General features: G+C 38.4%; 1 protein-coding gene across 2 annotated transcripts; it reads right to left on the reverse strand.

Moving 5' to 3' along the window:
* Positions 1-39,833: 39,833 nt before the first annotated feature.
* On the reverse strand, positions 39,834-54,728 carry DSEL (dermatan sulfate epimerase like). 2 transcript variants are annotated; one of them, XM_057504254.1, is made up of 3 exons: positions 54,312-54,728; positions 49,032-53,550; positions 39,834-43,829 (listed from the first exon to the last, which is right to left on the reverse strand). In XM_057504254.1, the coding sequence occupies exon 2, from the start codon at positions 52,677-52,679 to the stop codon at positions 49,041-49,043; it is 3,639 nt and encodes a 1,212-aa protein (XP_057360237.1). In that variant the 5' UTR covers positions 52,680-53,550; positions 54,312-54,728; the 3' UTR covers positions 39,834-43,829; positions 49,032-49,040. The 2 variants fall into 2 exon arrangements, with proteins under 2 accessions (XP_057360237.1, XP_036732658.2); XM_036876763.2 differs by lacking the exon at positions 39,834-43,829 and having other exon boundaries at positions 48,959-53,550; positions 54,312-54,727.
* Between the last annotated feature and the right edge of the window lie 17,361 nt (positions 54,729-72,089).

Consider the following 72,089-nt stretch of genomic DNA (forward strand, 5'->3'; position numbering starts at 1 on the left):
AGGTATGAGACAAGAAAGGAAGAAATTTGAAGAATTTTAAGTAAATGAAGAATTACCCAAGGTCCCAGAAATGCTACTCTTAGAAGATGAATGGGGCATGGACAGAAAAATGGAAATCCATAAGAATCCAGATTCTTCTCAGAAATCTTTATTTTTGTAAGAATATGAAGAAGTTTAGATTATGCTGTTAGGATATTAACTCAGGACCTACATCAAAAATCCATTGTCCATGAAAACTGACCAGCTGATCCGGTACCCAAATCTTAATCCTTGTCTCAGAGCAATTAGGCTCCTGAAGTAAATTAGTTAAAACATCTTCATCTTTTACTAGGATCACCTTTAAATCCAGTGCTACTATACTTAATCCCTTTGGGTAATAAAAAACACACAACTTTTTTTCTAATTAATTAATTCTAAATGATTATTACTTTTTAATTCTCAAATTGCCATTCACTTGTGCAATGCTCTTAATCAGCCAACTCTATAAGCTGCACAATGAAGAATCTCATAAATGTGATTTTATAATAAGAGAAGTATGTGTGCCCAGGAAAGATTTGTGTTCATTACCATATTTAAAGGAGGTGCAGTGTTTTTCTGTTTTTTTTTTCATGGCAGTTTTCTTGAAAACACAGAGTTTTACCAGCCTGGTTAACCATAGTTAGCCTCTCGTAGATCCCATTCCTAACTAGGAGCAAAATAGGTTCAAGCAGTGAAAAGATGGCCTTCTCGAGAGTATACCAAGGTGCCATAAATGAAAGGATAAGTACATACACTGAAAGTAAACACATATAGACTAATAATCATGCTTTTTGTCAATAATGTAAAGGTTGGTAAAGAAAAGATAATTTAGAATCTGGGGAAAACATTTTTAGCAGATTATCATGCTAACTAGGCTGCCATAGCTAAATCTTTATGCAAGAAACTGTTTATCCAACATAAACACAAATGCAGGAAGTGGATAAAAAATTCCATCATAGATTTGTGAATTGGGGCCCCTCAATTCAAAAGATGAACACAGGAAATGACTGGCTTGTAAAATCCATGGGGATACCTATCTGGAAATGTTAGAACAGCCATCTGTTTGCCCCAGAAATAATCTCACATGGGCACTGTCCAAACCCCTCCTTGAAGCAATTGAGTAGAGACTAATTATAAACATCAAGTGAACATTGTGGGATAGAACTTTTCCAAGATAGCAGAGCACAGGGAATTCATGACTTTCCTGTGACTGACGTAACTTGGGAGAAAGGACAGGTAAGGCTGAATGGCAACCGTATTCTAAAGTATCCTTTCAGGCTTTCAAATGGATCTTCATTTCTTTCCTCTACAGTTATGGCAATGCCTTAATAATAGTTTATTATCTGGACAGGTTGGGCCATTTTCCTGTAGAACTACAATACTCACAATGGCTGTAACAAAAACAGATTTTATGTTTCCTAGCTTCAAATTTATCTACCTGATGATCAGGAACATATAATACTGAGACAGTTGTTTATGAACTATGTAAATATTTGTCACTTTCTCAAAAACATTATTGTCCTTATCACCCCAAATACTTTGAAAAAGTATGACAAAAAAAAACATTAAAACTAAATCAGCTAACTATTCAGATACCTTTGAATTCCCATGGCTTCAAGTACTACCCTGAGAGCATATGGCCCTGTGGTCTTGCCTCTCAGACATTCATAAATCGTCTCTTTATGAATCAGTCACAAGCAGGCACCTACAACTACAAATATTTCCATTCTTACTGGATTCCAAGAATTTAAATTTTGATCTAGCTAATCATTGTAGAAAGATAACAAAATATAATTAGTCCTACCATGAACAGGATAAGTTCCATTTCCACAAAAACCACCTAGCCAGCCTCTCACATGACCTAAAAACAGGTGACCTTACTATCCTGGAGAAAGATTACCCACAAACCTGCTGGAGAAAGACCTTATCAGGTGCTCTTATCTCTAATAAAGACGTTAAATGACAAGGAATTAATCCTTGGATACATATTTCTCAACTAAAATGACCACATATACAACCAGAATTGGAAATTATTCCTATTAAACATCTGAAACTGTTGATCTCCAGAGAGCTTCCAGAAGTGATTGGTGCCTAGAAATGAGCTACTAACATGAGATATTTGGAAAACACAGAGTTCTGCCTGAGACAATTGGAATTCTGTAGGTCACACCTGTATTGTTTGCTTTAAAAAAAAAAACACTATTCCTTTGGTCATACATACATTTCCTCTTTACTGTTTTAAGATTATAAGCTTCTGACTTTGCCATTTTTTTTCCATATCATTAATAATACTTTCCTTAGGTTTAAGCTTTACTGGATAAAATCACTAAGTTAACTTTTCCAAGCAATTGCTAGGCACCAGTATTAAAAACAATATAAAGTTATGTTTCACTTACTTTGCTAATAATATTTTGAGTTAACACAAATAAAGCAATGTCCTTTTTGTATATAAGGGGAATACACTGACTCTTGGGTTGTAACAGTGACTGTCATGATGATATCAAAAAACAATTGGTTTGTTACAATGCCAATAAAGTTAACTGCATCTCTATTACAGTTTTTGGATCATCTATATAAGAGATTAGGCCCTTCAGTGACAGCTCAGGATTAAGAATAATTGTCTTAATTACCCTCCAGCACCCTCAAAAGGAATCCAAAGAGGTACAACATTTTTGGAGAAATAAATAATTGGTAGAATAGATTTCTAAGAATATCAATTCCATCCAGAGTAAAAAATATAAGGCATCAAGCATTTAAAAGGGAAAGAGGATTTATGAATGAGTAGGAAAAGTGAGATCTTTTTTTAGGTCCAGACATGTTGGAAGATGAAAGGAAAGAATTTGTTTTTCTAAAAATTATTAGTATATTAAGACTCAGATCTTAATGGACCTGATCTGATTCTGGGGTTTAGGTTGTAGAAACCCTGTATCACTTACCAGAGATCATGTCTGTAGTAGATGGGTATCCCTTGACTTCTAATTATCTACTGAGTCTTTTTACCTATCAGAATAAATGGCTATGTCCTAGACCCTGCTTGACTGATACAAGACTCTTAAAGAAGGTCAACTATTTGCCCTGAAATGGATTTATTCTTTTTGGTAGTAGTTATCCAGGTGGGCTCCTGATTTACCAAATAAAATCTTGCCTCTAGCATTGTACTAGACTTCCCCAATTTGCTTTTGTGTAAAAAATGGAGCCATCAAAAATAAAAGCCCACAAATTTTACTTTTATAAGGAATCATAATTTCACTAGGAAAAGGCAACTGTTTAATTTTTTTCTATCAAATTTGGTAGTTTAAATACTTAAATAGCAGATGCTATTTTAAAGTATGCTTCAATTTTCTCCTGGCATAGTTTGCTGATCATTATTTTTATGTGTGAAAAAGGCAATTATAATGAAAGTAAGTCCAGCTATCCTTGTGGAAGGATTTCCCAGTTACTAATTACACATGAAGTTTCCTTTAGGCAGTGTTAAACTTTTAAAATGGAAAAAATATAATAATATCCTTCTACATGTTTTATAACAGAAAAGAGCTTTGGAGGGACAGAAGTCACCGTTTCATTAGTATCATTCATAGTCATCAATAAATGTTAAAAGTTGAATTATGACATTCCCTGTAGGGCTTCATGGGAATATGAGTAAGTTAGATGTAAGGGCTTGGAACCCATTGACTGCATCATGATTACCTGTAAAATAAAAGTTAAAGAAATGTAAAAGGAAATGTTTCTCTCTTCCCTCTATGGAAAATGCTTTAAACATTTTTGGTACACTTTGCAATTTATTTTGTCCTTTAGTGAAACTCACTAATGTACTTTAGCATTTGGAGTATGTCCCTGGTCAGATTGTTAAGTATAACCACTTTAACTTTCTTGAAGTCAGTGTATAACTGGTAAACTTAATATGCTTTTTCAGTTCTTTTCATTGACATGATAAAAGGAAAGCAGAGAGAATTTTGAAGATGATCAAATGCTTTATGTAGGAAACTGAGTATATGAACTCCAATGCCTGGGGGATATTTAAATATTTTATTAAGAAATTAGACAATTAAAAATGAGATATATAATCTGCAATCAAAAAGGTTCTGCATTAAACTGCAGATGATAAATGGTACAGAATAAATGGGGAGATATTGTTTGAAATTGTACCTTCTGTGAATTAAGGTGAATTTGCTGATGTAGATTCTGAAAATGATTGACAAGACACAACATCTTTGGACAATCAATGCAAATACTAGCTTTTTGAATTTAAAAAAAGTACTGAAATAAAATCAAGACATTCACCAGTCTACTCTATTGGGTTTATGCAACAATTAAGCAGAAATGTTATGAGAGCCATTTCATTTGACAGAATGATTTGTCCATATTACAGTTTAGAAAAATGATTCAAGCTCTTTGATTCAGTTGGCAAAAAGATTTTGAAAGCTTTTCAAATTTATTCAGCTGCTTTCTGAACCCTGTAGCTACTTCTTATAATTGCCCACTAAATTTGCATACCAACATGAGAAAACCAGAACAATTTTCAAGTGAAATCATCCAGACTTCTTTGTTCTAACCCTGCCAAATTTCCTATTAAACTTCAAAATTTTTATTGATCACTCACTATCACCAACAGTATTGTTACTGCCTTTTTTCTTAAGATAAAATTACTCTTGCATTTCAGCAGACTGGCCTCCTCTCTCTCTTCTACATTCTTCTCCTCCTTCTTTTAAAATACTCTTGGGTGCAGAGTAAAGATAATTAATTAATGATAATCCTTGTTTCATGACACACCGTCATTACTAGTCCATGCGTGGTTTCTTCCTTCCTTCCTCCTTTCCTTTCCTTCCTTCCTTCCTTTCTTCTCTCTCCTTTTCTTTCATTCTTAACATTAATATGAAGGACTTCTGAAGCCCACTACTTAACCAAGCATTAGAACAACAGCATTAAGTTATGTCTGGTTTCCTTCCTTCTCCCATTCTTCCTACTCCTTCAGGTTTTGAAGATTAAAGAGCAGAGGGACAAACATAACGAGATAAAATTAAGAAATTATCATAAGGGAGGACATTTTGGAGGCAAAGGATGAGGGGGCAATGGGCAGAGCAAGACGAAGACATGCAGTAGGGTCAAAGCAGAATGCACAGGGTGGACAGAGGAGCCCAGGGCAGCAGAGAGAAGGGTCTGTCTTCTCCACACTCTTCCTGCCTCTCAGCAGGAGCTTCCTGGAGGGTAATGACAGCTAACAAGCCACTTCATCTTTGAGGTCTGGGGAGTGGTCATTTTTAAGATCTCTTCCAGCTGAGATGATATTATTCTTATCACTTCTAAATTCCCACACCTCATGAAGGATCATTCTGCCTTGTGTGACTAACTCATGTGGAATATTAGTTAAAGAGAGGAGTTCAAAGTACCCTTCTCTGAATGTCAGTCAGTATTTACTGGACTCACCCAGAGATGATGGTGTCTTTTCAGACTCTCCCTATCCTGAATCCTCTTTAGGATAGAATTCACTCTTGAGGCAACACCATGCAGTCCTCATCCGAGCTTAGAGATATTTAAACTTAAAATTAATTTTATTTATTCATAGATATTGAATGAAATGAAGAGAAATATGTTTACCTCTTTTTCTTCATCATTCCTATTACCAATTATTTATATATGTTGAAACTATTCATCAGTACTGTCACTGAATGACATTAGCACAGCATTCTTTACTTAAGCTTGAAGCAAATTCCATACTCATACTTCCAAACACTCTTATCTTGTTTTTCATTACATCCTATTGCTTATCTCCCTTCCACCACCTCAGAACGAAGGCAAGGCAGAAATCTTTGATGACCAATACACTCCAAGCACTTGTAACTTCTTACACGTAGCAGGTGATCCTTATATATTTGTAGGATACATGACTGTATTCTACTTAGAAACTATATGTATTTCCAGTCAAAAAATCTAATTTTAATAAAGTAATTTATTTGTAACTTTCTTCATGAAAGAAATTAATATCCTCAAACATGTTTTAAGGAGTAAATTCATACAGCCTTTCATTATCCATCACTCATTAGCACCTGTTCAAATATCATGTAACATTCTGTCCAAATCCCTTGGAGGCAGATTTATTTCGGAAGTGCACATGTTTCACCCTTTTGGAAAGTAATCCAATGCATATATTGCTTTCTGTCACAACTCCAGGGAAATCTGAGATAATTCCCTCCGATCAAACATGTTGATATATCTGCAGCAAAATACATGGTTACTCATTAAAGTGGGGTTAATGTTCTATAATATGTTATAGGTACACATTTAAGTGCATTGTGCATGTGCTAATGTCAGGAACAGAACTCATTACACTTCATATATGTATATCAAATATTATTAATAGTTTCTTATTGCTATGGATGTGTATTGTTTTGTAAAAGTATGCACTGTGATTAAACAGTTCTCAAAGTTTTCCAACTCATTGAGGGCAAGAATACTAAATTAAAAGTTGGAATTACCAGAATCGTTCAGACCTATGAAAAAATAAAAGACCCTCAAGGATTTTTAGAATTTACTTGGAAGACACAATATATGAGTTAAAGTAACTAAACAAGGAGGCTATTAGACTTACATGTCTTGCCTGCTTGGGGAGCCTACCAAAACCTAAGCCAGAGTCCATGCCCTTGAATGTAAGAAAGTGAAAATTAAGAAGAACCAATCAGAAACAGCCAATTAGGCTTTTCCTGAATAGGCAACTGCCTAAACTATTGCAAATAAATAATATCCTTGATTTGCTCTGTAAAAACTTCCCCACTTTCAGTGTGGTGCTCCCTGATTTGATGATTGCTCAAAAAAACTCTTCAAAATTTTAATGTGCCTAGTTACCTTTTAACGTGTACATATAGACCAATTTTTAAATATAAGTTATTATGGATTAAATGCAAGAATTAATGGTATGGATTCTAAATGGTATTATTTTCATAAAAGTTGATTTAGTGTTCAAGGTAGGATAATAAGGAGAATGTACCAATTGAACTGGATATATGGGCAACAAACAGAGAGGTTTTAAGACCCAGCAAAGGGACCAGTTGTCAGTCGGAGTCAGCATGCGGCAGCAGGAGAGCCAGAGGATTTTAACCAGGGAATGTTGATGCTGCTATTTGGACACAGCTGGATCAAAAAGACCCTGCCATAGTGAAGTCGCTGGGGGATCTTTTATGCACAGTTATGTGTGAAAATACATTTTGACCCTTTTTCCACACTAACTCATCCCATTACAGCAGACTTTTGCTTCCACAAAATTCATTTTAATTTTTTGCCTTAATTAAGATGTTAGTTTTATAATTACAAAAAAACCTAGTTACTAAGTTTATCATTTCTCTTTCATCTAAATTCTATTGCTTATCAACCAAATGTACTGCTTAATAAAGGAACATTAGCATAATTGTCTAAATTTTAACAAATTTGTTCACATTTATACAGAGAACCTCATAAACATCATTTTGTTAGCTTCGGGACTAAGTAAAATGAAGAGACTAAACATTTATAATGTACATGTTTCTCATCAGAACATGAATGCATCTTCACGGATTAACCAATCTAATAGCTTTTCCTTCAGAATTTTTCACTTGCTTCTTTTTCAAGAGCATCATATTTTGCCATTTTTACAACTTCCACTTTTCCTTATTATTTTAATCAGTTGTATACATATTCAATCACTTATTCAAACTGATTTTTAATAACTGAAACACTACTGTTTTTAAGCAAGATAGATAACTTTTTTTTTGAATGGCAATTGTAAAGATAATTTCTAAAACTATGTAATTTTAGAAGTTAAACTTTCTTAATACATACAACAAATGTAATTATATATGATCACATATTTCTGCAAAGCTTATCTCTGATATTACATTTTCAATTAAAATGCAAGGCAAAAAAATTATTTTCAAACTGCTCTTTCATCTCTTCAGTACATAGTTCTTTTTGAAGTATAAATAATCTTCAGATTTCATTATTTTAGTTCTCTGCTCTTCAGATTCATTATTTAATTATCTCTGGTATTTACTTGATATGTTATAGGAAAATGTATAATTTATAAAGACAAAATTTTATGTAATTTTTTTGATTTAGATATTTTATTGAGTGATCCATAATTAACTGATCATGGTATGGGACTTAGTGGCAAATTAAGATCCATTTATTTCCCCTAAAATGTTGGCTAAAACTGCAAACTCTCATCTGTCATTACCTCAGCACAATCTATAGAAATGTAATAAGGTTTTTATGTGAATACCTCATATTGGAACATTTCTCTCAAGTGCTAGCAATACAATTTCATATATTATTTTGGTTATTGTCTGTGTGGGCCACAGGGATTTAAATAAAAATAAATAAATGCAGTTTCTGTTCCATAGATTCAAAAGATTTATTTTTATGATACCTTAAAGAAATGCTAACAATCTTATCCAAACTTTATTTTTTATTCTGTTTTAGTTTGTAATATTTTCCTAGAATTCCTGAATTTATAACAAGAATGCATAAATTGTATTTACACAAGAGTTATCACATATACCAGAAAAAAATTTTTTCCAGCTGTTTAGAAATGGAAACAATGACCTATTCTGTGAAGAGCAGCACAGCAGTAGTTCTAAAGCAGTGCGCCTAGAGAAGGAGCAGTAAACACTGCCCGTGGGGACACTTACCGACACGTCTACACTGTAGAACACAACAGTGACGTGGCTATGCCGGACGGGAGCTGCCTCATCTGTTACTGCACACTGCAGCATTCATACGAGAACTTAGGTCTTTATTTTCCTGCATTCTATAGATTAATGCTATGTATTTAAGCATAGGAATAGATTTATTTCAGCATTTTAACAATTGAAAGAGCCATGTCAATGGGTACCAACTCTGTTCATAAATTATTTCCCTATCGGACAGGGGGTAAATCTGGGTATAAGGTTCAGGGTGTGTTTGACAACAGGGTGACAGCGTCCCCTCTGCTCATTAACTGGTACCTTAAAAGGAGAGAAAGGAAATACAAATATAGCAATTTATTTTCTGGCAAAACCAAATATTCTGCTCATCATAATAGCAACATTAAAGTGAATATGTCAAAATGTGCTTGGTATTAAAATGGCTGTGTCAAGATATTGTATAGCCATAGGAAGTATTAAGAGATGAGATCCAACAACCAGGTAGGTCGGAATAAAATGATAGATGTCTTTGGGGTGCACTGTAATTAATTCTATAGGACAATAATAATTCCTGGGATTTTATCAGGGGACCACTGTAGCAGAAATGGTGTTTTGGAAGATTAATTTAATCCATAGCTAAGATAGTTTAGAGTTCAGAGTACATAAAGCAAAAGGTCAGTTATTTACTATTATTCTCTAAGATTAAAATAAAAAGTCAGATAGGAGTGGAAATAAGAGGTATTTCAAAGATAGAAAACATGGGATTAGGAGAATTATCATACATTTGAGATGAAAAATATCAACAGATATTAAATTTAAAATTCCAGTTTATTTACTTACACGTATTTTAAAAAATTCAAGTGTAGTCTATCTGGGGCTTGGGCAGTTGCTCTGTCTTCTTGCCAGGGACCTAGGTTCCCAAGTGTTCCCCAGACAGGAAGGAGAGGGAAGGGAAAAGACCTGGAAAAGGTGCACTGGGGCCATTTATCTAGAAAGGAAAATAATTACACAGACTCTTTTCAGATTTTCCCCTTGGATTTCCTCCTCATTCGTTAGAGCTGCATCACGTGACCATTGGCTGCTGACCACTAGGACCCCAGTGACTGCTTTAGCAAGGTGCGGGTCTCTCATCTTTTGGGTGGGGTAATGGCAAGTTCCAGGGGAGATTGAGAGACCCGGGTACTTGCTCCCCTGCCTCTCTTAGGGTCTGCAGTGTGGCAGTGATGAATCCCCTGCAGGTCAGGGGCTCCCTCCCGCGGTTTCTGCTCTCCTGGGGTCAGTGTAGGGTTTCTTCCCCGCTCGGCCCCTTTGGCTTAGCTCCGTGGCCTCCCTCAGCCCAGTCGACACCTCGTTGAATAGTTCCTGCAGTTCCGCAGTCACTTCTCTTGTGAGTGCTACTTGTTTCCCGAGAAAACCCAGACTAATATCTGAGAAAACAAATAGTTTTAAATACAAAATTGTCTGGGTAAAACTGGGGAAACAGAATAGACCCAATAGACATTGGGTGGCAAGTTAGCAAATAAGAAATCGGTTGGTTAATACAATAATGAAACAAACTCTTGAATTTGCCTGAAAAAGATGACCTAGCGGAAAATTTTAAACAGCTAATAAATTATTCTTATGTGAAGGTGAATGACAGGTTGCATAATTTTAAGGATTTAGATACTAATAGGGATAAGAAAATATACCAACAGTATGTTCATATTTTAAAAAATACTTAAAAGTGTATTCTTATCAAATGGACATATCATGGGCTTTGAAGTCAGTTAAAAACAGGCATAATTGAAATTAACTTCAGGAAAATAGGATTTCTAAACTGAACAAAGTATCAAGTTTTTTCTGAAAAAAACCCTCTACTATTCAAATAATAATTTAAAACAGTAATCAAGATTTTAAGTTTGAAATTATAATAAGGTGGAGAAATAAGAGGAAGGTTACTTTTTAAGAATTTTTCATAAGTTATTTACTATACTGCTTATCATAAATTCCTGGGAGTTATAGTCTTGCTCTTGAATCTGATAATTGATAAATAATTTAAAAGAATCACATTGGAAAAGTAAGATAACCCTAAATAGAATTTAAAACACAATATATACCCTGTAAAACATTGAAGGAAGACAAATAAACAATGAAAAGAAGTGTGTTCATTAAAGGACAAAAACAAAGGGAACATACATATCCCAGTTATAACAATAGTTGTAAATAAACTAAGACCTTGTCATCAAACAACAAACAAATAAGAAACTCTGACTGATGGGGTCAAACAAAAAACTGTAGATCATGCAACCCCTAAGAGACACTACTTAACAGAGTGATACCAACTAGCAGATACGTTATAGGCAAATTGTATCAGTCAAATGCAAATAAAATACAAGGTAAAAATCATTAAGTGGTGAAAAGTGAATCATTTCCTAAAATCAGAAATTTCATAATATATCCAATTAATACTGTAACTCTTTATGAAAAATGAAACTGCAAGATGTATATAAGTCCCAAACTTCAAAATTTAAAGAATACATTGATGTAAATTCAGAAGGTAGGAAATAATTTGGAAATAAATTGACTTCTGTGATGTAGGCTAACATGCAAAATAGTATAGAAATCTGAATATTAATTTTATGCAATATGGTTGTGTCTATAATATGAATTATTGTGTCTATAATAAGAATACATGTGTGTTAGTAAAATGCATTTTTGAACTTTTGTAACAGAAGACTAAAATCCTGAAATACTTGTCCCAAATAACCTGTAGTTCCTTTAGAGTTCTAAAGATTAAAGCACTTGTTGTTTTTCTGCTGTATTTTATAACTGATGCACCAGTTGTAAGTTGCTCCCTGGATGCACATGAGTATTTTTTTTTTCCTTTTTTTCTTAAACCTGCATCATTCTTTCAAGCCACTTAGAAATATCTGAAGATTATCACTTCCATGGCTCCACATGGAATGTACTTTTGAATCTTACTTTCTATATTATATTCAGAGCAATTGCCAGAAAATTACAAGACACTTCCTTTATAGTATTTTGTCATTTTAGGCATCCAGTCTTGGCTGAAAATCCAGAGAGAAAATTAGAGAAAGGTCAGATCTCTTAATATGTGATTTTGTAAAACTCCAGGTTAAAGTTAATTCCCAAAACCCTCATAAGAGAGCAAGCACAACAGTTATGTCTTGATATACAGATCACTGATGAAATAAATTTGTCTATTTTGAGTTAATTTTTAATTAGCCAAACAGGTTTTGTTGACCTAAACTGTGCACTAAATAAAATGCATTAAAAACTCTTGGAATCCTAACAAAAGTTGCCTTAGACCAGTGTATATTTTTATACATTCTTATTCATTTATAAAAATATGCATGCAACACTTCTCCCACCACTAACTTCCTGGACAGAATTTCTTATTTCTTACCTTTGCAACATTAGGATGAAAATATGTGAAAGCAATGTATCTAAGCAGTAGTGTATTCTCTTATGAGAAAATCCAATAAAATAATAATTCGGGTGTATATAGTCAAATTATGTATGACTATGGCCACTGAAAATACATTGCCTATTCCATCATATAATCAATGTTCTCCTCTGACTTTCCCCTTCCATCTGCATCTATTTCTAAGATATTAAAAAATACATTAAAGGACACAGTCCAGAAAGAAATAATTGATAAGCTGGACTTCATTAAAATTAAAAACTTCTGCTTTTTAAAAGACAATATCAAGAGAATGAGAGGACAAGTCACAGACTGGGAGGAAATATTTCAAAAACCACATCTTATAAAAGAACTATTATCCAAAATATACAAAGAAGTCTTGAACTCAACACCAAGTAAAAAAACACCTGATTTAAAAATGGGTCAAAGACCATAAGAGACACCTCACCAAAGAAAATATATACAGATGGCAAATAAGCCTTTGAAAAGGTGCTCCACAGTGTATGTCATCAGGGACATGCAAATTAATCAATACTAAACAGCTATGAAAATGACCAATGTCCAAAATAGTGACAAACACCACATGCTGATGAGAATGTGGGCCAACAGGATCTCTCAGTCCTTGTGTGGGAATGTGAAATGGTACAGCCACTTTCCAAGATAGCCTGGCAGTTTCTTAAAAAACCTAGAAATACTCTTACCATTCAAGGTGAAAATCACATTTCCTTAGTATCAACCAAAGGAGCTAAAAGCATATGTTCACACAAAACCTGTTCACAATGTTTATAGCAACTTTATTCATATTGTGAAAACTTAGAAGAACACAACCAGGTTACCCTCCAGTATGTGAACAGATAAACACCGATACATCGAGACAATGGAATATTGCTTAGTATTCAACAGCAAGAGCTACCAAGGCATGAAAAGACATGGAACCTTAGATGCATATTAATAGGTGAAAGAAGCTAATCTGAAAAAGCCATATATTGTATGATTCCGATTATCTGACATTCTGGAAAAGGCAAAACTATGACCACAGTAAAGAAAGCAGTGTGTGCCAGGGTTTGGGTGGATTCCGGTCCATTAACATCCCTTCATATCCTTCATGATAAGCTGGTAGTCTAGTGAGTAAACTGGTTTTCTGAGTTCTGTGAGCTGCTCTAGCAAATTAGTCAAACCCAAGGGGTGGGTTGTGGGAACCTCTGATTTACAGCCCGTCAGTCAGAAATATAGGTAACAACCTGAGCTTGCGATTGGCGACTGAAGAGGGAATGGCCTGGTGGAACTGAGCCCTTTATCTGAGGAATCTGATCTGTCTCAGGGCAGACAGGGTCCCAGTTGAGATTCATTGAGTTGCTTGGTGCTATGGGGGAGATCCCATAACACACACTGGAAATTGGGTCCAGAACCTAAATAATATCAGAAACATAACACTGACTTAAAGGAGAAAAAAGAAGAGAGAATTATATATAAACTCATTGTTGTAATTGCCTCTGGGAAAATGCGTAAGAGAAAGTGAAAACTGATGTAATGTGTAAGAAAGATAATAGTTTGCAAAATTTCACATCTTAAAATTCAGAAAAGGATATAACAAAGGCTTCATTTTTAAACTTTAGGTGAGGAGAATATGAACGTTGGTTTGAAGATCATATATACATAATATATATGGATACTAATATATATAATAATGAATGTACATATTTAATTGTTTTTCTTTCTACACTTTGAATGTGATCCTGTGCTGTCATGGGTCTAAAAAGGACCCAAACCCTTACTTGGGTGGCAAATAAACTGAATGAATGCATTTACTTCCTTTATATCCCAAGTCTCAGAGACAAATGGAGGCATCTTTGGCTGACAGGCAGGCACAAAGCATAGAAAGAAGTGTTAAGTGCTGAGAAGGCATATACAATTTGTTTTAACAGCACACTGGAGAGAGGAGACAGCACCACTTAGAGAAAATCGGGAATCAGATATGCTTCATGCAGAAGATTGCAGTGACTCTGGGGCTTGGAGGATAATTAGGAAACCTCCAGGGGGTGAAAGAGGGCAAAGAACGCTAGTCCTTTAAGCAAAATTAAAGGAGAAAAACTGAACAACCAAGCAACCTGGAAAGCCAAAATATAACTTAAAGGTAGAAAATGTTTGCCATGGGGGGTGGGAGAAAGGGGAGGGCTGTACAACACAGAGTAGACAAGTAGTGATTCTACAACATTTTGCTACGCTGATGGACAGTGACTGTAAAGGAGTATATAGGGGGGACCTGGTATAGGGGAGAGCCTAGTAAACAAAGTATTCGTCATGTAAGTGTAGATTAATGATAAAAAAAAAAAAGCAGTTCCTGTGTGGTGACCTTCAATGAGTTCTACACAATGATATAAATGGCATATAAAAGTGTAGGCAAAGGGTCTGTTTGTGTTTATACAGAGGATCAAAGCCTAATTTGGCTACCCCGAAAATGAACTAAGATACGATATGAAAAAGAACTTCCAACATCAGCACTCTCGGGGAGACTCATGACAGAAGATGATCATCAAAAAACCCCAACAAAGATCCACGCACTGCTACAGCTGTAGATGCACTCACCCCACCAATTCCTGGACTTGCCATGGGAATGAAGGAGATATCTAAGCTGGCCTGTGCATACAGTAAAACAACAAATTTGACTGGATCTATACTGTTGGAACTCAACCAAGAATTAGGAGAAGTGCAAATTGTAGCACTCCAAAATCTTACAACCACAGACTATTTACTGTTAAAAGAACATATGAGATGTGAACAGTCCCCAGGAATGGGTTGTTTTAATTTATCTGAATTCTCTCAGACTGTTCAAGTTCAGTTGGACAATATCCACCATATCATAGATAAGTTTTCACAAATGCCTAAGGTGCCTAACTGATTTTCTTGGTTTCACTGGAGATGGCTGGTAATTACAGGTATGCTTTAGTTATGTAACTGTATTCCTATTATGTTAATGTGTGCGCACAATTTAATTAGTAGTTTAAAACCTATCCATGCTGAAGTTACTCTACAAGAAGATATGTCAAAGAAATAATCAATCTTCCCAGGTTTTCTTCCACCTGCTACTTCTATAGCTTTTCTTCTTCCTACCTAATTACAACCCTTAAATAGAATTCGTGCCACATGTCGAATTTACTGAGTATCATAATTCTTCCAAGTGGTAAAGACACCTCAAGACAAATGCTGGGCATAGAAGCTACAGGGCATAAATATGCAAAGAAGTAAAAAGCTAACCTTTTCAAACAATAAGGCTTCTCTCTCACCTACCAACTTAACATTTCCCTGTATGGCCCCGGAAGATGACTGGTTAGCCAGAGACGGGTAAGATTCCTCAAGGGAGGAACAACCTAAGACAGGCACAGTCGCAGGGGGGCCATCAGGTGAGAAAATGGGGAGCAGCAGAGGTGAGGCTTAGAACCTCACCCCCCCTGTTCTGAGAGAAATCTTCTGCATACGTGGATGTTTTATTGCCCTTGTCTAGCTCGGATTAACACATAGTCTACAGGCACACACCTGATCATCTACATTTGCTCTCTTACAACACTAAACTATGTTTTCTACCTTTATCTCATATCTACCTACCACTTCAGCATTTTGTTAAAAATAATAATAATAATAAGGGAGAAATGTGGTATCCACATATAAATCAAGTATAAAAATCAAATGAATATTCATATTTGAACTGACTGTTTATAGTTCATAATGCATGAACAAAACCGAAAGCTTCTGTGATGACTGCCCTTGTACTGTTCACTATGTAACTTATTCACTAAGTAAGAATTTCTTCTCCATGTAAGAACTTGTTTGTTATGCATCAGAAGATTGGAGACTGACGAAAATTAGGCTTGGGGTGGATTAATGATTGTGCATTGAGCATTGACTCCCCTATACAGAATTTTATTGTTGTTAACAACCATTTGATCAATAAATATGAGAGATGCCCTCACAAGTATATATATATATATATATAAACACTTCCAATTGTAAAATAAATAAGTAACCAGGATGTAATGTATAGCATAAGGAATATAGTCAAAATATTGTAACAACTTGGTATGGTGATAGCTGGTACCTAGAATTATCATGTATATAAATGCTGAATTACTGTGTTGTACACCTGAAACTAATGTAATACTGTGTGTCAACTACCCTTCAATAAAAAATAATTACCGAAAAAAAAAAAAAAGAAAATGTTTGCCATGGAAGGAATTCACCCTTTATCAGGAGTGAACTACCCCTGATGGAATTAGTGACCATGGAGGAACTCAGCTTCCATTAGGATTGGACTGCCTCTGGTGATAGATGGACTTTTTATTTGATGAACAGTCTTTAAATAATATTTACTTCTGGATTTCATCAGGACTGTGTTACTAGATCTATTTGCAAATACCAGACACTCTGGTATATTGTGTCTAGTGGTTTTTGCTAGAGAGATTTTTACTTTCTTCTATAATTTAAAAGAATCTGTCTAATCTTGACTGTTACCAAGTTATTTAAGTGGTTTGTTGCCTCCCTGTTAAGGTGTAACCTCTTGAAGAGTCCTTACAAAGTCATTAATTATGTCATAAAAAGTTGCATTCAATTTTCATTACAACAGTGATTTCATTACATCAGGTATTTCTTGTCATTTTGCTGGTAATAAATAATTATGGAACAAGCAATCACACAGTTATCCCAACATTCAAGAGAGACTAAAAATATAAAAATGTGCCTATTGTATTAAACAATATAAGTAATACCAGCTGTGGTAACAAACAGTCCCCCAAATCATGGCTTTTCTAGCCCATGTCACAGACAAATGAAGGTCTGTGGCTTTCCCCAAGTCACAGGGATTCTGTATTTTTCCATTCTGTGGCTGTCATTTTAAGGTCCTTCACTCATAGTTACAAAGAAAAGAAAGAGAGAGAGAACATGAGGGGTGTGCAAGCTATTTTAGGAGTAGGCCATTATTTCTCCATATCTCATAGTCCCAAGAGCCAGCCACTGTTGCATTGATCACACATTATTCTAAGGGAAGTTGGGATGTTGGGAGATATGACCTGATTAGGGAAAGGAAATAGAATTGGTGAACATCTAACCAGTCCCCACCACACCTGAATAAAGGATAAGGAAAAACATTCTCTTTCTCTTTTTCTCTCGTGCACACACACACACAAATACACACACAGAGAGAGTTATAGAGGGATTTGGACAATGGGGTGAATAGAATAGGGTCATCTGTGCCTCCATGATTTATATTGGAAAGGCTTAGAATATACAAGTGGCATGGAAATAGCTCCCAGAAGTTTGTGTTTGTGTTTATTCAACAAACACTTCTTAAAAGAATTTGCTGTGCCTTGAGGTAGGGGTGGGTGGATGCTAAGGTAACTATTTTGGCTGGTTAACTAATGTCCTTTCCTAATCCATATATCCCTTGCCTACCTCCCTAAAAAGATAAAAATGATAACTTCTCCTATTTTCACACTCTCTCATAAGTAAGGATGGTCAGAGTATTACAGTTCTGTCCAATGAAGACATAATGATAATGCTACAAGAATTTTCTGGGCAGGCTTTTATTTTCCATTGAAGTATCTGTTGCCATCACTTCCTTTCCTCTGCCATGAGTGTGGGTGTAATGTCTGAGTACCAGCAGCCACTTTGTTACCATGAGAATGTCAGAGCTGCCATCCCTGACATCACTGAACCACTGAACCAACACTAGCATCCACCTTCCTCAAGACTTATTATCTTGGGAAAAGTGCATTCATATTTGTTAAAGCCACTGTTTGGAATTTCTATCGCTCGAAGCTGGGAGCATCCTTAGCAGCTGGAAAGCTCATTACTGAAGTTCATGTACTCTGAGCCATGCCCTTGGTTCTCCCACTGGTTACAGAAAAAAGAGACGGCGTGGGCTTGAGGACTGATCCTGGGAAGTTGAGAGAATTGGCATGGGGTTCTAGGAAAAATGTTTAATAAAATAGAAACATTCTTTTGATTTTCCTGTTTAAGTCTTCCTATACAAATGCACACCCATAACACTGCGGTTTTGGATATTTTGATGGTGTAAATTCCAGAGTATTTAGCGTTTTAATCACAAATAGAACAATAACTACAGTTTAATTAACTTATGATGAAAATGTTTCTGAGAAATAGTGAATTGACTATCTTGTGATTTCTGCTATCCAGTGGTGCTTTACACATGAAACTCAAAAATTTCCAAGTGCCCATCAGTATGTATCTTAGGTAAACTAATTGTATGTTTATCTCCAAATTGCCTTCATAGACTGACTCCCAGAAACAACTGTTAGGGCCTCGGCTGTTCCTCCCTCTGAGGTGTCATTGGGTGTCCCGCAGAGATACTTTCTATTGCCTGCTAAGCCCCACCTGTCTCTGGGATGTGCACCACTCTCCCGCTTCCTCTTGGCCACCCTCCTCATCGGTCTGTAACCCCCTGACCGCCAGCAGCCAGAATCTCCTGGCCACGCTGGCGTGCTGCCACTTGGGGCTCCTCTGGTCTGTAACACCCTTCGGTGGGTTCGCTGGTTTCACCACTGTTGTCTCTAGTTGACATTGACAATTTCTCTCAAACCTTCCAGCATCCAGATTTTAGGGGATTTTTTGTTGTTGATAGGATGCATTTTTCCATTCCCAGTGCCCAACTCTTCTGTGGAGAAAAGCCCAGACCACATATTTGGGGCCATAGGACACAGTTGCTCATAGCCCATTTTTTTCTCAGAATGGGTAAACTACCCCTCAGGGAACTCAGAAAAAGCAAGCTTTATTGCAGGCTAAGGTGTACCCCCAACTACTGTTTCTCCCTCCCTGCTCTATCTGACACCCCCTGACCATGTTGATCCTTCTCTTGCAGTCTGTCCTTTTTTCCTGTCATTCAGCTCCAGTCAGCAACTTTGTCTCCTCTCCACCCCAGTCCCACACCTCAGGCCCCCAAACATGTTTGCCTGCCCTGTTGCTGCCCTAGTTGTGGAGAGCAATGCATGAGTTTTTCATTATTTACCTGGAGTTCATATTCTTCATTTCAGTTATGCATCAGAGGACATGTCACTAAACTCTGCCTAGTGGTATATCCCAGTCTTTGTTCTGATCTACTGTGGAGAACCATTTTACCTTCTTACCTTTTTAGAATCTCAAAAGTGCAAAATGAGGCTCATTTTAGGATAATGCAATTAAATTCATTAAAGTTAGGTGACTGGATCAAGGTGACATAACTAAATGAGTGCAGGCTTCCATCTGGCTTTCTGGCTTGAATCACTGCTTTCCCAGTCATATTCATTCTCTCACTCTCTGTCTCCATAACTATTAACTCTCCTTCTCTCTCCTTCATTCTCTCACCATATATATATAGAAATTCACTGCAAACGATTACCAGTAAGCTCAAAATCTCCACAACAGATGTAAATGCACAGATATGCAGCCCTGCAAGTCTAGACATGTAATTGTCTTAGAATCTCAAGAACATTCCTTCGTAAAAATTCTGACCTTTCAGCCTTAATATATTGCTGCTACTACATTTTATTTTATTTGCTTAACCACGAATTTGGAAAAATTAATACTTAAGCTAGAGAAATAGCAGTTGAAATTTCAAGAGAAATATAATTATCATTTCAGGAGTTAATATCAGTTAAATAAAGAGAATTGCAATATAATTATTTCATTGTACAAAAGTTTGCCACACTAATTTGTGATTATATACTGGATACTTGATGATGTATGTGACTGCTCATGCTACAGAGTATTCTTAATTATAAACAAACAACTCTTAATTATAAAATTATAAACAAATTCCCCTACCTCAGAAGACTCAACTTCTTCAGAGATGATAAAACAATAAAGATCTTGACCAGCCAAAATGTGATATTGCCACCAGTAAAGAAGAGGCACTTACTTAGCTAGTGAAAAACATAAAAAAAATAATAATTCAAGGACTATATAAATTGAATGCCTATGACAGAATTTCAACATACACAAATACTGATTATACTGGTAATTTGAAATCCTCATCACAAATGTCTTCATCAAGCATCAGAGCTGCCAGACCTACTTCAAATTACTGTTATGGTTCCTACTTTTCCCTTCAAAATATCACTCCTAACAGCAGAGGAAAGCAGATGTTGAATGTGAAGAGGAAGGATTTTTGCATGTGGACTTTGATTTTACTGTTTGTGGTACCAGATGGTGTTCCTTTACTGATAAAAGGAAATTTGGGGGAGCAAAGGAAATCACAGCTAATGAGTGGATTAAGGTGGGGAAAGTGAGCACTTTTACATGAATGCAATCAGCATGGAAGGAGTCATGTTCTGTGCGTCAGTCTAAAATGTCCTGCTCCGTGACCATCATTATCCTAGAAGGAAATTACCATTCTTCTAATTGAAGAGAAAAAAAAATCAACACACATTTTAAAAAAGTAAAACACAACTATGATACTTAAATGCGTATTTGATTAAGAACTAGAAGACAACCTACACTAGACTTTTGGAAATTCAGAAGTGGGTAAGATCAATAGGAGAATATTTATGGGAGAGAGAGAGAGGGAATGGGTATGTTGGTTGTTGGGAAGTGACTTGGTCTTTGAATAAAGACTAAGTCTTGAAAAATATGTAAGGACTCTATACTTAAAATTGATAATGTTAAACAGACTTTTACTTTCTATGTAACTTAGACTGGCAACGCTTCATAATTTCCCCAAATATGTGTACAGGGAGACTGCCGTTCCTCTAAGAGGACTAGTATTAGCAAAATTATGCTTAAAAAATAGTATAATAGCAATTGCTTTAGTGAGTTACACAGAAAAAGTAAGTGCATATATAGAAAAAAAGATAAGTAACTTGTTACTTCATTAAAATAAATTGTAAAAGTACACATTTTCAAACACATGGAAACACACACACACACAATTGACTGTGTCCTTCGTATCAGTCATCCTTAGAACAAAATTGTCCAGATTTTAGTATTCTCACTTTACAGATGAGGAAGCTATGGCTCAAGAGGGCTAAAAACTTGCCCCAAGACACAAACCAAGTGTTAAAATTAGGAATGTCCGACTCCTAAGACCCAGATATTTCCTCTACTCAGTGCTGTTCAAAGATGACCCCGACTGACATTAAGTGTATCACCCTGTGGTTAGCCACAGCCTTTCTGCGCCCAGTCATTATATTACTGCAACTCCCATTTCATCCACACAGTCTCCCACCAGACTGTGATTCTTTGTCTCTTCCTGAAAATCTGTAATGAGTATACAGCATCTCAATAAACGTTTCAATGATGGCTATTCAAAGAACAAAGCCCCATGTTGTAGTGTATCGGATCTTCACTCTCTGCCACTTGGGCTTCTGTCCCTGTCTTCCAGCCATTGGATGTATGACATGGTATAAGTGGTGAAGGTTTTCTGAGGTACTCTCCTGATGTTTGAAAACAGGATAACAATATATACTTCACTAAACTGATGAAGTTTAAATCATCTAATATATGTAAGACACTATACACATAAATGTGCCATGAGCAGGACATCAGTGCTGTGACCTACAGATCCAGAAGAGGCACTGAGGTACACACAACCACTTAGAGTACATGAAAATATCCATGAGGATTTTTATCTGACTATAATAGTGTTATATTGATGCCCAATTCAGTGCAGTTATGATAAAGAGGTTAGGGAAGCAGTTTAGCTGCAGTGTGTGTATGTGTCTGTGTGTGGTGCCTTGACAGGAGGGTATAGAATTTTTCCAATATAAAAAAATGAATTGGGAAAAAATAAGGTGGTTTATGAAAATCATAGTGGATTTTTTATATTTTTCTATTTATATACAATATATTTATAAAATGTATATATTTTATAAATATAAAGCTATAACTTACAGTCTCCTGATCATACAGACTTACTAGCTGGCTCAGTTGGCCTATCCATGTTGTAAGTCAAATCACCCTGGACATAAGTGGCTCTCAGGTTCAACTTCTGGCCTCAAGTTTCAGACAGATAACTATCTTTAACTTGTTAGAGGTGATAAAATGATTTGCTGGACGTGTCTTTCAAACTGGAAAGATTAATAATTGAATATAAAGATGATAAAAGAAAATGAACTCATGAATTTAATTCTTTAATGGTGAGATTTAGTGATATAATTTTAATCATTGGAGTAATGTCTGTACACTTGGCATTGAAATGCCTAAAATGTTTAATAACAGTTGTAATGCTAGAAATTTTGAAAGATTGGTCTTGGTATTTTAATTTTAAAATGTGTAGTTATGTAACTGATCCAGAGCTATTACAGCAAGTTGCATGGTATCATAGCATTTTGGCAGTGTTTTAAAGAATAGATTAGAAGGACTGTTAACTCACTACTGTTTTGTTTATTAAATGTTTTAATTTTGGAAATGTTTTGCTTTTAGTGTCAGTATTTGAAATATTTAAAAATAAAATTCAAAACCTTATATCTGGTCTGATGAAACAGAGTATCTGAAGGAATGTAATGTCTAAATTATCATCTAAATGTATGGAATAATGAGATTTGAAGTTTATGAAGCTTATGAAGCATAACAAATTTAAAGCTAAACTGAAACAGTACTTTCTGTTGTGCCACTTTAGTAAAACAATAGTAATTTATCTCTCACGTAACTGAAGATAGTTTTTTCCTGTACATACAAGTTGCTCTTAGATTAAAAAAAAACAGCACTGCTAAAAAAAACCCATCTGATAAATATTAGTTTCTTTCCATCTCTGTGTTCTATCATATTATCAAGATTTGACTTTCATATTATTCAATAACTAGATAAATGGTCAAGGAGTACAAAAACCCATGAACAGTAAAAATAAATAAATTTAAAAATTAGGTTACAAGAGGGTAGAGACTGTGTCTTTTGTGATTATGTTTATAGCCCCAGTATCTAATTAAATTAATTAATACAAAATGACATTAAAAATTACTTTCTCTCCTGGCCCTTAATGTGAAGTGTCAGTTCTGAAGTTAACTAATTTTGCCTGCAGAAGGGACTGGAATTTTGAGTTCTCTGGCAGACAAGGGAGAGAAGAGGTGGGAAGCAGTTTTCTGTAAGAAGACAACAAGCTGGGGGCCAATGAAAAAATCCCATATGCAATTTTAGTACCTGCATGATGCTAAAATTCTCCTGAAATAGACCCAAAAAAGTTGGAACAGATTATATCACATCATGATCTTTTATTAATGGTGCACTAGAAACATTGAGAGAAGATTCTGTCCAAGTTTAGGGCAAATCAAGCCAAGAGAACATATCAAGCTGCAGACGTGCAGATAAGATTAACAACCGATATCGGCAGAAGGCAGGAGAGGTGACAAAGCACAGCCCCAAAAGCAGATAAAAATCCCAGTGTGACCCTGTGAAAATCCTGAGAAAATCATCATAAATTCTGGGGGATCATTGAGATCATAGATGTTATATGACTTGATTGGTCAAATTACATATTTGAGCTTAAAAAAAAAAGTAAGCCCATAAAGCTGGAGATCATAAGAACAGTTCACTGTAGGAGCCTCCTGACGCAGGCCCGGACATCTAGCTGACAGAATGAAAAGTTTAAACCCTAGGAATACATGCATCTTAAAGGTACGACATATTAGACATAAAGCCAGAGTTAAGAATCAGAATAGCGGGTTCAAGTCCTGGCCATTTCTAATCATGTGACATGGGAGAAATCTCTGAGCTTCTATTTCCTTTACTATGAACATACATCATAATATCCCAGAACGTGCTGGCTGTTGTCCTAAGACCTTTGCAATGATCTCACGGTAGGCTCTATTGTAACAGTCCTTTTACAGCTGAAGGAAACTAAAGTGCAGAGATATTAATGGACTGGCCTAAAATCATGCATGTAGAGGCTGGATTTGAACTCAGGAAGTTTGGCTCCAGCCAAATGGAAATGACTCCTGCTTTTCTTCTGAAGGTTCATGTATTCTTTACCTCAACAAACTTGTGCTGAGTTTCTGAGACATGCATGGCAATATATTTTACAAAGGTTAGCACGATCCCATCCCTAACCTCAAAGAGCATGTCATTTCAGCGGGGAAAGGCCTAACACACAGCTTCTACGTAGATGCCATGTTTCACTTGAAACTTATTTTGCAATTTATAGATTCTGGTATAAAGGAAAACAAATATTATTAATATTTATGGATATTCAGATAATTATTTTTAAGTGTTCCTCTCATTATTGTGCATAGTTTAGACCAACATTCTATTTACTTATTCCAAAAAAAGTGTGTCAACATTTATCAAAATAATTTGAAACCAAAAGCTATTTGAGCAAGTGGTGGGGCAGATTATTTGGCAAATGGCTTTTTACAGGTTAATAACTGATACATGTCCTGCCTATTTCCTGACATATTTCAAGAGAGTTAAAATACTATATAATATTACCAAGTTTTATTACTGACTTTAATAGATTTCTAAGAATTTGTATTTATATTCAAAATAAATGCTCTTTTGTCTTTATCCACAACTAGTTTCAACATTTTGAGCAAACTGACTGAGTTGTATTTCTAGTGAAATGACCAGTCTGTCAGGTAGCAGAGAGGAACGTTTCCCACCCACAGGGGTGGTTTCCGTGAGGAGGGTTTTCCCTGCGCACTGGGCACGTGCTCTCCTCTGACTTCTCCCCATGGGAGTGCGGTCACTGCAGGGTGAATCTGAGAGAGGACCTAGCATGTAGCCCACACTCTGTTGCCCCTAAGAGTAAACCCACTGATTCTTCCTCCATGCCAAAAGTACTATTAGGATGGATGCCCATGGGAGGTTCCCAGCACCGCTGGGACTGGATGGGAAACTGCTCGTCTCTGGTCGTAAGCACTAGGGAGCCCATTTCGCCACCCTCCTCCAACCTGGTCATTCTCGCTAACAAAGCTTCCATTTCCATCTCCAGCTGCCCGTTCCTCTGTCTCTGTCAATAGAAACAGAACGTAAGTAGGGAAGTAGAAGTTCAATGTATTTACCTCCTCAAAACTTACCAGTCTAGTCAGTAAAGTTACCTCCTTGTGGATTTAGCCTCAAAGTTTTCATTATAGTTTATAAACACATATACATGTATGCATGCATGTAAAATATGACATGGCATATCAACAAACATTCAAAAGCATTTACCAAGCTACATGTTACATTATTTATCAGAATGAAATGGTGGAAGAGTCCCTACTATCAATAATCTAATAATTCATCAGCAATGACAATAATTGTGTAATGGCATTGCATACCAGATGAAATGCATGGTCACAGGCAGGAGAGTGCCCACCTGAAATGTCCACATACTGACTCCAGAACCTGTCAACATCTTCAGCTACATGGTAAAGGAGAACTAAGGTTTCAGATAGAATTAGTGTTGTTAATCAGCTGACTTTGGGCTGGGGGAATTATTCTGGATTATCGGGGTGAGCGCAATGGAAACACAAGCATCCTTAAAAGTGACAGAGGCTGATAGAGGAGGGAGAATTAGAGAGATGGCAGTGTAAGGAGGATATGGCCCAGTTTTGATGTCTTTGAAGATGAAGAAACCAGGGATATGAGACAAGAAGGGTGGCCTCTAGAAGCTTGAAAAGGCTAGGTAACGGATTCTCCCCTGCAGACTCCAGGAAGAAACACAGACCAGCCACCACCTTTATTTTAGCCCAGTGAGACCCATTTCAGACTTCTGACCTCGACAATTGAAAGATGATAAATTTATGTTGTTTTATGCCACCAAGTTTGTGGTAATTTGTGACAGCAGCAATAGCCACCTACATACATATATGGTCAATATCGTATACAGAACAAGGAGGCCCTAGTTCTGCTTGGATGCCTTATTAATATTGGCCACAATCAAAGGTCCTTCCTGAGCAGATATTTGCTATCATTTTAGGTATGATTTTATTAAGATTTCCACAATTATAACCCTCATTGCTCATCATATTATTAAAAGATTTAAATTCAAGTGGCAATAATTTACACATGGGTAATTTGTGTAACTCATGAATCCTCTAGCTTTCTGATGAGATGATTTTACATATAAACTTCATAAAAATAAAAGCAATTTGGACACATCTTTTTTAAAAAGTTTAAATGAATAGTATGACTTAACAAAGTGTGCCAAGAACTGTCAGAAGGAACAAGACATGTGGACACTTTTTAATACCAGATGTGAAGCAGTTTCTCCCAGTGTGAAGTCAGAATACATTAGTGACTCACCACTGCTCCCGGTAGCTCCCTGGGGATCATCTCTTTAAAGTGCATAGGCAGACTAAGGAAATTAATGATATGTCTGTGGGAGAGTTAACCTGAATGTTTGCATATAAAATACTGGAATATTTCCTAGCAGATAGTCCCATTTTCAAATTTGGCAAGGAAATATCATAAGGAAAGCTAGTTATACTTTTGAATCTCCTATTCAGCATTGCCAAGTGATCAGGGCACCAAGTACAGTCCTGCCTCGCACCAGAATGTTTGCATTTTTAAAATCATCTTAGTATTTCTGTGTCTAAAACACACAAGCATACCTACTTTAATGAATCTTGATTTTTCACATTTATGAAAAATTATCACCAAATGCAAAATTGAGAGAACATTTCTAATTTTATTTTCCCAACAGTGATCCACACCAGAAAAATGTGAAATCCATGTCTTATATCAAAGTATGACTAACTAAATATACAAGATTAATGGTTAGAACTCTGGTTCTACTGGTGAAGGATTAAAGATAAATTTTAAAAATAAAAAATCACCTATTTTATGTTAGATAAAAGTCAATTCCATAAGGTTACTAAATATACTTCAGTTTCTTTTCTTCTAGTCTAGTCTGCACATTTCTCTCTCAGACTGGCTTCTGCACTATGAATGCTCTAAAATCAAAACCCTGAGGCTAAGATTGACATTAACCTCTATGAGTGGCATTGTTGTTTATCTGAGCTGAATTAGCTAAGTCAACAAACAAAATTCATCTGTCACATTAAAAACATCATTAATATACACAGAATTTATTCAAAATGTGCATAAAGGAGTTTAGTGTGAGGAAGTGTTATTTCACTCAGAGCCTTTATTCAGTTAAAGTTGAAGAACAACAAGAAGTTATAACTGTAATAGTATTTCCAATACTGATCACCTAACGTGCAGAATTTCAGTGAATATTGTTTATCACTTTTACAATTCTGTTTTTCCTGTTATATGTTTGATCTGATTACTGCAAGTAATTTCATGTCTGTTGAAGCTAATAACAAAATTGTTCCCATCTCAATTCTCTTTTACATTTTATTTTTCTGGAAGTTTTACTTTTTACATTTCATTTTTTTATTGTATTCTACAGAAGCATAGATCACAAACAACTAGAAAATAAAAAACAAAACTGTCCCTTATCACAGATGGTTTGAGAAATGCTGTTGTAAATTCCATCCCGTAGTAAAGATAAGGAAAAGAAACCGGAAGAAGATGAACAGTACAGTTCTTCACTGAAAAATCAAGTTGTAGCTAGATGCCCAAAGAATTTTAATGAATATCAAAGTACAAAGTAGAGGCGTCTTCGGCAAAGTCCAATAGTATGTTGGCCCTTAGCGCTGTCTTGTTAAAAATTTAACTAATAACCAAAAGGAAGACAGATAAAGGCCATGGCTTTAAGATTTGTAGATGGCAACAAGCTGGGAGTTCCTAAACATTAGAAACAAATTTAGAGAAAAAATGGTTTTGACCATCTGGTATACTGTGCAGAAACTCAGACAAAATTTTACAGAAATCGAACTGAAGTTTACAAAACTCAGTGGTATAATTTCAGAAGAGAGAAAGCCTATTTATAGTAGTCCCTTAAAAAAAACAAAATCTGTAGATTTAATTGGATGTATATGTGCATTGTGATTAGCAGGAGAAGGCTCCTAAAAATTCTAACACAGAGAGACACTTGGTTTGCAAAATAGGTTTCCATGAGTAGTATATTCCATGGCTCTCCTGGCTCAAAGGGCATTTCTTCAAACTATATTTTTATGTCTGCCTTTGTCAGATGTAAAGGACATTTCTCTCCAATGTAAACAGCGCTCCATCTGTCCAAGTCCTAAACCCCATGGCCTGGGGCCCTAGGTGTGCCCCATACGTTCAGTGGTATATCATCCAATCCGGGCGGGCCGTGGGACTGCAGGCGCACGAGGCAGAGCTGGGCAGCGTGTTTCTGGCACAGATGAGTCTCTCTCCGCAAACATGATACTCAGCAGGTGACAGGCTGACTCTGGATATTGGCTGCTCTCCAGGAGGAGAGCGAGAATGACAGCTCTGAGCCCGCTCAGCTTCTGCCCTCTCCCTCCGTTTGATGGAAGTTCAGCTTCACTCACCCCGGGGCTCAGTCCTCCATTCTTCTCCCTTGATTTTACCCCTCTTCTCTGTTTCTTTTGTTTTCCCCTTTCTATCAGAAACAAAAACAAAAACAACACCAAACACATGCCACGTCAGTGTCCACAGTGCCAGTGGCTGTCTGAAAAGTGCAGGGCAGCAGGAAGGACGTGCAACCAGATGGTACATCCGTGGCTTCGCAATTTTAACTGAAAAATTTTGCATAGAAATTATTTCACAACTATGCGGAGGTTAATAATAATCTAATAATCTCACTGCTAAAACATCTCAGTCTATATATGGAAGAGTATATGACATTTCTTTCCTTTTTAAGTGGGGGTGTACAGAAATTTGGAGTTTGCAGTAGGCAGCTCCAAGGAAGATCGCCTAGCATGCATCCATGCCCACACCTCTCAGATGAGGAAGACAACAGGATCACACTCCCTTTTTTATACCCATATCAATGGCTTCATCTGGATTTGGTGGCTCAAACAACCTAAACTAATCTCTGCTTCAGAGAGAATCCAGTAAACCCAGAGTTCCTAAATCAGCAGCTCCATGTTTTCATTCCTCGTCCCTCACTTTCTTCCTGCCAGGGCTGCCTCTGCAGCTGACTGCTTGAGGGCTGTCACCCGGCCATAGGGATGCTGTGACATGTGACCCCTGCATGCCCCCGACTTCATCCTCAGGCAGAGCAAACAGTCACTCCATCCAGAGGCTGGGCGGGTCCTCCTTAGGTCCCCAGCGTACAACGGAAGCCTGGATGAGACTTTAACACAGCTGTCCTGAGGCGTGTTGGGGAGAAAAGAGAAGCTGGACTCAGGAGTCTCTGAGCTGAGCCTGCCCCTCGAGGTGGACTGACTCTCAGTGACACTACCCGTCCTTTCTTCTTAGGGAACATTCAGGCGTCTCCGAAGCCTCTTTGAAGTCTTCTTTGACCCATAGGGACCCAGGATTAGTCTTCTTCTAAGATGATTAAAAATGTCCCTTAGCATAATGCACTCAAGGTTCAAACGTGTTATCAAAAATGGCAGGATTTCCTTCATTTTCATGGCTAAATAATATTCCATTGTGTACATACCACATTATTTTATCCATCCATTGATAGACTTACATCGTTTCTATGTGTTGGTGGCTGTAAATAATGCTGTGATAAACATGAGGGTGAAGATGTCTCTTAGAGACAGTGATTTTGGAAATGGAAATGCTGGATATTTTGATAGTTCTATTTTTAACTTTTTGAGAAACCTCCCTACAGTTTTCCATAGTGGCTGCACCAATTTACATTCCTTCAAACTGTGCACAGGTGTCCCTTTTCTCCACATCTTTGTCAGCACATTTTATGTCTTGTCTTTTTGATAATGGTCATTCTAACAGGTGTGAGGTGTGTGGTTTTGATTTGCATTTCCCTGATAATCAGTGATGTTGACCACATATTTATGTACCTGTTGGCCATTTGTATGTCTTCTTTAAAAAATATCTATTCAGGTCCTTTGCCTATTTTTTATATCAGATTATTTGGGGGTTTTTTTGTTGTTTTGTTGCTACTGAGTTGTATGAATTCCTTACATATTTTGGATAGTAACCCCTTATTAGATATATGGTTTGCAAATATTTTCTCCCATTCTATAGTTGGCTTTTCCTTTTGTTGATTACTTCTTTTACTGTGCAGAAGCTTTTTAGGTTTATATACCATCCCACTTACTTATTTTTTATTTGGTTGCTTGTACTTTCACTGTCATCTGAAAGTATCTTTGCCAAGACCAGTATTGAGGAGCTTCTTCCCCTGTTTTATGTTTCTCTTCTAGGAGTTTTGTAGTTCCAGGTATTGCACTTAAGTCTTTAATCCATTTCAAATTAATTTGGGGGAGTGCTATAAAATAAGGATCCAGCTTCATTCTTCTGATTGAAAATATCTAGTTTTCTCAGTGCTATTAATTGAAGAGAATATCTTTTCCCCATTGAGTAGTCTTCGCTCCCTCATCAAATATTAGTTGACCTTGTGTGCACGGATTTATTTCTGGGCTCTCAATTCTATCTCATTATCTATGTGTCTTTTTATATGCAGGTAATGACATTTTTTTCATTACTATGGCTTTGTAATATAGTATGAAATCAGAAAGTGTGATCCCTCCAGCTTTGTTCCGCTTTCTCATAATGTTTTCGGCTATTTAGGGTCTTTTGTGATTCTCTATGAATTTTAGGACTTTTTTTTTCTATTTCTGTGAAATATACCATTGGAATTTTGATAGGGATTACACTTAATCTATAAATGTTTTTGGGTAGTATGGACATTTTAAAACTATTAATTCTTCAAAACATGAACATCACAAACCATTTATTTAAGTCTTCTTCAATTTATTTCATAAGTATGTTTTTAGAAATATATCTCTTTCTTCCAGGTAACCAATTTTTTTTGGTAGTCTCTCTTATGAACCCTCATACTACCTGTGATATCAATTAAAGTTTCTCCTCTAACATTTCTGCTTTATTTGTTTGAGTCCTCTCTCTTCTTTTATTGAAGTATAGTTGATATACAGTATTATACTGGTTTCAAGTATACAACACAGTGGTTCAACAGTTGCCCATATTATTAACTGTGTAGTTACTACCTGTTACCATAGATATCACAGAACTGTTGTCTATATTCTGCTGTCAGCAGGAATGTGGTCCACCCAGATGTGACTACTGGTTGCTCTTAAGCTCCAGCCGTCTTCTCTATCTCTACAGATTATTGAGTCCTGCAGATTCCTCCAGCAATCCCTATAAGGCAAGACCCAAGTGGGTCTCCTAGGAAGCATCTCACAATTATGGGAGGCTAGATATCTTACCTACTTTGTGCTCTCTTTTCCCACTGAGTAACCCACGGGCCCAGGATCCCTCTTGGTACAACAGTGTATCGGTGTCAGTAAGGGCCCTAGGGTCAGAGTGTAGCCCTCCTAATAGTGTCCTTCTCTGTCTCTGGAGTCCAGAGGGGTGCTGCAGCCTCACCCTCAGGTTCTGGGACGTCCCTAATAGCACCTTATCTATAAATCGTTGCTAGTTGTTCTTGTGAGAGAGACTGAAACTGGAAAAGACCTATGTTGCCATCTGCCTTGAGGACTGACTTGTGATGCACTGTGGTTGAAGCTCTGGATGCAAATCCGGATGATGGTCTTCCTGTCCTAAGTGGCGTGAGCCTTTCAGCCTGACACTGCCCAGCTTGAGGAACTGAAATCCCTGAAGCTGAGGCTGGTGGCGGTTCTGTTGGCTGAGCCAGAGAAGAGCCCGTGGTTCTGGCATTGCAGCTGCCATGAAAGGCCGCTATGTTCTCTTGTTAACTTCTAGTACAAAACCAGTTTCATCCAATTAAGAAAAAACATAAATACTTTTGCTGCTAGTTGCAAAATTCAATCTGGTTTTAACAGTCTCATGTTAACATCTGCAAAGTAAGTTGCCTACTATAATATGCCCTATAAAATAATATTTCAATGACTGTCAGGTTTCATAATCACCAAAACAAGTAACCTAGGTTCATGTTTGTTGAAAAATTTGGGCAAAATACTGTTCAGTCAGTAATCTATGCTCAGGAGGGGATATGTCCATCATGAAGCCTCTAAATTATTCAGTTTGGGGGTTAAACTTTTTCATTTCTATGAAAGACAAAAAGGAATTAGGAAATAAAAGTGGTAAAGTTAATGATGAGACATGGGATTCCTCCCCTTCTTTTGCATGAATTTTGTCTCAGTTCTGCCCAGGAGGTGAAAGAGTCCTTTCAAAGAGACGTGCTTAACTGGGGTCTTTTTGAGTAGGTATGAGACTCCATGCCCAGGATTCCCTGAACACTGTGAACCATTCATTAACCTATCAAAGACCTTCCAAAGTGTTTGGAATATTTTCTTTTTCTTTCATCTGCTGGTTTTCTCTGGAAGAGGCTGGTAAGGAGTGTATCCTGGGATATGAGTTTCACTTCAAGGTACTGAAGTATCACAGGTGTGCAGTCAGATGGAAAACCTCTGAATAATATCCAAGGGTCACCGTGAGCAAGATAACCCAATAGTTTCAAGAAACTTGAGAAAAGAAACATTTTAAATCTAGTTAATTGTTAGTGAGACTAAAACCATATTTTGCCAGACCAACAACTCTTTCGTACAAGTTTAACTATAAATTGTAGCTTTGTAACCTTCCAGTTCACAGCCTGTCATTTTGCAGTTATAAGCTCTCATGTTAAGAGGTATTTAGTCTTAATGCAGATTTGTTATCTAAAATAAAATAATGTAAGATAAAATGCATTCAAAACTGTTTAAGACATTCATGTATTTTGTTTAATAGTAAGTATTGGGGTAACTTTCAGGAAATTTTTTCATGCCAGTTTTGTCATGAACGATTTATTAATTAGAAAGATCATTTGTGTTGCCTAGTTATTATTTTCAGCAGAGCCAGACTAAGTGATCATAAAGATCCCTTCAAACTCTAAAATTCTTCCTATTTGAAGACTGTTCTCTATTTACTGCTGAATAGTGAATTGAAAACTCCTAACCAGATAAAGCAGCCTTAAGGTGTAGTAATTAATGAATACACACCAAAGACTATAGATGAAAAAGTGAGCACACATGTTCTCACTGCCCACATTAAGAAAGTAAATATTACTTTATCTTTGGAAAACCTTATGTGGGCTCGAGGCAAGTTAGCTTTATATGTCTAAAGCTCAGCCAGGAACCTGCATACTTAACTCTCTTGAAGAAAAGAAGACACGTCTTGGCCACCCCTGGTTAGAAAATCAGAGGGAGGAAAGCAGAGCGGAGGAAAGCAGAGCAGAGCAGGCCCAGTCCCGTGTGGGAGGAGCCCTGGCCCAAGTTCTGGCGGATGCAGAGACTGGCAGCAGGCTCCAGGCCCTCCGAGGAGGCTTAGAAGACGTGTTCAGCTGCTCTTGACCACAGGGAGGCAGGGTTTGTGGTCCCAGTTTAGCCAAGTTAACTTTTTGAAACAAAAGGTTAGATGATTTTAACTTCAATCATTTAACCCTAGAGGAATCAGAGGGGAAATACATTTGAAGAATTGATGGACAAAATTTTCCTCGATTTGGTGAAAGGGATAAACTTACAGACTCAAGAAGTTCATTGATCTCAAGCAGTATAAATGCAAAGGAAACAAACCATAGGCACATAATCAAACTGTTGGGAAACTTACAGAGAAAATCTGAGTAGAGATTTAAAGACTATTTTAAAAATACAAGGGAGAAATGATGGAGATGTCTGTTGACTTTTTACCAAAAACAATGGCAGGTGAAGGGGAAAAAAATTATTGAGAATGTTTCCTATGCTAATCGGGGGAATGGTTACATGAGTATACACATGTCAAAATTTATCAAGTTGTAAACTACGATTTGTGCATTTTATTTTGTGTGCTTCAGTAAAATCAAACAAACAATGGAAGCTAGAAGACAGTGTAATAACAAAAGTCTTGAATATTTCAACCTAGATTTTTATGTTCAGTGAAAATATCTTTCAAAAGTAGAGCAAAATGAATATATTTTCTAATGAGAGTGAATGAGAAAGAGAGAATGCTGTCAGCAGATCTGTACTATAAGAAATTTCAAGGAAGGCCTTTAGACTGAAAGGAAATTAGTAATGATAGACATATTTATGAGCTAATGTGACATAATTGACAATTATAAAATATTTAACCTAAGACTATTAGCATATTCATGTTTTCCAAGTGCACAGAATATACTTATCAAGATATACAATATTTTAGACACAAAACAAACCCCATTAAGTGTAAAAAGATTGAAATTACACAATGCACCTTCTCTAACTACAGTGAAATAAAATCATAAAATAAATGAAGGATAGAAAGCACACATCTAAATATTTCAAAGCTGTACACTTCTAAATGTCCTATGGTCAAATAATAAATAATCAGGAAAGAATAAAAATAAAATCTAAGAGCTCAATAGCATGTAGTCCTAGCCATATATGGGTCAGCTGGAGTGTACCTCTCTTAAAAGCAGCTAGGAGACAGTACCCAGAAAGTAAAAAACTGTATATGAAGAGAATTAACCCACAGCCCATTCATTGCCATCGGTATCCATCCTAAGTGGGAAGCTAGGACGGTAGGAGAATCGTGTCCTAAGAAAAGAAGATGATACAGTAAATCAGGAGGGACAGTGGTTGGCAACTGTATTCTTGATACACTACTTCCTTTTAAATCCACAGTTCCCTTTAAACAACTGCAGCAAGCCCAGCTCATTTTCAAAGTTTAGGGTGGAAAACTTTTCTTATTTTGACCATTGGATGGGCTAGAAATTGAGCGGGGTATTTCTAAGGCCATTTTATTTTTCTAGCTATTTATTGGAACTATCTGGATCAACTTCCTTGTTAATCTTTCATGTAAGCCATTAACTGTCATTTATAAGAGGTCTTTGAAGGTATAGAGTAGAAAAAGGAAGGGGAGAAAAAGAAGGAAGAAAAAAAGAAATTGAGTATGTTCCTATTTCTATAATTTGTAAAAAGAAAACATCACAAAATAAGTCTGTCTAAGCTCTAAATTACTTCCTATGAAATATACGTTTTAAATTAATGAAGGAGCTTTATTTGGAACTTAATTTGAACTGGAAGTGCACAGTGAAAGGCTGTTCACATTTTTTAAGCTTTTACTATTATTCATGAAAGTTCTGCAAAGAACAGTATTTCAAAGCACCTATTTTTAAGATAGAGAATTTGTGTTTTGGCAAAAAATATATATTTCAAGTTGCTTTCATAATTTTGAGATTGAACAGTTGTTCATTTGCTCAATAACCATTTTAACTCAGTTTCTAAATTTTGTATTTAATCCTCAGAATACTTCATGATACATTTTTCTTTGAGTTTTCAATTAGTTTCTTCCATTATTTTAAAATAATTATTCTAACAATGGATGGTACAGATAAGCATAAGGAGAAATGAAAGTATTCACCTGAAATTTCAATACCCAGAGATAACCACAGTTAACATTTGAACCATAATAATCCAGAAGCTTGTGTGTGAGCATAACATGAATGTATAAATAGATAATTCATTTATCTATGAATGTAAACATTAGATTGAATAATTTGAATTAGTGATAATTGGTCACTGCTGACCTATTAAAACAACCATTTGACATAGTTCAACCTAATGGGAAGATATAAAATAAATTAACCAATATAAAAATAAGATTGTTTTGTAATCGTTTTACAATCAATTAATTTAAAAAGATTGTCACAAGATTTTTTCTAATAAGCTGTTACACATCTTGATTTTTCTGTACTTTGAAGAAGTTTTCATGTCTTCATACAATGCTATGATGAACAGCCTTATATATACATCTTTCCACATTTTTTCTTTTTTTTCTTTTCTGTCGGATAAGGTTCTTGAAATGGGAATTCTGAGGCAAAGGACAGCTGTCGTAGTAGAAGAGAGAAGTTTTAAAATATCTTGCAGGCATCCAACTTGCTATATTACCATATGAATAATCAATAATTTACTTTTTGCTATATCCACCAAAATTGGTTTTCTTTTTGTTGGTTTTTAAACTAAGATACAATGCCAATTTCTTCTTAATTGAATTTATATAACTAATAAGGAGATTGATGATGTTCATATATCTTGGGCAACTATAATTTTTTTACTTTCCAAATTGCTTTTTATCCAGGCAGGAGTTGCTTTTTATTCCTTTACCATGTAAAACAAGAAATAAACAAAAGAAACTGTTTTAACACAACCTTAGCATTAACACAAGTTGGTGCCTATTGGCTTGAAAGGTGGAAATTTCTGTGGGTTGGGGAAAGTCAGTCCCTCCCCTGTGGCTCCGGGTACAAAGCTGACCACCTTGATGGCTGCTGATTTCCTGATGGAAGGATTTCTGAACTTCTGTGAGAGTGAGGTGACGGGTAACCAATCCTTCTTCAAAACTTGAGAGTAGAGAGCCCTTCCAAGTTGGTTCACCAGACCCCAGAAACAATTACATATGCAGGAAAGGACAAGAAAATACCTGAAAGAAAATTACCTTGAGAGGAGATTTTAGGCTGGTAATTCAGACTCAACACAAGTGCCTAATGTTTTCTGTGGGGGTTGGAGGGTGGGAGGATGGGTGATACCTGCATTGTTTATACCTGGTATAGGCAGCTTTTCTAGACCCAGGAACAATGGTCCAGCAGGTTGCATTTTTGACAATAAAGTAATGCAAGCAAAAAAAAAAAAAAAAAAGAATGAAAGAAATGAGGGAAAAAATCAGTGAACTAAAATGAACCGGCCTTTGTGCATGGGTCGCCAATGTGAACTGCCCAGAAATAGCATAAGCATGTGATTTGAGCCTGATAGACAAGTGTCATTTGTTGAGCTGGGCAGGACCAGTCATCTAGAGCAATACTTTATACCAGTGGGACGCAGTGAAAGGTTTGGCCACATGGGATTTTAGCTCTTTCTTCATTATATGTTGGAAGTGGTCCTGAAACCTTTTTATTGTATCCCAAGAAATTTTAGACTTTTTTTTTTACTGCATTTCTTTTTTTCTCCATGTATTTAGTAGTAGGGGGACAGGTCTTACGGAGAAGTAATTTGAAGTTGAAGATAGGATGTGTAAGAAGAAAAGGCAGTAACACTGTACTTTGCATTGTGAAGCAGATTATTTGCTTTGTGCACATTTTGTTGAGTTTAGCTTCTTTCTCTCTTTTAAAGTTGTAATATTCATCTGCTAACAGATAAATAAACTTGTTTCTATAGTAAAGACATTAAATCTTTACTTGTTTACAATGAAATCATATTTTCTCATTGGGCACTCTTTTTTAATGCTGTTTTTCTTAATAGTTTGTTGAAATAGAGATTTAAAAATATGCATGCAAATCTCTCGATCTTACGTGGTTTCTGGATTTCATAAAATGCTTAGTTAATCCTTCCTTCTTTATCCTCAGTATTATATGAACAATTATTTCCTCATTATAATGTGAAATGTCTGTGTTTACATTTACATCATTAATACATTCGAAACATCCTGGGTACTTGGGAAAAAATTAGATTGGTTCCTATTATGCAATATGTCTCACCCTGTAATTACTGAAGGTAATAAAAATAACCTCTTTAGAAAGCTGTTGTGAAGGATGAACTCGAAATATATCTAAGGAAATTAGTAATTAGGTCAGTAGTTAGAATTAATATTACTGAGTCTACATTCACCTTATTAATTGGAAATCAGATTACAATTTGATCCCTGTTAGTTCAGATCACTTTATTCAAGTATCTTTATAAACCTGAAGATGGAAGGGCACAGTAAAATGTTAGTAGTAGTTGTTTCTCAGAGAGGGATTTTTGGGTGTTCTTCAAAACTTTCTTCAAAGAATACATTTCTCTTTTTAAAATCAGACCACCCCACTCCTTCAAAATACCTTACTGAGAGTAAAACTATCATTCTTAAGAAGTGCTGAAAATGAGGGAAGGGGTAAGATACAGGCAAGCGTTTTTGCAAATTATTGAAAGGCAAGGACAGACAGAATCGTGCTGGTTGTTAAGGTGAGTCCAGAGTGCATTCAGGTACACAGAAGGGGACATGGATGTGGAGACTAATTTTCAAGCCAGAGATGCTTGAAAGATCAAAGAGTGAGATTAGAGCAGGAAGGGAATCTGAAATACCGTGCATCCTTGTTATTTGCAGATTCTGTATTTGCAAATTTGCTTACTTACTAAAATTTATTTGTTACCCCAAAATCAATAATCATGGTGCATGGACATTTGCAGATATGCATAGAGTGCAAAAAATTTGAGTCACCTGATGTGCATGTCCAGCTGAGGTGCAACAAGGCAGGACTGCCTTTTGTCAGCTCTCCTGCTATAAACCAGCATGCTTTTCAGGGTCAATTTGGTGCCACACTTTCCACATTTTTGGGGGCTTTTTGTTGGCAGTGTCCCTGTTTAAAATTCTGAATCATGATGATGAACGGCTGGCTACCTTGTGTTCCTAGGCAGGAGAAGGCTGAGATGTACCTTAGGGAGAAAATAAGTTTACATAAGCTTTGTTCAATCATGAGTTATAGAGGATGGCCCTGAGTTCAGTGCTGGTAAGGAAACATCAATATATATTAAATAAAGTGTCTTTAAATATATACCTAAGCAAAGTTATGTATTGATTGGTTGATAAAAATGTAATGATCAGATGTACAAAAGAACCTAAGCCCATGTTTTCACTACAAACAGTGGGACAGTATTTACTAACTCAGTGTCTGTAGTGAGTTTATAGACCATAGCTACCATGAAAAACAAGAAACGACTGTAACTGGCTGGAATATTATCCGCTCATGCACTAGATCTCAAGCCTGGCTACACAAAGGAGTTCCCCAGAGGGACAGCATTTTTAAAGATGCAGACGCTTTGGGCCACCCCAGGCCAGGGAGACAGGAATCTGCAGACGCTAAAGATTCTGTGCTGCTATGGTTTTAAATGTCCTCAGAGAATTCCAGAGCTTTTTTTCTTTTCAACCAAAATTGTAGTTCAAAATAGTGGAAATTGTTGGGCTTATTTTGGAAAGGACCTTTAAGACCATCAGGGGGCATGTGTCCATTTCCCCTGTTCTATTTCCCGTAGCCTCGGCCTTCCACCTCTCAGGCTCACAGCTTCCTTACCAGCACCTGCCTTGAGACCTTATAACCAATTTCATTGCGCTCTTAACACCCATTTACTGTGGTCCAATCCACCCCAACAAGCTCAAGTCTATGGGATTCTCTTCGTCCACACTCTGAAACCAAACGGCACTGTTCCAAGCTTTTCCTGACTCTTCTCCAACACCAACACCTGAACCCCTTGTACTGTGCCCTGGGGAACACGGCCAGTAAAATCCCCTCTATCCTCAACTTCTTCTCCGAACATTCCTTTTCCTCTTGTCCATATGGTAACAGGGCTCATCCTTGAGAAGCCCTCATGGCAAGTGACTGACGGTGGTCTCAATAAAAAACAGAAAAGAACTGAGGCTCTTGGTCCAACAACCCACAGGAAGCTGAGTCTTGCCACCAGCTGCCTGAGTCCGGAGGCTGACAGCTCTCCTCTGAGTCCCAGATGAGGCCCCAGGCCTGGCCGGTCACTGGCTGCCGCTGTGTGAAAACCCCTGAGCAGAGGACACAGTTAAGCCACACCTGGTTTCCTGACCCACAGAAACCATGAGATAACAAATGTGTGTTGTTTTAAGCCTCTGCATTTGTGGTCATACTGTTTTGCATGAACAGATTTAAAAAATGAAAATGCTTAAAATACAATAGAGAACATTTTCAGCATCAAGACCTTGGAAAGACTCCTTAATAAGATGCAAAAAAAATAGTATAAATAAAGAAAAACACTGACATATTTGCTTACATTCAAATTAAGAATACCTGTGTATCAAAATATATCACAAAAGTCTTATACACAGCCCATGAAAATATAAGCCAAAAAGTTATTCACAACACATGTACTCCAAAAAGATTAGTTTTAGTGATATGTGGTAAACTTCAATCATTAAGAAATAAAATTAAATAGAAAAATGGATAAAAGACATGAACATATATTTCATTTCATAAAATAAGAAAAACAAATGGAAAAATAAGGACTGTGTGTGTGCGTGCGTATGTTTGTGCCACTGTGTATATGCTCTATGTCAATAATCAGAGGACTGCAGTTGAAAACAAAAATGTGACACCCTTTTACCCAGCAGGCAGAAAAATATTTAAAGAGTCTGAAATGTCAAGTACAGGAGAAAACAGAGAGCAACAGAAACTTTTTGATAATGGCTGTTGTGTCAGTTTGTGCAGGCAATCTGGAAAAATAATAATTTGGCATCACCTAGATGTGCTTTCAGTCCTAGATATATATATACTAGGAAGAAGGCTGGAGTGGGGTTGGGTGGGAAGTACAAACAAAACACAATGACAAAATTCTTGTATATGTGCATTACAAAACATATATAAGAATTTTTATATACAATGTTTGAATTTGCAAAAATTAGAAATATTCCCCAAATCCATCAACAAGGTAAAAAGGTCAATAAAATATGGTAGTCCAGATAATGGCCTTCATATAATAAAACATTACTACATTGAAAATAAGTAATTCCCCATCTACAAACATCAACATGGATTAGACAGTTTTGAGCAAAGAGAAGCAAGTTGCACAAGAATATAATCAGTATGCTACTGTTAACATACAGTTTAAAAACATGCAAAAATATACAGTATGTTGATAGTGATAGAGACATATGTGGTGGAGATAAAAAGCAAAGCAAAGGAATGGTAAACATAAAATCCAGGATAAATGTTACCTCTGAGATCATTGCTGAGAGGAGAAGATGTGATCATGGAAGGTCAGATGGAGGGCTTAATTGCTGGTATGTATTGTGCATTTCTTAGAGTAAATAGTGGGTATCTTTATATTCATTTTATCAGCATCGTTTATATCATATGTGATTTGTACCATACTATAGAGTGTGTGAGTACATGCTTTCTGACTCTAAATTCCAACTCTAGCCAAAAAGAAATTTACCAGATTCATAGAGGAATGCTTCTGACTTCCCAAGAGCCAACACATCTTTTCAGTGTCAACACATTTGTGTAACCTATTTTGCATATCCATAATACCTACAGTTTGATATGCAGGGGGCAGTACAGATGACTTTCACAGGGATCAATACAGTAACATTTTCACATCTGCATACGGTGCAGCATAGCAGGGGTGTGGCCAACAGTACCCAAGGAAAACCAATCACAGAAAAGGAATTCCTCTTTGAATGGCATGAACCCTACTATCAGGTGTGTGGCACTTGAACCTGATGCAGAGGTGACGTGCATGCTCTCTTGTAATCCTCACTGAAAGGATGAGTTTCTGGCTGAATGCTTTGGAATTTGTTCCTGAGTCCCAATCTACAGCCATGGAAGAGAAAAAACATCCCAACATACAAATCACCAACCAGAGGATAAAGTTCTGTACAATCATACCCCAACCCAAAGAATATGTGTGAATGACAGAAAAAAACAGTCTATATAAATTAGATCATTTTGTATGGATGTAGCCTTTTGTTAATATATGTTGTTAAGTGGAATAATCATTATATATGTAACTTGGCAACTTCTGATTGGTTTCCACTTACTCTATTATAGCCTGTGGAGTAAATGTAATGGTCACTCATAATCTTAGACATCCCCACCTTTTATGCAATTTCATTATAAATGAGTGAAAAAAATTAGATAGGAAAAATTTTTTTAATGTTTAAATTGCAATAAAAAGCTCATATAATATATAAATGTGTTGTAAGTAGTTTATACAGTGGTACAGTGTAGATCACAATTGTGCATCTGCTGAATAAAGGTATGAACATAAAGTTATGCTTAATGTTATACAAGTTGTACTTGTAACAGACCATGGCATAAAATTTCAAGAAATAGCATCATACATAAATTTAAAAAGGCCTATATCTCAATAAAACTCAGAATTAAAATAGGATATGCTCTGGAAAAGCTCAAACTATGTCTCTAGAAGTGGTGAAGATATTGAGATTGAAGTGCAAGTGTGAATACATTTCTTGAATAGTGAACATGGAAAAAAGCAGTTTTTCTAAGTAATATAATAATTGTATAATTGTGATTTCACATTTGTGCAACTCAAATGATATATTAGGTATTAAAATAGATGTCTGTTTGACCTACATCTTAGCTATATATGCTAAAATTATCTGAATACAGTTTTAATATCTTCTTATGGGGAAAATGGCACATTACATTATATATAAGTTTGCCTTTGGGCACATACAACAACAGAATCAAGGTAAACATCTATCTGTTTCTCTCTCCATATATATACAATCTGCCTCAGTAAGACTAGGAATTGGAGGTGATTACACAGAGGAAACAATTACTTTTCCATTTATTTTCACATGGAATTTTATTCAGTCTACATCAACTCTGGGGGAGTTTTACAGATGGAGAAGTGGAGATTTAAAATTAAGACCTTCCCAAGACCTCAGCTGGTCAATATTTACTGACCTGAGGGATTTGTATTCAGTTTTATCTAATTTCAAAGCTCAGATAATATATAAATGTGTTGCAAAGTAATATTTTAATAAAAATTTCCCCCCTTCAAATTAAGCAGGGAAACAGGGAAAAGGTACAAACAAGGCTTGTGAAAATCTGTTGGTCATAAGGAGAAAACCTTATACCTCTGTGGTGGTGGGTTGGCCAATTGTTACTTGGGCATATAAACATGTACCTTTTTCCTCATGTGTTCAACAATGTGATATTTTTTGATAGTTTTTTGGATAAAAGATAAAGTGATAACTGAATGTGTATATTTCAGTTTATTTTTGGTGAATTTAGAGAGAACAACCACAGGTTTGTTGATGCACATAAGCCAACTGTAAACATGCAGTGCTCTAGTCAGCGCTGAATTAGGGCAACCAGATTAGTGTCTGAAGGGTGAAAAACCACGTTTTGTTTGTATGGGATTAGCTTTTACTAAGTGCATTCTTCATACACATTTATCTCTCTGTGGGTATCTTATGAAAGTGACTCCATCACTTCTTGGTTGTTTTATGTGTTTTTATATATTATATATATAAATCTTCCAAAGTTTTGTGAAATATTACATTAAGGCATCAAATTAAAATGGCTCAATAGAGTTAAAATAGCCATATTTTAAAATTCCATGTATTTTAAGCAAATTAATTGTCTTGTAGCAAAATTAATCTTTTGGAACAAAGCAAAGGAATAAATGGATACATTAATTCAAACAATAAACAACAAAATTGGCAGTAATCTTTCACTGTAGTACAGGGTGTAGAGCATCGTTTGCATCATTCAAGGAGTAAGGGAAGAAACATCTTAGGCATTGTTCATGGAGGGTGCCAGATTTTACTGCGGGAATTAGAGTTTGTGTTGCTCATTACTAAATGAGAAATGCAATCGGGATAGAAGCCGAAGGGAATGGGGGCACCACGGGTGTCACATGTGCGCGGGTATTTGCTTCCTTAAACCATGAAGAACGATTTATATATCCCAAGTTTGGAAGACGTGTGAGAGTCCACCATCTTTCTAGGATATTTGAAAACTTGAGACACTCAGGTGAAATTCAACATGTATTAATACAATTCAAGGAAAAAATTGAATTTCATCTCAATGAAGTGATAGTTTAAAGAAACAGAAAGAGAAATTGCAATATGCTATGAAAAAGATTTGCTCAGATTATTACATATCTTTATTTTTTTCTGAAGTTTTAACCACAATAATAATCAAAGAGATTCTTAAATAGTTTATACGATAACTACCACAATTGTTATAGGCGTGATTCTTCTTGTGTACTTCGCTTTTTATGTTCTGATTTAGCTTCAGAGTTCCTTCCTTCTGTCTTTCACTTTTTTTCTTTTCTTCCATCCCTCCTTCTTTCCCCTTCTCCCTTCCTTCCTTCTGGCATTATCTACATGGCAAGGAAAAGAACAGATATTTTTTTCTGAAAATGAATTCTATTTGAATATATATGATTGTTGGTCATAGATTTAACAAGACTGTTCACTTCCATTTGGTGTGGGCTCCCTTGTGCGAGGGACAGTGGAAAATGCAGACCTTATCGTCCTCACTAGACTGTTGGCTCCATAGGTTCTGTTCACTGCTGCATTCCCAGTATTCACAGCTGTGCCTGGAAACATGGACCTGGAAGTACTCAGAGAGGGGAGGAAGGAAGGTAGAGGAAAAGATGCTCCTGGGCCACCGGAGTCGGGATGGGTTACAATGAGCCCTCACCCTTACTGTCATTACCAGCGACGGGCTGCATGCACACGGGGCAGACCACACTCACACATTCTCTCTTCAGAGTATCCCCTGATATTCGACCACAGCCCAGATTTGTGTTATGTACTGGGGTAGCTGAGTGGGAATGGGAGAGAGCAAGTGGGGGTGGTCATGTTCTACGTGCACTTCTCTTTTGGAAAGGCTGCTCACTGATGGGATGTTCTACAAAGCCAAAACCTAACTAAGAAAAACTAGGTGGTAATCTCTATCCAAATTTACCAGCCATAACCCCCTTGATAAATTGATCAATAAACTACTCCATTTCCTCAAACCACCATTTCAGAAATCAAACAAGCTATGTCTACCACAGAACAAGTAACACTTTTCAGTACCTTTCCTTGGGTGCGAATCACTACCTGGCAAGCTCCTCTCTTCTTGACGAATGCCTGCTTGTTTTGGGGTCTCTGGAAAGACTGCCAGTTCCTCACAGGGCAGGGTGATAGTCAACCTATTTTTGTGGTCTTCCGATCAATACCATGACAGTAGATGCCCAAAAAGTGTTGTGAATACGTGCAAATTTCACAAAAACTATTTCCTTAGAGATATGGGTTTCAAATTTATCTGTCAAGTAAATACAATATAGAATATTGAAAACCTTCTGGCTCAATCTGTAGCTCATTAGAAACTAATTCACAATAGATCCTTCTCTCTCTTTTTAATAATGTCTTCCCTATGCCAATCCTGTGTACCATGGACTTGGAATTTCTCAAGTAACCTGCAAGAACCTTTCTAGCTTTCAGTGTCACTGGTAGAATGAAGATCTTGCCAGGGCAGGAGGGGTAGATGTAGGGCCCAGGGGCACAGTGCAGGGACATTCTTGTTGGGGTTCCATACATTGGGATGATGTATGTAGACAGAGAAATAGTCTGAGTCCAAGGCAGAGACGGGACTTGGAATCAAGTTAGGGGAGCAGAGGCAAGGCTTGCCCATTACCGAGCGTGCAGGTTCAGTGGCCGCCATTGTGGGACTGGTGTCAAAACTCAAGCAGTTCTGCATTTCTAATCTCGGCCTTCTCAGCTCCACACAAAACCCTCAGTTACCCAAAGACCTAAAAAGAGAGTTATTACAAAATCATCCCAACCATAGCCAAGTTGCTTTTAGCTTTTTATTTATTAATGGAGGAGTCTTATTTCATGTGTAGTTTCAATAAACTAGTTTATGAGCTCCAGTCTATTTTTTCCTTGTTGCATAACTGGATAGGTGTGAAATTTAAAACAAAAACAAAAACAAAACACTTGATTTGGAAGTCTTTGCTGAACTTCACTATCTTTGGGAACAGAATCAATTAAACATGTATATATTACTTGAACTAAATACAACATAAGCTCTTGTAAATTATAGCTCAAGCATCTACAAGTTAGAGAATGTTAGAATCTATCATTGAAGTTCCTATCATCCTTCATGCAAATTCAGTCATTTAGTTCTTAAAATATTACTTGGATTTTTCTGCCAACATAAAGGGTATTAATGACACTACTCAAGCGCTGGGAAAATTGCTTTAGCAGCTATTTTTACATATATTAGACATACTTTAGTCAACATTTAAATAAGCAGAAAGTGGCCACATATTGAATTCCTTCATATCTTATGTTGGGTATCCTTACCTCTGAAAGTAGTACTACATATTGCCTGCTATTTACATTTTTTCTAATTTAATGTGAATATTTTTGTAATTATGACCAGTGCTAATCAAGCCAATCAAGCGTAGCTATTCTAAAACCATTGTTAATGTCTATTCACTTACAGGTAATTGAATATGATGCACTTTGTATATTAAGAATGGCTAGGGTCTTTGGCGATGCACCCAACGCTCTGCTGATAACACCAATCAAACGGAGGAGAGAATAGCAAACCATACACAGACAGGAGTGGGTAGCTTTCCACAAAAGGGAAACTGTTGAGCCATGCTGGCGTGGGGACAGGAGGTTCTCTCTACATTTGCCGAGAGGGGGATGGGGCAGGTCCTCTGCTCTGCTTGGGAATCTGACACCTCATTCTTGCCAGGCATTTACTAATTCTTCTGTTTAGGAAGAGCCACTCAAATGTCTTAATTTGGGGTCTAGCTCTGTGTGTATTCTTGTGTCATCTGCTTACACCTTGTGCCTCTTTAGGTCTCCCTAACTTAAAACATATTCATACATTTATCTTTCTTCTCCTGAACAGATTCTCCCATTTTCTATCCCCTCCAGAATTTTCATTACAGTAAATTGAACTCTGGATATGGCCTATCTCACCTTACGAGTGATTTGCATTATTTCAACCTTTTGAAAACCAGAGTAAACTATTACTATTACATTTATTTGTTACTTTTGTTAGCAAAATTAATAGAATCTTTAAAAATTTTAATATTTAAATGCTATTATTTTCATAACAGCTTGTATCCCAGTTAGGCCTAAGTTTGGGGAAGTCAATGTAAAAAGGAATTGATTTTACAGAGAGGGCATTTTATAAGTGTTTCTTTTAGGAGCATCACATAGTGATAACTTTCCTTTATTTTGAAGATAAGAAAAAAGTAAGTGTAGAGGCTTTTAAAATTCTTTCTAGGATAACCCCCTCAGAGTGCGGGATCCAGGTGTTTGGGAGAGTCAGCCAGTCACCTTAGTATGGGATTGTAAGGTCGGAGGTCCCAAGCGTGAACATACACACAGCTAGCCAGTGGCTGCATGTGTCTTCCTTACAGAGGACTCGGCTGAGAAGTCTCCCCAGCCAGCTATGCCTTGGGGTGGGGACGGCTGAGGAGACAGGGAAACTCACCTCAAAACAGTGTGGGGATGAAAGTTAACTGGGACATTATTTTGGTAAGCGCATCCCTTTCTTTAGTTATCAATAACATGTTCCTCTGTTGATTCACAGAACGAATCCCTTTTTCATTGTCCCCACCTCTCTTCCCACCTGGCTCTTCCCAGCCTGCGGGTGTGTTTCTGTACAATGTCACAAGAAAGGCTGTAGTATAGCTTCTGCTTTCTTCTTTGTTACCTACACACATTTGTAATTCCTACCTTGATCAGACCTAATATTACTGCCAACTAAAGGCTTATTATTTGATCTGATTCAAGATCACACATCCTGGGAACTGAAAGCAAACACTGAGACTGACCAATCATTGAAATAGTGTTGCCATCCATGTAGCAATTTTACCTGCTTGCTGATAACCCTGAGATAGGAGGAATAATCTTCCTTGAGAATAATAGTGTAGATTCAGGCCTTCAGGCGCCCTCTCAACCTATAATAATACAATATGGTTTTCATTCCTTTTGACATTGTAGAGAGAAAGCACTGAGAGTGATGAGAAGGCAGCAGGTACAGGGGGAAGGAGGGGCAGTCCTCACTCACACTGTAACCGAAGAAAAATGACAGCCAAGTTAGCTTTGGCTGGAATGGAGCACATCCACCGCTTTATCACTCAGGAGGCACATTTTGACATAGTCACAAACTATTGAGAAAGAACCACCCTTATCTAGGTCAGAATGACAGACTCCCAGGTGTTAGGAGCTTGGGGGAACAACTACAGTCCGAAACATCAGGAAGACTGCATTCTGTACAGAATTTTCATCAAGTCTCAACACTGCCTAATAGTTTTTATCCAGGACACTGTAATTACTATGCTGGCTTACAATGGCAAAGCACTTTGATTGCAAAGCCTACCAGCAGAGAATGAACCACATTTTATGACGACTGCTTTTATAATAAGATGCAGATGGTAAAGGAACCAGATGCCTCTGACATCATCTCCCATTTGCCTTCGACTTTTGCAGACACTGGCAGTCTGTAAACTCATTCAAAGGGATGTGAGATAAGTCAGGCAGTTTTCCAAATCTGTTTCGTCTAAAAAAACACAGGCAGCGGTGGCACTGTTTTCTTTGAGTCACGCAGTGATAATTCCACACACACAAAATTGATTCTAAGTCTGTGTCAGGCTTTAATGCAAAATTAATCATCAGGGAAAAAAAAAATCCCCACAAATATCAGGAGTTTAGCAATTAGTAACTACTGATTATTTTGCATGACAGTGACAGGAAGGACAGAGTGGGGGTGGTGTAACGGAGAACAGCTGTAGCTTCAAGGAGGCAAAGAGCAAGGAGAATTTTAAACAGACAAGCAGGTCGAAAACACTCTTTCAGCCCTTGGCACCCAGATTGTTCAAAGGCTGATTCCTTATTCTAGAAAGTAAAAAATTTTGAGGAGGCTTTTTGGGTCACTGTTTCTGACCTCAAAAAAAAAAAATTCATTCAGTATTTCCATCGGTATTTTCCAGAAGGAATCCGATAGTTCTGATGGAGGTTCCACCATTTCCCCAGTGATATCGCTGAACATTATACACAGGAAAAGGATTTTGTGTGTGTGTGTGCAAGATAAATGTGCTAGAAGACCTTTAAACGAAGATAAGAAACTTCTGTAGTCCTTCTTGAAAGGAAGAGATGCCTGGGTTAAGCAAGTCTCAAGGCTTTGAGCAGTGTGTGAGGTTCCAGGATAGATCAGCGCAGTTACAGATGACGGGGAGTTAGACAAAAATCCTTTCAAACCTTCCTATCTCCCCTGACCACCATTATTTAACTGCATCTACACCTCTGCAGTGGGTAGATGGGAAATTCAGCAGGGCACAAAAAAATTTTTTCAGAAACAAAGGCAAGGTCATTAGTGACATAAAAATTAATCCTGCTAGGCCAAATACGGTGCCTATTTTTAAAACAATCTCTCTGTGCAAGTAACAAACTGAACACACACACACACACACACACACACATACACACACATATACAAGAATAAACAAACTCTTGTAATTCATATCTACAAACTGGGTTGGAAAGTATTAGTGCAAATTTCTGCTGACCTGCAGCATTTAGTCCATAAACTTTGGATATCCTAGACGATCCATCAGTGTCCAGCAGATGTTTTCAATCAGTTTAATGTCATCTCTAGGCAAGTTCTGTTTCCAAACATTAGTATTAGTTGGTGATATTTCCCCTTCGTAGGGAAGATAGAAAAGGTTTGTGGAGGTGGCAAACAATATTTGGTTTAAACTAGCAGGAGACAAAGGAATTCCAAGAAAGGCAAAAATCCCTTCAGTGGTTTTCTGAGGAAAATGTACAATATCTTCAAACTTGATCAGCTGGTAACTGGTAGGCAGCAAATCTGTATTTACTCTCAGGGCTGCTGCTGTGTTTGCCCGCCACAAATGAGACAACAGGGAGACCGGATTTGACTTGGATTTTGATAATTCTTTCCTCAATGATTCATACTCAGAAGCATAACCCGGATTTAAGTGACATTTGCCTTTACCGCCCTCAATTTTAAGCAGTTTAGCTAAGTGTTCTGGTACATTCTTCAAAGAGTAAAGACTTGGCTTACTACTGTACAGCATTGAATAAATCCATGCCCGAGGGTCCCTTACTATGTACAATGCCCTCATCGAAGTTCCTAAAACTTCTTGGAAAAAATGAAGCTTTAAGGTCCAACTCCCACTGCTTAAACTGAGCACAGGACGTGCGCTGGGATAGGCGGCCAGGTGTCTTCTCAAAGCCCTAATATATTCAGCATCTCTATCAAAAGTGCCTTTCATTCTACTTCTCTGTTCTGGCAAAGATTCTCTCCTTTTTAGTTTTCTTTTTTTGTCCTTATTCATGGTAAAATATTGGGCCAGTTTACCCCTACTGGGTTCATGCAAATGGATGTTTTGCAAATGTAACTTCGTGTCTTGGACCAAGGATTGCAGCCAGCCTCGGAGTAAACGGAAACGTGCACTGTGGATGTCTGATGCCTTCCACTCACAAGCATCTACAAAAGAGTCGATTTCAAATTCAGTTTCAGGGATCTCAATGTAAGCTGTAGGAACCCTGATGTAGAGAAAATCACTGCTGTTGAAAAAAAGTTGTTTGAGAATTTCAGCTCCTGAACCAGGAAGTGAGGTAATGACAACCTCGGGAAGATCAACACGGTGCCCTTCAGAAGACAGAGACTCGGTGCTTGCCTCAGCCTCTGTCCTGGCCCATTTTGCGCAAATGGGCTGAGTGCAAGTGCTCCACATGTCCAGCAGCTCGATAAACCACAGAGCAATAACAAGAATCAGGATGCACCGCATTAGCTTCCTAAAGGAAAGGTAAAACCGCCACTGGAAAGCTAAAATCACCAAGCTAATGCACAAAATCAACCCAATCGCTACACTGAATTTAAATCCAAAAGGGAACATAACTCCCTCATGTCTTACAGGCTTCAGTATTGCTTGAGTGCCCAAACCAAATCGAGTTATTTGGCCCTGATCAGCCACATTGGCAAAGCCACCAAATCCTAGGTAATCAAATCTTGTCTTCAGATTGTGGTAGTCAGTTACAATGGAAACAACATGCTCAGTACTATTGACATTGATAGAAATCTGAAGCCCAGAGTTGGAATTATCAATAAATCTGCAGCTGGAAACATTGACATATGGCCCATAAAAAACATAGGCAATCCGTGTGATTGTGGATTCCATCTGAAATGTGACATTAACAAACTGAGTCCACCGCTTCTTAAATTCAGCAGCTTGTTCCGCTTCCTGAATACTAGCAATAGGGCTATGGCCACGATGATCAAACCAGAACATTCTGTAGTGTGCATCCCATACATCCATCATGGCACCATTATACTTGTTCATAAACCTATATGGGATATACTTAAAATCAATATCCAGATTGTGAAAGAAGGCACTGACAGATTTTATGGGGGAATCATCTTGCTTTTCCACATGATCAACCACAAGCAACGTTTGAGAATTTAAGAGAAGCAAAGCACGATACACACTCTTCAGCTTCATTGACGAAGAATAAGCAGACACTGCTTCCCCACTCGCAAATATCATTTCCCCATGTTGAGAGGCAGTGATGAGCTCCCCTGCTGCATCGCCAACCTCCTCACCAGTCCACTTGAGCCACTGTGCACATTCTCCCAGCTGACCTTCCCAGGGCTTATTACACTGGCTGGTGGGTGACGGAGCAAACACCAGCACGTTGTTAAGGTGGCTGAGCTTGGGTCCGTAGAGGGCTTCGGAAACAAATACTTGCCCATTGGGAGCAAAAGTAAATGAATTCTGATCTGGATGCTCGTGTCCTGGGTTAAAGCTTCTCCATCCATCAATCCAAGAGTATGGCTGAAAGTGAACGATGTCATACACAGCTCGCCCTCCAAGCTTCCCAGACTTAAAAGACACGAAGGTATTGGTCTGTGTATTTGGCAATCCAGCCCCGTAAGTGACAACACCCCAGTTAGGGAATATGTGCATTTTTGCAGTACCATGTTCAGCAGGAGGCTGTGGGATTAGCTGAGGATCATACCAGATATATTCAGTGTGAAGAGTACTCCACCTCTGGGCAGTGGACGGGACCATCGGTCCATCTTTAGGTCGGTGCCTTCTAATTTGCTGAGCTAACCAATTTCCAGCTCCATTTTTTAAGATGAACTTATCCAAAAAAACTAACTGGCTCTCTGGACCATAAAACCAATTATAATTGGAATCTGCTATACCCACTGTTCTTTGGAAGCCAGGTAAAAGGGTGGCATAGTAGAACCAAAAGTGCATTTTTAACCAGTTATTATCCAAGTTGTTGATATTAAAATGGCGCTGGGCCAGAAAAACATACTGAGTGACTGATTTAGCTGTGTAGCTCCCATAGGCCACACCTTCATCCAAAGACCCATCAACAATATGATTCAAGAGAAACATCGTCTTTTCCATCACATCTACTACAACCTGTTTCCACACATTTACTTTAGATCCTTTATTCGCCCCAGTCACCAAGGCTCCAGTGAGCAATGCTATCATATTAGTAGCTTGGTGGTTATGGAGAAGCTGTTTGCCCCATGAGCGGACCTTGGAATATTCATACATTTCCTCAGTAATAACCCATATTTTTTCCAGGTATTTTTGTCTTCGATGATCATCTAATAAATTATATAAAAAGTCAAAGGCAGTGGCAAAACCTGTTAAGGAATGGCCAACTGGAACCTCATCTCCTGGCGCATTCTCAACTAGCCAATCTTTGTAGCCAACCATCCTGTCCATATATTCCAAGACAAATTCAAAGGCAACTTTGTCTTCTGGACATAACAGACAGTACAGTGCTAAAGGAGGCAGATTGTTACCATAAATCTCATTCCACTTGGCAGCAAAATCAGCATGCTTGGGTGGAGGTAGGTAGTATGTTGGGTTAGACAGCATAATTATCACTGCACCTCTGATAACTCTAAAGAGATGCGAATGGCTTGTGCGAGACTTCTGTCTCATTGCTTGGATTTCCCCAGCATCAAAATATAAACTTGGATGGAGCACACTTTTCTTCAGCTTTGGGTTGGGTCTGAACTCCTGGACTCTCTCTGTCTTAAAGTGATCTATATCATCTGTGAAAACTGCCCAATCAGAGTAATTGCTCACAGATTCCTCAAAAGTAGAGAAAGCAAACATCACTAATACTAAAAACAAGAAATGTCCTGTAAACATAAACGCCATGATCCATCGGGGAGTTCCTTTCCTTAGGCATATATGTCAAATGCAGAGCTCAATGTGTTTCCCATCTGCTTAGTAGAAAACATACATTTAAGGCCTTGATAAAACAGACTGTAAATTAGAAATGCAGTGAAATCCATCTGACATTCAGCTTATTCAAAGCAAATACAGTTGCCAAAAAAAGAGAAAACTTACACTGCGTGTCTGTCCCTGACAGTTTTGCTTCCAATAAAACTTCAAGGAATGTTAAAACCTCGAATTTTTCCATATTACCCAGCAAACAGTGGTACAGCCAAACATACTGTGAATTCACGATTTACTTCCTTTACATAAATCTAACATGAAGAGTCAAAACACACATTGTTAAAAAAAGAAAAAGCACTCCAAAATTCAAATCAAGAAGTTCCTCCCAGCATAAGAAACCATCTCCAGTGATGAAATCGCCATGTACGTATGGTGCATCTGCATGTGTTTGCCCAGAGGCTGATGAAGTGCTGAAATTCCTGGAGTGCATTTGGTTGTTAGTCCTTCCAATTTTTTACACTTCTTGCTTTATGAATTTTTTCTTCTTCCATTTTTGGGAGAAAAACATCCTCAAGTGTTCAAAGTCCTACTCGGTTTCACAAACCTCGAAATTCCTGCCCTCATTTCAAATCTGTTTTTTCTCAGGCTTACTCATTACCTATTAGTGACCCAGAGAAAGTATATTCATGTCTTCTTTTACCAGCTTCATCTGTACAGCTACAAAAATCTAATCTCTTCAGCCACCTAGGTCCTCCTCTTCCAACCAGGAAGTCACCACCACCTGCGAAGGGCAGATCCCCTTTCACCAGCCGTGGCGTCTCTTCTCTGTTCCTTTTTCATGACATTCTTTCTGGGGGAAAAAACAAAGAAATCCTGAGGCTACAGGTATGCTGGGAATGGACATAAATGGATGACTTCAATGTTCTACAATCTATAGAAATTCTGGAATCACAAAATCTGCTACTAAGTATAAGTTCCTTCAAGTGACACTTCTTTTATTATGCTTCTGCCTGCACATATTAGGATAAAGCGAATTGTGGCAGATGGCAAACAGGTAAGAGAGAACTTTCCCTACTGTATTTAACTGTGGCTTGCTTTAGTCATTTAAAATGCTTTTTTATTCAAATGAAGGCAACACAAAGATGAGTTCCGCTAGCATTACTGTTGTTTCCGTCCCAAAGTCTCAGGGACAAAAAAGCAAAAGCTGAAAGGACCTTTTCTGATTCCAGCCGAATGTTTAGCTTTCCTGGGGTCAGGAATGCTCGGAAGGGGAACCCCCAGACCGGTGACTCTGGAAGGAGAAATCCTGACCACCGGGAGCAGGGGCCGCGGCCCCGCCGTCTCACCTGTGGCCTCCGCGTCCATCCCACGAGCAGCCAGCAGAGGGAGCCCGGACCCAGACGCCCGCCCGCCCGTCTGCTTCGGGTCTGAGAGCCTCACCAAGTTTCAGTCTTGGACAAGTCTCCGCGGTAGGAAACAGCGCTAGGAGTTTCCAGCTCAGCCCCGCCTGTTGCATTTTTGCATCCGCTCGCTACGATCGTGCCGCCCCCGGCCCTCGACCTCTGCTGCGGTCTGGGGCCCCGGGACCCCCAGGTGGCCAAGTCCGCTTACCTTGGGCAGATCCGGACTGGTCTCGCGGCGGCGCCGCGCCCCCGGAGGCGGCGGCGGAGAGTTCGGGGGACTGCCGTGCACACCGAGCCCCGCGCCGGGCCCCCGCGCCTCCACAGGCTGCGGCCCCTTCGCCGGCCCGCGCGCGGACACGCCCGCCCGCTGGGAGCGCCGGCGGCCCCCGGCCGCGGGAGGCAGATCCGAGCGCGGCGGGCACCCTCGGGGCCGCCGTGCCCAGCGCAGCGCTCGAGCCCCCAGGACGCGAGGCAGCCGCGGACGCCGCTTCTCCGTGCCAGCTCCGGCCGCGAGGCCGGGGGAGGGCGAGAGACGCCGACGCGGGCCGGGGGCGGGGCCGCGGGGGGCGAGGGACTGCGGGGCGGGGCCTCCGGGAGGATTTACTGGGAAGAGAGACGGCCGTGCAGGCAGCCGGCCGGGGGCGGGGCCGGGGCGGGGCCTCGGGAGGCTTCACTGGGGAGACGGCGGGGCCGGCTGCCGGCCGGGGGCGGGCCGGGGGCGGTCCGGGGGCGGGGCCGAGCGTCCCCGGGACCCTAACGCGGAGGGGCTCGGTGCGTGCTGCTCAAGGCTGCAGTGGACCAGCGGCGCCGGAGGAGGAGGACTTTGGGAATGTGAGCGTCCGAAGACCTCGAGGGCTGGCCGAGTCCTGCCGATATTTACCTTTGGTTCCGGGGTGGGATGGCTGTAACAGGGCTGGGGCGGAGGGGAGTTGAGGCAGCTCTGAGCAGGATTACAACAGTGGGGAAAGCGGGGGGCGGACGGGGTGACGCTGCGCGATGTCAGGGATCTCCCGGAGGAGGAGCAGGGCTGGGGAGGGAAGGGACGAGAGGCAGCCTGGCTGAGGGTGCTGTCCTTTAGTAAAGCAAAATCGATGTCCGAGATTAATGTGAGGGTGACTTAAGAAGCACACAAGCTAAAGATCAGGGGAAAACAAGGAAAGCTAATCAGCTTTATTGACTGAAATAATTTCTCCAGCAGTGTAAATACGGGAAGGTCTGTGACAAACAGGTGGTAGGAACCTTTCTTATTAAAGAAATAGAAACTGGAATTCAGCGCAGACCCACGGGCAGGAGAAGCCAGTGTGCATCAGCTTGGAAATCCTGGAGCAGCTGTGAAATCTGCTGTGCCCGGCATATTGAGCTTCTCACGGATAGTTGAGATTGCACGCCCGCCTGAGCCACGGGCTGACCTCAGCCACTACAAATAACTTGGTGATCACAGGAAAGCAGTGAAATACGAAGTGTTGGAAACGAACAAGGCCACTTTGGGTTTGGGGTCGCCTTCAGTTTCCTCCTTACTCCAACCCATTTTGGTAAATAGACGGATGTGTCCATTAAAGATGAGTGTCCTGCTTAGATCACTTCCTGATAAAACCAAACAGTAGACCAATGCCAGCAGAATAAATTTCAAATAATTTACCTTGGAGATGAAATGTGGCCTGCGCCTCCTCCTGACTCTTCTCGTTTGTACCCCTACCTCAGTCTGAAGGGCCAAACGTGCTTTTGCCTCCCGCACGTCTGCAGCCATGATGATCCACCTCTTCACACACAGTCCTTTGCCCAGCCCATCCCTACTTGCCAGTTCATAGTTCTGACTGCTGAAGTTCTCTTATCATCCTTCTATCAGCTCAGATGCTTGAATTCCTCTGTAAATACTTACTAGGTTTTCCTAGCCAGAATGAATTACCCCAGCACTCCGTGATTTATATCTATATTCAGCCTTTAGATCATTTGTTTTATGCTTAATATTCCAGCTGACTGACTCCGTGTTCTATCCAAAGCACCTTCAAGTCATGGCACTTATTCAGTCCCCTTTGTAAGCGCTTTATCTGTGTTTGCAATGAGTTGAATCTTTGACATTGGGCTCACGTAGAGCACCGTCTCCTCCGGAGCTCCGTTCTGCAGCCAGGGTCCACCTCTGAACTCCAGAGGCCTAACTTGCGGCGAGTGCATTGGCCCCCAGGGGAGGGAGGTGACCCAGGGCTTCCAACCTTCGTCTGTGGGACCGAGTGGTGTTGGGGGAAAGGGCAGCCCAACTGCAAAGAGTCCCCTCGTTTCAGAAAAGCAGCTTTGGAAAGGGCCTAGGATTCATGCTAGCAAACCCGAAGTTAACGCACAAACCATTTCTCAGAACGAAATGTGGAGGTGGGCGTTCTTCATGCTGTACGTCTGAAGAGCCTCACAACGCCAGGGCACGGTGAATCACGCAGAATTATTATGAGCTCTAACATCTGCCGGGCGAATATTTAAACTTCCATCCAATCTTTTTTTTTTTTCAGATTTATTAACATCGATATGATCATTTTCGCTTTACAGATTAATGAATTCAGCTACACACTGTAGGCCTTCTGTTTTACCCCAGGCCTCTGTGCCAAAGCTGTGGGGCACAGCCATCCTCTCGGCGTTTTCAGGTGAGCGTTCAGGCTGACTCACTTTGAGCGAGCATCGTCTCCCACTTGTGAGTGCGTTCAAATAAAACAGGAGCTACAGCTGAACAATTCAAACCATTGGCAGAGAGGCTGATAGGTAAATGGCATTATGAAAAATGAGGAGAGTCTCTTCTCCTGTGAACTAAAAATGGATAGATCCAATTATTGCTCCTTCCACACACAAAGATGGTACATAGTTAATTATAAATAATGCATCCGGCCATAGAAGGAATGAGCTATATGTTATGTTACTGTACATTAAAAACCTTTATGAGTGTGGCAAGAGACACATATGCCAACAGCTGCTAAATTCAGAATCCTGGAGCAGTAGCTTATTTTAATATAAGTGAAAAACAGTGCAGTCTATCGCTCTGGGGATTTCCCACTATATAAAAAGATCTTAAATCCACACGATGAGTAAAATCTAGATGAGATTTTACTCATAATTTCAAAGCATTTATGAAGATCTGTTTTCTCTATTTGGGCATCTTTCACCCCTACTCTCAGACACCCTGTTTGCATCAGACATGATGCTTTCTCGGTTAGATTCCCCAAGGCAGGAGCCTCCCTTCCTCCCTTCCTTTCCCTTCCCTTCCTTTTCAGTCTTCAGCACCTAAACCAGAGGAAGGCACTTTGTATTGAGTGTGTGTTGAATGTTGAACATGAATTATCACCCTCATTTTATGGCAGAAGAGGGAAAAGGCATAAATGCCTGAAGTGGGCTGTGAGTTCTGAGCTGAATCAGAAGCTCTTTTTTTCCAGCCGTGCTGAGAAGCTTGTTAACACACAATCGGTAGTTGGAGCTCTGTCTTGGGGTGGCTTAATTCAAGTGAAACCTAAGACTGGGAAGTTGGCCATTCTTTAAGGAGAATTTCTGCAAGAATTTTATGTCTTAAGATAGGTAAATACAAGCTCTGAGCCTTAGAACATAAGGAAAATACTGCATCACCTTACAGAAAGATAAAATAGAATCAATAAAACAAGCCAGGACACTACATAAAGACCCTTGACTGAAATCTTATTTGTCCATGATCTGTTATTCTGGTGGACTCTTAATAATTGGGGTAAAGATATCCAAGAACTAATTGCGATGCATTAGCATTTGGCCACCGGCAGATCTCCAGTTCGCGGGCTTGTCCAGGGCACTGGCATTTGGATTGGGGGAGGGCTTTGTTATTTTCTTAGCATAGCCCTTCCTTGACTTGGTTTTGGCTGTGAGAGCTCAGATGTGGATTTCTTCGACCACTTACCAAGACCACATGCCTATGAAACTGATCCATGAGCACTGTCCCAACTAGTGTTTGCCCCAGTGTTTGGGGAGATAGCAGCTGTGATTGTACAGAAACAGACCCCAAACTTAAGTTGCAAATTTTATTGCACATTTGGCCAGCAGTAATAGGCCAGACCAATAATAAAGACAGAACCACAGGTTTAAAGCAGGCAGTAGAATCTAGAAATGCTCTTTCTGCAATTGCTATGAAGACAAAACATCTCCAAATGACAGAGATTTGCCTGCAGAGATGCTAATGAAGATGGTGGCTAAGAGTGTTGCTTGTTTTTTTTTATCTGGCTCTGTAAGAATCTGTATGACAGTAACTGGATTTATAAAAATTTAAATATCCAAGCCAGATTCTGAGGAAAGAAGTTTCCCTGTAAGTCCACTGAAACCTTGTGTTTGTAAATGGGAAGCGTTATTGGTGGCACGTCTACTTACATACACAGTTTTGCTGTTACTATGAAAAAATTTTAGACAAGGTGAAACTTATAATGCACACACACACACACACACACACACACACGCACAGGGCTCTTCCCCCTTCTTCTGTCTTAACGCCAGTGTTTTTCAACATGGGGCATTTTTGTCCCTTGGGGACATTTGGCAATGTCTGGAGAAATTTATGATTGTCAGAGCTGGAGGGGGTGGACTGGTGGCATCCGGTGGGTAGAGGCCAGGGATAACATTAAACATCCCACAGTGCTCAGGCCAGCCCTCCCCCAGCCGAACAAAGAATTACCTAGAGCAGACTGTCAGTACTGCTGAGTTTGAGAAACCCTGCCCTAGCCCACTGACTCTAAAATTTACATGGAAATTATTGTTATGAATTCTGTTCAGATTGAGTCTTCAATTATCCTCTGGGCTTTCAGTCAGCTCTTTGCAGTTAGTTCCAGAGCCAGTTGTGACCTAATTTTTTCACATATGGCTTTCTGATTACCAGATACTGGACCCATTTCTTTTCACTTGACCAAAGACATTCCTAAACCTGGCTAGCTCACTTCAAATAAAAACCTGGGCTAGGCTTCTGGACACACTGACTGTAAATCAGTTACTACAAAAGAATAAGAGGAATATGACTTCAGGGTTATCAGAAATGCCCTTGTGATCCTCACACACATGCACACTGATCCTCACATACTTGCATACCCCAAGCACCTAATTTCAGATAAAAAAATATTATCTGAATTTGTTTCCCTCTAGGACAGTATTTTTCAAAGTTAAATTCTTGAACCCCCAGTCTCAGAAAGATAAGGGTGCTGTTAAATGTCAGTTTCTCAAGTGTATCCCAGCCATAGGTGTAAGAACTTTGTGTGTATAATGTAGTAACCTACACTGCTGAGGTGTGCACTACATTTTAAGAGTGACTGTTCTAAGACCAGGATTCCCATTCTTTTCTTCCTCACACACCTGCAGTATGTCTTGGAGGGTTTATTTGGATATGTAACAAATAGGCTGACTGGAGCCCAGGGACTAATTAGGGATGGGAGTTGGTGTTGCAGAATAAGCCAGAGACATGCAGGTAACTATTTTGCCACCAGTTTAATTATTCCACATGCTAATTGCTTATTCATACATGAAATAGTGAGATAAATAGATTTTATAAGACAGGAGAGAAAAATTAAGACAATCTGGGAACAGTGGAAGTTGCATTGCACATTTTTGGGCAAACTAATTAAGTGGGAGATAGCAGAGAAGTTTCTCCTGAGTCCTTGAGTGGCTGATCGCATTTACAGCTCCACCCTGCAAACAGTAAGGGTTCAGCTGTGAGCAGACTGGACACACTAGGTCCTAGTTGCTGCATTCTTCTCATCGGAGGATCAGCCTTACCACATTCCTCATGGGGACATGACTCAATGTGGCTACCACTCAGCACAAGTTTCTACTGCCTTGATTCTACCATCAGGCAGAAATAAACGCCCCTTTTTGAACTCCAAATGAAAGTCTCAGGAGAGAAAGGATGATTGCTCAGCATGGCCAGGGTTCAGCTGTGAGCAGACAGGACAGCCTGTCTTTGTGTCATGTCGGACAGCAGCCTCCCTCCCCTCCTGTCACCTTAGATCCAGCTGGTACCATGCTCCTTAGTAGATAGACATCCTCATGGGGACACCATTGGGAAGTAAGGCTCCCCTCTGCATCCACCCAAGGCCAGGAGACCTTTCTCATTGCTCCTGAGCATTTGCTGCATTCTTCCCATCGGAGGATCAGCCTTACTACATTCCTCGTGGAGACATGACTCAATGTGGCTACCACTCAGCACAAGTTTCTACTGCCTTGATTCTACCATCAGGCAGAAATAAACGCTCCTTTTTGAACTCCAAACACGAAGTCTCAGGAGAGAAAAGATGATTGCTCAGCATGACCAGGGTTCCACTTGACTCACCCCGTGATGGAAAGCAGTTCGGGGTCAAGCAGTTCACACATTGCTACGGGGACTGACATTCGTGGGTCTGGGGTATCAACCATCCGAAAAGCACAGAACTGGCCCGTAGCTGAAAAGCATCTACTTTGGCATGACAGATCGGAGGGCCATGCTGCCCCTGAGAGGTGTGGAGATAATAAGAGATTTGAAGGTCTGCAGCTGAGGTGGTGGAGGTTGAGGTGGGCAGGGGTGAGCCGAAGCTACGGTGGTAGGGGGACATGCATTGTTCAAAAATGCCCGTAAATCACATAGTGCAAGCTGACTCCTCTTCAAATCCCTCTTTGAAAATTACCCCTTTGGTAGAATTTATTTACCTTGTTAAAAGAATCATCTAGAAGTGCTTGCTTAAAATACAATAAAGAACATGAGACCTGAGGCCTTACCATAGAATTATGGGGGTAGGGTGAGGAAGGTGATTCAAATGCCATTTTGATCATGCTAAATGTGCAAATTACCTTTAGAGAAATAACCTTTTTAAAATATTGCCAGCTACTTGCAAGAGAACAGAAATTAGTTTCGGATCTAGAGAACAAGTTTGATAAGGAGGGAGGGCAGGAAAAAAGGTGTGCTTGAGTGAAGCCATAGAGCTGTCTGCCTAGTACAGTAGCCACTAGCCACACGGCTAGTGAAATTAGAATTAATTAAAATTAAATAAAGCGAAATGTTCAATTCCTTATTGGCATGATCTGCATTTCCAGTGTTCAATAGCCATTTGTAATTAATAGCTATAATACTGAAAAGCATATGGGAGAATATATTTGTAAATGACATATCCGACAAGGGGTTAACATCCAAAATGTATAAAGAACTTACACGCCTCAACACCCAAAAAAGCAAATAACACGATTAACAAATGGGCAGAGGATATGAAGAGACAGTTTTCCAAAGAAGAAATTCAGATGGCCAACAGACACATGAAAAGATGTTCCACATCACTAATCATCAGGGAAATTCAAATTAAAACCACAATGAGATATCACCTCACACCAGTAAGGATGGCCAGCATCGATAAGACTAAGAACAACAAATGTTGGCGAGGATGCAGAGAAAGGGGAACCCTCCTACACTGCTGGTGGGACTGTAAGCTAGTTCAACCATTGTGGAAAGCTGTATGGAGGTTCCTCAAAAAACTAAAAATACAAATACCACTTGACCCAGGAATCCTACTCCTTGGAATTTACCCAAAGAATACAACTTCTCAGATTCAAAAAGACATATGCACCCCTATGTTTATCGCAGCACTTTTTACAATAGCCAAGATATGGAAGCAACCTAAGTGTCCATCAGTAGATGAATGGATAAAGAGATGTGGTACATACACACAATGGAATACTATTCAGCCATAAGAAAGAAACAAATCCTACCATTTGCAACAACATGGATGGAGCTAGAGGTTATTATGCTCAGTGAAATAAGCCAGGCAGAGAAAGACAAGTGCCAAATAATTTCAGTCATTTGTGGAGTATAACAGTGAAGGAAAACTGAAGGAACAAAATAGCAGCAGACTCAGAGACTCCAAGAATGAACTAGTGTGGGAGGGTGGATGGGGAGGGAGGGAGAAGGGGATTGAGGGGTATTCTGTTTAGTACACATGGTGTGGGGGATCACAGGGAGAACAGTATAGCACAGAGAAGGCACATAGTGGATCTGTGGCATCTTACTACACTGATGGACAGTGACTACATTGGGGTGTGGGTGGGGACTTGATAATATGGTAAATGTAGTAACCACATTGTTTTTTCATGTGAAACCTTCATAAGAGTATATATCAATCATACCTTAATAAAAATTTAAAAAAATACTGAATAGCATAGATTAGAGTGCTGCCTTTGTGGAAAAAGTCCTGTCCTATTGGATAATGCTATAGAGGAAGGAGCTAAGGGGAGAGAAAGATGCTATAATATTTATTTCAGGGGTCCCCAGTCTTAGTTCTATGCAGAGTTGGTGGGCAACTATCAGAATGATCAAGTTGATGTTGAGGTACTAATGCTAATGGTAATAATGGCCACAATGAACGTGTATTGCATGCAGAAGACTTGCTCTTGCAATCTTCCAGGCGGCCTTCCCTGTAACCGTGCGCCCACACTGTCTCACTAGGCAGTGCATGTGTGGGTGAAGCCAGCTGGTTGGTGGTTGTCCTGTGGAATTTAGGGCCCTTGTAACCAGATAGTCTGATTTTGCAAGGAAAGCCAGAAATATGGATATTTATGTGAAATAACCTGATTTATTTAATGGCATAATTTTTTTTAATGCTGTGAAAGCCAAGTAAAATATGTCAGATGGATTTAAATCATAAACTGCAAGATTTTGTCTTCTGATTTAGATGGATACACTGAAAAGTAATTTCCTGATTTTACTTTTGTTATCCCAACTCTGCCCCAGAAATTCAACTTCATGCTGGAGAGAAAAATCACCATTCTTTCTCTTATCTACTACTACAGTCCCTCTCAGTCTGATACAAAGACTGATTATATATTCGAATAACTATATTTATATCTAAAGAAATATGTTAAACTTTATTTTCTTTATTTGTTCAATAAATATTCACTAAATGCTCAATAATACTCAGCGTCAGACCCTGGGAAACCTTTACAGTAAAAACTTCTAACCAAATGTAATTTATCTAATCTTAGAGACAGAAAAAATCATAATGAAAAGGCATAGTAGGCATCAACTGTTTACTTCAGTTGGTTTCTATAACTTAATTGTTATTTCATGAGATTTAAATGTCTTTCAAGGATCCTCTAAATCATGCTGTCCATTAGTTTCAAAAGCACATTTAAATTGATGAGGATTAGTAATGACTCAGGAACTGGGAAAATGGCTAAATACCTACATGTTGTAAGAAATCTCGAGCATAGTTGCAGTTTTGCAGAGCTGCACCCCTTCTGTTGTACCTGGAGCCCAGCCAGGCACAAAGCAAGGCGGCTGACTCCTGGAGCCCCTCTTGCTGACCTGCTTCCAGACTGCAGCACAGCTAGCTGGAGGCTTCCTATAGACAACAAGGGAATTCAGAAAGGACGAACATGGTAGTTCTATTCCCTATTTATCTAGGGACCACTGGGATGAGACTGAGCCATTTTGCCTGCAGCTGGCAGCAGAGTAGACCGCTGAGAGGGCTCAGTATGAAAGTAGCCGGCAGTGCTGTGGCCAGATATGCCTCATCCACAACCAGACCTTTTTATCATAGAATTCAGTCAAGCTCAAAATGCAAGATGAAAATCATCTTCCTTGTTGGTTATCAGTGTACACATAATAAATAGAAAAGAGATGGACAGAACCATGTTTTCCATAATTCCTTGATGATAAGAATCACCAAGAACACTTAATAATTTCCTGCGCTGGACATGAAGATTCAGAGACTGGAGTGAAATCAGGCAAGTGGTGTTCTTAGCAGGTATGGCAAGTAATTGTTATCATTAGAGCAGTTTAGAAAATACTGGAGTAGAAGGATGATGAAGAGTAATTCTCTCTCTGTGATGGTGTTACTGCCAGTCACCTACTGTGGGTCAGCGTTTATAGGCTACGGTTACATGTCTAGACTTTGGAGTGAGGTGGTCCTGAGTTTGGTCCACGTTCTGTGCTGTGAGATGGCAGGCCAGTTACATGTTGTCTCTGAGTACAGATGTCCTCATCTGTGAGAATGGGGGTGCGATACTACTAGCTTCCTGGGGCAGCTAGGGGATTTCACAGAGACGAGGCAGGTGAAGCCCTTAGTACAGAGCTTTGGGGATTGCTCAGTGAAAGCTCCTTACAGTTAAAAAGCAATTTCATGTACTTTGTCTCACTTAATCTTTTTACCGATTGTGAATGATATGTAAATTAACTCAATTTTGTATCCTCAAAAACTGAGGAAGAGATATTCAGGATAGAAAATACCATATCTTAGGATAATGTGACAAAAATAGTGCATTGGTGTCTAGCAAACTGCTTTCAGAATTTGTATTAAGTATGTTTGTTTTTATACTTTTTTTTTTACTAAACTTTCATTAATATACAATCTTATATTTGTTATCTTTGTTTCAAGTATACAACACAGTGGTTAATAGTTACCCATATTATTAAATCCTCACCCCTACTCGTGCGGTTACTATCTGTCAACAGAGAAAGATGTTACAGAGTCATTGGCTATATTCTCCATGCTGTACTACCATCCCTGTGACCAACTTATATTATAATTGAGAATTTCTGTGCCCCTAAATCCCCCTTACCTTTTCCATTCACCCACCCCAGCCCCTCCCCCATTGTAACCACCAGGTACTTCTCAGTGTATGTGAATCTACTGCTATTTTGTTCATTTTGTTTTGTTTTTAGAAATTTTTATCTCTGCCTGGCTTATTTCACTTAATGTAATACCCTTGAGGTCCATTCATGTTGTCACAAATGACAGGATTTCCTTTTTATGGCTGAATAATATTCCATTGTGTATATGTACCACCTATTCTGTTCACTTACTGATGGACACTTTGGTTGCTCCCATAACTTGCCTATTGTAGATAATGTGGCAATAAACATACAGGTGCATCTATTTTTTCAAATCAGGGAATTTTGTTCTTTGGGAGAATTCCTAGAAGTGGAATTACTGGGTTTTGGTATTTCTATTTTAATTTTTTGAGGAACCTCCATACTGTTTTCCACAGTAGCTGCAGTAATATACATTCCCACCAACAGTGTAAGAGGGTTCCCTTTTCTCCACATCCGCACCAATACTTATTTCTTGTCTTTTGATGGTTGCCATTCTGACTGAGGTGATATCTTGTGGTTTTTATTTGCATGTCCTGGATGATTAGTGATGTGAAGCATCTTGTCATGTGCCTGTTGGCCATCTGTATTTCTGCTTTGGAAAAAATGTCTGTTTACGTCCTCTACCCATTTTTTAATTGGGTTGTTATTTTGGTGTTGAAGCATTACACATTTTGGACATTAACCCATTATTATATAAATCATTTACAAATATATTCTCCCATACTGTAGGCTGCCTTTTTGTTCTTTCCTGTATAGGAACGTTTTAGTTTGATATTATCCCACTTGCTCATTTTTGGTTTTGTTTCCCTTGCCTTAAAAGATATGTCCAGGAAAAAATTGCTCATGCTTATGTTCAAGAGATTTTTGCCTATGTTTTCTTCTAAGAGTTTTATGTTTCGTATCTTACATTTAAGTCTTTGATGCATTTTGAGTTTACTTATATGGAGTTAAACAGTAATCCAGTTTCATTCTCTTGCATTGTCTGTCCACTTTTCCCAATGCCAGTTATTGAAGAGTCTGTCATTTCCCCATTGTATTTTCATGGCTCCTTTATTGTATATTAATTGACCATATATACCTGACAATATATACCTGGGCTCTCTATTGTGTTCCACTGATCTATGGGTCTGTTCTTGTGCCAGTACCATACTGTTGGTTACTGTAGCTTTGTAGTATAGCTTAAAGTCAGGGAGCATAATACCCCCAGCTTTGTTCTTCTTCTCAGGATTGCTTTGGCTATTCAGGGTCTTTTATGGTTCCATATGAATTTTAGAACTATTTGTTCCAGTTCGTTGAAGAATGCTGTTAGTATATTGATAGGGATTGCATTGAATCTGTAAATTGCTTTGGGCAGGATGGCCATTTTGACAATATTGATTCTTCCTATCCATGAGCACAGGATAGATTTCCACTTATTTATGTCTTCTTTAATTTCTCTCATGAGTGTTTTATAGTTTTCAGAGTACAAGTCTTTCACCTCCTTAGGTTTATTCCTAGGTATTTTATTCTTTTTGATGCAATTGCAAATGGAGTTGTTTTCCTGATTTCTCTTTCTGCGCATTTGTTGTTAGTATTTAGGAATGTGGCAAATTTCTATGTATTAATTTTGTATCCTACAACTTTACTGAATTCAGTTATTAGTTCTAATAGATTTTTGGTAGAGTCTTCAGGGTTTTCTATGTATAATATCATGTCATCTGCAATAGTGACAGTTTAATGTCTTCTTTACCAATTTGAATGCCATTTATCTCTTTATCTTATCTGATTGCTGTGACTAGGACCTCCAGTAAATTTGTCTCACTTTAAAGACTGAGAATATTTTAAGGAAATATCTAATCCATTTCCTTCATTGTATAGGTGAAGAATTTGAGGCTCAATGAAGTGAACTAATTTGTTCAATGTGAGAGAGCAACAGACCAATAGCTGGAACCAGAACCCAGGTTTTTATGCAGATATGCAGCTTTGCTATTGCTTTGTTGGTGATGTGCTTTATCATGAGGTAAACTGATGATATGTGTTTTAGGTTTGTTTCTTCTGATATTAAAAAATATATATTAACTCCTAAGTAACTATTCTGTAGGCATCTGAAAAGAAGGCAGTTTTTCAAGGAATTATCTGCTCTATATTCATACCAAAATTCTTTCCAATTCCTTTTAAAAACATAGTTTCTGTGTTCACTGGGTATCTTTCTTGAATCAGAAACTAAATGGAGCATTAGAATTTGCATTTCTATCAAGTTTACCAATTAAAGTTTGAGAACTAATTGATTAAACTGTTATGTCCTTGAGCCCAGAAATTGTGTATTTTCCTTCTTTTGTATTCCAGTCACTTCCAGCCAGAACTTTAGGCAGATACTTTTCACTCAGTTAACTGTTATCGAATTGAATTGTGGTGGAATCAAATTATGGTAAAATGTTTTGATTATATAAAAACCTGTGAAGCACATATATGGATGAATCATTTCCAAAGATATCAGTTATAAAATTTTTATCTGAGTTAGAAGCATAATTCTCTTGCCAGATATATTTGTCTGAAGAATGTGTGTGTGTATGTGTGTGTGTGTGTGAAAGAAGAGAGATTGGAGAAAATAATCCTTTAGACAAATGGAAACTGGTTTAGCAGAGAAGAGAAAAAAGCCCAAATATCATGCCAATTTTGAAGAATGTTAGCTTGGATATTAGTTGTCTATTGCTGCATAACAAATTATTCTAAAACTTGGCAGCCAAAGACAAACATTTATTTTCTCTTGCAATTTCTGAGAATTAACAGCTGGGAGCAGCTCATCAGGACGGTTCCGGCCAGGGTCAAGAGTCTGTGGTCAAGACGACTGTGCGTTAACCACATTGCTCTGGGTGAGGTGTGGTGAGGCTAGACTCTGATCAAGAGTAAGTAAGGGAAAGACTTGCACATTTTTGTTACTCCCAGCTTCCTGGGTGCTACTCGGGGCCAGTCGGGGGCAGGACAGGTCACAGATCAGAGGAGAAAGAACTGGAGGCGTGTGCCTTTTTCCAGGGTTTCTCAGGGGAGGAATGGGCAAGGCAGGGTGAGCAGGTTTCTTACTGGCCAGCACCGCCTGTGAGCAAAGGCAGCCTGTGTCCTGATGCAGAGTGAGCGCCGCTGGAGGCCTCCTCTTGCTTCAGTCAACAGGATGGAACAAAAGGTCAAGTGTGAATCCGAAGTTTTGAAATTATTTTTCACATATCTCTTGCTTATATCCCACTTTTAGCAACTTAAAAAACTTCTCTCTCTTTTTTTTTTTTGGAAGAATAAGAACAGTTACCATAACAAAAACCTGATGCTAACAGGGAGGCACTTTACAATTGTTGGTACAGCATTCCTTTGTCTCATGAACAGCAATACACTTCTTGAACTGAAAATGCATTCTTATCCTTCTACCTCTGAACTGTTCCTTTGTGTTATAAAGTAATTTAAAATCATGAATTTAAAACATTTAAAAGCATACTTTTAAAAGAAAGGGAATTTAAAAATGATTCCAAATGGTCCCGTCTTCTCCTTTCATTTAGTTAACTTACTTTTTATTATCCTTTCCAGATGCCATGATCTTTGCATTCCGTCCTTGTGCTATGAATAATATTATTCAATGTGCATTGAATTTGGACTAATTTTTTACTTAAGTATGTATTATTTTTAGAGCATGAAACCTAGTACAGTTCAGTAGCTTCAAATATTTCATTTCATTGTTTTAAATAGTTGTTTAAATTTTGAAACTTTTTATATTATATAATCAAAAGACTGTAGCAAATGGAATAAACATAGTTTCTTCATTTTCTACACATATATTATTCTTTTCCTATGTATAATACTTGCTAGTCTGAAATCTAACTAAATCACATGACCTTTATATTGATTTAATTATATTACTTTGCTCTTATGAGGATCGAAGAGTGGTGGCTATCTGTGTAATTAAATAGATTGAAAGAAGTCAAGTGAATTATAAATAAGTCAAATAATTCTTCAGAGACCTTGAAGAAAACGGCACTCAGACATACTTTCTTTCTAAATTTAAACAAAACTCTTTACTTTCAAGACCATCAGTTTATTCCCCCATATAGATTATTTAGAAGCTAAAAGAAAGAGCTTTGTGTAAATGCATTTTGTTTTTTAAAAGTGCTCCTATATAATTCCACTATCTAGTTGGCATTAATGACTATTACTTTCAAAACACTTTGTACACATAATGACTTGAAAATAGTCTAAGAACAAATTTACAAAATATGAGTCATGTAAATGTTACATTGTGTACAATCAAAAATAAAATAATAAAATTACATGCCAGTAAATATTTTATATTCAAACTATTTTTAAATAATATAAGGATATTTTGAAAATACTATAAATCACTATTTTTTTAATCTTTTACTTTATAGGAAGGTTGATATATTCAAGTTAAATGCTCAGACCTTAATTGTAGGGTATATGTAAATAACAGAAGTACAAAAAGTATTTTATGAGTTACAGAGGAACTGGAATTTTGTTCAAGGTACTGTGAAGTTCTGGAACTTAGATGTACTGACAGTCCCGACTTCCATGCCCTGGTTCTTTTGTTCTGTGAGAACTCTCTTAGGGCCCTTGACACTAGCAGCTAACTTAGTCCCTCTGTAATGGCTCACAGTAAATGAACTCCACAACCACGGGGTCTCACTGAGCCGTTCTGTGTGGGGCCCCTGCAGCCGGTGCTCCCATGAGGTCGTATGCTAACCAGCCTGGCCAGTTAGCTGGGAGCAGGCGGGCAGAGTTCCACAGTCAGAACCATGACTCGTTGGAGGACGCCCTTGGGCGGGGCCTGGCATACAAGCTTCTTGCAATACTTACGTCATACAGTAGCCCTAGCACTTTTCCTGACCCTTGGTCCTAAAATTTTAGAACAGGAAAGGACTTTAACGATAATACAAGGTAAGCCCTTATTTTGTACTAGGGACATGGTCACTGTTCCACTTGCTGATTTTACCATTTTGCAAAACTCAAAAATGCTAAGAAATGTAAAGCATAACAAAAGAGATCATGATCAATAGAGAACTTCAGGAACAAAAGCAGCAGTAGACTTCTAACTACAGAATTGTTAGGAGAATCGTTCCATACATGATTTAAGCACCGCAAGACAGCTAGCCCCGGAGTAAGAGTGGCAGCAAAGGAACGAAGGCCTCGGACCCTCGGACACATCAGATTCAGCTCAAGGCGAGTGCGCCTCTGGGCAGAGCTCTGGACTCGCTCATAATGGCATCTGTGGCCTTGGCCGGGAGACACTGTTAGGGATAATGGAGGTGAATCTATTACAGGAAATTGTTCCTTTGGAGCTAATTGAATTATAAAGGGAGGCCATGCTGATTAATAGGATTTATGGGATTCTAGAATCATTGTGAAGTTGGTGATATTTTTTTATAGCAGATCCATTTCTGAGCAAGGCCAATCAATTTAGTGAGTGAGATTAAAAAAGAAATGGGAAAGGAGATAAATTACCATCTGATTTACATAGCAGTATTTCTTTTTCTTTCCTTTCTTGTTTTAAATGCCATAACAGCCATTTGAAAGGAAAAAAAAAGTGGAGTACAAACACATTGGCAATGTGGCATCAACAAAGTCAACTTGCATTTTTTTTTCTCACCAAATCGGTTGTTTTTTTTCATTCTGGAGAAATGCACATAACAATATAATTCTAGTCATATCATTTCACATAAAACTATAGTCCCTGCAGCTGTCTGATGGGGTGACAAAAGAGCATGTGACTGAGTTGATTTAACAAATATTTATTGCACAGCTATATTTAACAAATATTTATTGCATGGCTATATTTAACAAACATTTATTGATGCTCCAAACAATACAGCAGATATGTTATAGTAGAGCTAGGGATTCCCAAAATGAATAAGCCCTGGTCACTGTCCTTGAAAAGGTCTGTTTATTCAAGAAAGAGAAATATAAACAAATAGGTACAGTATGTGGAAATAGTGTAATGTTACGAAGCTAGACCCAAACTGCTGATTTAACCATTATGTTTTGGGATTGAGTATAGTATTCTACTTGAGGAAGAAGGATGCCAAGACAGTAAATACAAACACCGAAATTAGTAGTAGCCTTTCAGCATTTACAAACCCAGTAAGATCATCTATCAAATGAAACATTCACTGGTGAAGTATGTAATTGCTGCCAGAGAAATTTGGGAAACACAGTCCCAAACTGAAAATCATTCTCAAGAACAGAATGTGGATCAAAGAAATGGATTGACAAAGGCAAAAAATTATTATTTAGGGGCAGAAAGAAATTGAATTATCATGATTTATTCACTTGCTTATTCATTTCTCATTCATTTTATGTTGATAAAGTGCTTTAGAGACCTCATATTTTCAGAGATCAGACAAATATTAAATGTTCTAAGTGACAAGAGTGCACATACCATAAAATTTTGTTCTTTTTCAAATACTCTAGTGGCCAAACTGAGCAGGTAATCATTGACCACTGGACTGGCAATTTTCATTTTCTGATGCAGAATTTAGAAGGTTAAATTGTATAAATGTTTAAAAAGGGAAATTAACAAAAGCTTATGCAGAAATCCTGCTGAGTTTTATCAATGACAATAAAGAAAGAGAAGGCATTGTTAGTGGTCAGCGAAAGGAGTTTAAGAAAAAGTTCACATCTAAAGAGTCCAAATGCACGTTTACTATGACACCAGAGTGTGTGTTAGAAACTGTCATGGGGAAGATTATAAAATGTCTAACTTGCTCCTTCCTGGTACTTTTAAAATTTACCAACAGGAAGTTTTAAAAACATCAGATCAGGAGAACTAAAGAAAAGATAAGAATACAGTTTTGGAATCTGGAAGCTGGAGAGATGACCTCCAGTACCTGACACAGCAGTCACTTCGCAGGCGGAGGCAGAGCCGTGGGCCCTCCGTGCTCACACGGCAGCATCCGGGGAACACCGGGAATCCGAGACTTCGCGTCCCGCAGAGAGGAGAGTAAGGGCTTCAGCGTGAGGGGATTCGTTGTGTAAGGTGCTGAACAGCTGCTGAAGAAAGGGTCAGCTGAAATCTGTGCTCAGCAAACTACCTTCGCCAGGGCGGAATGGGCGTTCAGAACAGATGTGTGCCGAGCAGAGCCGACTCAGCTAATGCAGCTCCGCAAGGAGTCAGGTTGTCTCTTGACTCCAGTGAAAACCCACAACAGTTCATGTGATTAAAACAAAAATGTTTTAAATTTTAATATGTTCCTGTCGCACACCTTCCTAAAAGTATAAACTACTTTTATCTCTGTTAAAATTTGTAAAGTTTCTATAGCTTTACGTCTACTAATAATGGATTATGGATGAGTTTCCTTTGCATCCATGTAGGGTAGATTGGCATACGATTAGAAAAGCTTTCAGACCCCAGATCGGAGGTTTGTA

Source organism: Manis pentadactyla, chromosome 6 (genome assembly GCF_030020395.1).
Source record: "Manis pentadactyla isolate mManPen7 chromosome 6, mManPen7.hap1, whole genome shotgun sequence".
Lineage (NCBI taxonomy): Eukaryota > Metazoa > Chordata > Mammalia > Pholidota > Manidae > Manis > Manis pentadactyla.

Excerpts from the sequence above, each read along its gene's own strand:
- DSEL (XM_057504254.1), bottom strand. The coding sequence starts at position 52,679 with ATGGCGTTTATGTTTACAGGACATTTCTTGTTTTTAGTATTAGTGATG.